The 71,202-nt window shown below is 45.3% G+C and overlaps 4 protein-coding genes and 1 pseudogene across 6 annotated transcripts; 4 read left to right on the top strand and 1 right to left on the bottom strand.

Annotated features, from left to right (window-relative positions):
* Nucleotides 1–16,821: 16,821 nt before the first annotated feature.
* LOC133890358 (putative zinc finger CCCH domain-containing protein 51) lies at nt 16,822–18,885 on the top strand. Its single transcript, XM_062330754.1, has 7 exons — nt 16,822–17,129; nt 17,265–17,426; nt 17,531–17,602; nt 18,111–18,193; nt 18,305–18,472; nt 18,584–18,635; nt 18,840–18,885. The coding sequence occupies exons 1-7, from the start codon at nt 16,822–16,824 to the stop codon at nt 18,883–18,885; spliced, it is 891 nt and encodes a 296-aa protein (XP_062186738.1).
* A 13,533-nt stretch (nt 18,886–32,418) lies between these two features.
* LOC133891543 (uncharacterized) lies at nt 32,419–35,115 on the top strand. Of its 3 annotated transcripts, none has more exons than XM_062332269.1 (4): nt 32,419–32,628; nt 33,569–33,702; nt 33,989–34,142; nt 34,920–35,115. In XM_062332269.1, the coding sequence occupies exons 2-4, from the start codon at nt 33,673–33,675 to the stop codon at nt 34,964–34,966; spliced, it is 231 nt and encodes a 76-aa protein (XP_062188253.1). In that variant the 5' UTR covers nt 32,419–32,628; nt 33,569–33,672; the 3' UTR covers nt 34,967–35,115. The 3 variants fall into 3 exon arrangements, with proteins under 3 accessions (XP_062188253.1, XP_062188252.1, XP_062188254.1); XM_062332268.1 differs by having other exon boundaries at nt 33,483–33,702; XM_062332270.1 differs by lacking the exon at nt 33,569–33,702 and having other exon boundaries at nt 32,434–32,628.
* A 200-nt stretch (nt 35,116–35,315) lies between these two features.
* Nucleotides 35,316–37,441, top strand: LOC133890357 (probable polyol transporter 6; annotated as a pseudogene).
* Nucleotides 37,442–42,137: 4,696 nt separating this feature from the next.
* On the top strand, nt 42,138–44,143 carry LOC133891002 (polyol transporter 5-like). The gene is made up of 2 exons (XM_062331672.1): nt 42,138–42,350; nt 42,427–44,143. The coding sequence occupies exons 1-2, from the start codon at nt 42,239–42,241 to the stop codon at nt 43,845–43,847; spliced, it is 1,533 nt and encodes a 510-aa protein (XP_062187656.1). The 5' UTR covers nt 42,138–42,238; the 3' UTR covers nt 43,848–44,143.
* A 3,439-nt stretch (nt 44,144–47,582) lies between these two features.
* Nucleotides 47,583–49,717, bottom strand: LOC133891099 (polyol transporter 5-like). Its single transcript, XM_062331802.1, has 2 exons — nt 49,476–49,717; nt 47,583–49,351 (listed from the first exon to the last, which is right to left on the bottom strand). Exons 1-2 carry the CDS (start codon nt 49,585–49,587, stop codon nt 47,925–47,927), a joined length of 1,539 nt encoding a protein of 512 aa, XP_062187786.1. The 5' UTR covers nt 49,588–49,717; the 3' UTR covers nt 47,583–47,924.
* Nucleotides 49,718–71,202: the final 21,485 nt, after the last annotated feature.

The following is a 71,202-nucleotide window of genomic DNA, read 5'->3' as shown; positions in this document are numbered from 1 at the left end:
AAAGAGGGCTCGCAGCTCCAGCTGCCAAACAACCACAACATGCAAAGAGGCCAAGGAAGGTACCGTAGTTAGGGATCGAAGGCACATAAAACACATATCTAGCAACCTATTCTGGGGATCACCCACATTTTGATCTGAGGAAAGACATCAAGCAGTTCCCAAGGATTCAGTTTCATTACTAATAATTTGTCCATTCAAAGGAAGTTTACAAAGGGGGCATTGATGAACGAAAAACAAATCCTAAGAGAGCAATCCAGGGGGAGAAAGAGTACAAGGTGACGATCGAAGATACTCCAAGCCCTATCAGCGATGCAAGTCATGGCTGATGCGCTTCATCTGCGGCCTACCACTACGGAAGCTAATACAGTAGTCGATCCCTGAATCACTAGAGGAGGAGGAGGACAAAACAAGCTCCACCATGACTCTCTTTCCTTCCTCGTCGACCTTTTCCTTCTCCACCTTGACACATCCTTCTTCGTTTCCACTTTCTCCTCCACATCAATCTCCCTCTGTAGAGATTCCCAGTCGACCTCCTCTTCATCATCGAAGATGTCAATGGTCTTAGCTGGAGCAACCACTTGGACCAGAGACTGAGATAGAGCAATGGGCAGTAGCCCCCTCTGCAAAGAGGGGAATACGATAGTTAACAGCTCTAATCCTGCAAGCACAGCCGTCGGCGCAAAGGGTGACCTCACAGTCGAGAACATCGACATATCTGACGATGAGGAGGAAGAAGATGCCATGCTAAGTCAAGGAGAACCGCTCACCTACATAAATGGTGATGAATCAACGGAGCGAACCCTGACTGTATAGTTGGGCCAGCTAGTTGCACACACCTGGGAAAGGAAGCGGAATCACCACATGCGTCAATTCATGGCAATTTCAATTACTCCCCTGAGGGGCTCGTGGTCACGCCCTGGCTGATCCCTGGCCATGTGGCACCATCCTACGGTGGTATTCGGGCTTTTGCGCACTCATCTTGTCGCATTTATGAGATGAGCGCCTTTCGGCGCATGCAAGAGTCATGGGCATAGAGCCCCAAGCAGGACTGCGCATGACCCTTTCCGGTGCACCACCATTAACTGAAGGGCTTGTGATCACACCCCCGCTAACTCATGTCCACATGGCGACACCCTATGGTGGCACTGTCGGTATCTCGTCACGTTCATGAGCCGTACCCCTTTTGACGCATGCAAGGGTCATGGGCACAATGCCCCAAGCGAGACTTTACATAACCCAGTCAGACACACTACTATTTTCACACACCATCAATACTTACATCGAGGTCAAAGAAAAAATCTTGCATCCACGCACGACCCCCGCTACAATGACTCAAGTGGCAAGAAGACATACCATCAGAAAAGCTGAATGGCTTATTCCGGCCTCCGCACAGACTCCAAAACATGGTGCCTCTACCAGCATCACAACGGCCTTTGGCCTCGGTGCCACCTACACCATTGAGCCTCGTCGTCCCCATCTGGCACCGGCATCATTGCTCACGATTATCACCAAAAGACTTCTATACGGATAGAGGATACAACGTGAGATATCCAGACTACGAGGCCAGGCTGGAGTTAGTTCCTTCTACATCTGCTCACCCCTCCTTACCTCAGGCCAGCAATTGAGGGGGTACTATTGGGGAAAAATACCCCAGTCCGAAGATATCACTAAAAGGTTGCCACCAGGGGCTCCATTAGAACCCATGGGTTTCAACTCCACAGAAGAAAGCCCAGCTTCTGGAGGTCGTGGGTCCCTCCGGAAGCTATCCCCAAGATGGGAGAAGAAGTCATCCTCTAAGGGAGGGTGGGGGTCATCTCTAGGGACCCTCAACACCCTCAGATAGCCTCCTGAAACCCTTGTCTCTAAGAGCTATCAACACCCCCGGAGCCACAGCACCTAGGAGCCCCCGACTCCCGAAGCCCTCGATGATCTCAAAGCCACAGCCTCCCGAAGCCCCTGTCTCTCGGAGCCCTCGACACCCCAGAAGCCACGACCTTCCGGAGCCCCTGTCTCCCGAACCCCTCAATGCCCCGAAGTCACGGCCTTCCGGAGCCCCTGTCTCTTGAAGCCCCTATCTCTTGGAGCCCTCGACACCCTCAAAGCCACGACATTCTAGAGCCCTAGTCTCCCGAAGCCCTTAACACCCCGAAGGCACGGCCTTCTAGAGCCCCTGTCTCCCGAAGCCTGGGTAGGATCCCCTGGAACCTAAAGGGAGGAGCCGTCTGATCTTGAAGAAAGATCAACCAGAGAGGGCCCACCAGTTGTCCTCCTCTGGGAAGGAAGTGACTGGCATTCAATGTGATGCATGTGGAAGTCGTCCTGATATCCTAAGTGCAAGTGGGGGTCGGACTGACACCTTAGATAGTGCGGCATCGCAATAGGTAACCGGCTGGGCGCCACATCTCTAGGGCCACTTGCACTACTATATTACCATGGTAGATAATATCTTCTGGTTATGGGTAAAATACATCCTACTAAGACCCATGCCGAGTGATTCGACCGATCCAAGGTCCCTGCGGGATAGCGATGGTTTGTATCACTATCTTTGTAAGGGTATATTGGTACATTTACATCCTGCATGACACTATAAATATAGACCCTTGGCTATCAAACCAAGGGACCAATCCTTCTTAACCATCATATATCTGGTGTTCCTCCCTCTCCACTTCTTCTCTAAGTTTGAGCACACTCCTGTGAGTGTACTCTTACCGCACTTGTTCACGTAAGACATATTCTTGCTCCAACAACGGATCCAACTTAAAAGTGATACGAGAATTGCTTAGCCTTAGCATAGGTCATCGGTAGAAGTCGAGCCTTGGATGTCACCGTCGTTTGTGAGCTATAGGACTTTTAACTACTATTACAAAGGAATGATAAGCTGGGATGATAAGTTGAAAAATGAGATGAGATGATATGATATGAGATATGAGAGGATGTCAGGGGCAGTTCGGGAGAGGAGACCCAGGTGTCATAGATCGCTTGTATCATTTAAGCACCATCCGTGGTGTCATTTGGCTTATGCACTTCTGTACTTCCCACATATCTATCTAATGGTAAGACAAGCCGATTATCATATGCCATGCTAACACTTGACTTGTGACCCTATGACGCGTAAGAAAAATGATGAGGAGATGCAAGGTGGCGGGGAGCCGGAGGTGTCCAAGACACGTTTGCGGTAACCCTGGTGCTATATGGGCATGTAAATGGGAAGTTCCGGGTATGAGAAGGTTGTCTTGGGTGCCAAAGGGATGAACTCGAGTCGTGTGGATAAAGATGTACCTCCCTGTAGGGTGTAAGAATAATTCGAATTGCTGCGCTCTTGGTTATGAGTGTGCTTATGTCCATTGGGTAACATCATAGAGTTTCGATCAGTTTGGGAAAATGAATGGAAAGTATGTGGGCTTCTGGGAGAAGCATGTGCTGGTACTTATTTAAGTTAAGCAAGTTTACTTTATTGAAATTTATGTTTATTGTTAGTCAATGCTAGCGGTTCATGTCTTTATATTGGTTAAAGTACTTTCCGCTGAGTCAACTTGACTTTGTGGCTATTCCTTGCTATTCAACTCAATGCATTATTCTTGGAGTTGGATAATATATACCCATATTTTGTAAGTCTTACGAGTACCTTTATACTTAGGATGCTTCCCTTAAGTTGATGTAAGTAACGACGAACTCGTATACGGGTACTTTTATCCTAATGATGCTGGAGATGGTCAGGTGTAGAAATCAAATGTCTGAGCTAGTCTCGATGGTGCCTTATAGGTAATGGTGCCATTGGCCGTTTGTTATATTAATATCTTTGCGCTACATATGAAAACTCTGATCTAAATAGAAACTGAAACTCGGAACAAGGTTTATAATAAAAGTTAAAACTTTTGCACTATGTTCATATCTTGTGATGAAACTATATCAGGACTGTTGTGATCTCGGGCTTTGTTGAGCATATATCAGGACTGCTAGAATTACCTTCATTTTAATCGACTTAATTATCGATTAAGCCAGGTATAATTTGGACGGGTCTGACAGCGGCCAGGCCACACAGCCCATAGCTGCCCCAGCACGGCTTGTTAGGTTTAGGGTTTGGGAGCCTTGAGTCGATAGATCCCAAAATCACAGAGCCTTAGCCCTCATACGACACCACCCTCGCAACCTCGCTCAGACGCCTCCTCTCTGGCTCTCCGCCCACCCTCCCACTGCCATCGCCCGCCGCCTTTTTGTCCGCCCATTGCCACCGTGCCGCTGCCATGACTGCTGGTTATGCTTTTGCCATTTGCTGGTTAAGGTTATAATCTATTTCATGTTCATGTAATATATATTAAGTACTCTTGGACTCCTGGTTAGTGTGTGGTTGTTGAATGTGTGGAACTTGTAAGTTAATTCTTGTTAGTATGGAACTTGGTTAGTGTGTGCCTGCTGGTTAAGCTTACAACCTATTTCATTTTCATGTAACTTAGTACTCCTGGATGGGCAGATGGCTGGATATGTGGATGTGGAACTTGAAAGTTAATTCCTTTTCATGTTTTGGATTGTGTGGTTTAATCAAATGGTACACAAATATTACATATGTTTTGAAATGTGAAATGTGCATGTTCAGTTGTTCACAAATATTACATATGCTTTTGCAGTTTTGCTTTCATGTCTTCCTCTAGGTGTCTGGTAAGTTGTAAAATTTGGCCGTACCCAGATAATTTGGTATCCGTTTGGTTCGAGACTAAAATTTGATCATACCAAAAAAAATTGGCCAACCAAAATTTTTATATTGTGTTTCTAGGCACAACTCGGGCCAGAAAAACGGACGCTGAAAAAATTTAACCAACTAAATTTTAGCTTCACCTTAAATCAAACGTCATTTTAACGGCTAAAATTTGACACCGCCCTGACTTAGCCTCAGCCAAATTTTGGCTTAACTGAGCTAGCACCAAACCAAACACGCCCATGATATCAATGGTGAGCACTGAGCAGCCAGCAGCCCAGCGCCCCACTGCCCCAGCAAGTGAGCAGGGTAGTTACTGGTTAGCCAGGTTAGGTTTAAGCCCAGCAGGATGTTTGGAATCTGGATGTGTATGTGTTCACTACTTCACTTGTTCTGTTGCAGGCACACAAAGAAGAAGCGTAAACATGAATTGTAAATTTGCACTTATAAATCAGTTGAACACTTGAATATGTAATATATTATATCATATTTGGAACAATCTTTATTTCATAAGAGGCAAGTCAAACTTGGCTCGCTTTCCACCCCTATTGGCAGGGCATCTCCATTGATTTGCAGGAGGCATGCATCCATCTCCTAGCTAGCTTTTCCAGCACATCACCAGTAGATTTTCCGTGTACACGCGATTAAAAAGCTCGGACGTCCTAATCATGCTGCAATCTTTATCGTTTTCTCGTTCCAGTGGCATGATTTCTTATCTGTCTCGATGTTATCCTCACCATCTTTTATACTTTTGGTTGTACTTTCGCATTGAGCAACCTTTTTATACATCTCCTTTCACTCGTGGATCGCATGATGGGTCCATGAACACAAAACTCTAGCCAGTGTGGCACTAATAATAAAGAAAACAAGATGATTAGATAAGGTGTGCAACTAGATTAGCAGATATCGACATGAGTAATATCTTTTATTTAAGGGATCCCTTTATTTAAGTTCAGATCTGACCATAATTGCGGAAATCTGGAGTGGTTCGTGCATGGACTTGGGAGAAGCAGCTAGCGCCTTTTCTCGCACGGGACTAGCTAGGAGGTGTAGGGAAGCAACATAGCAGTATTGGGTTGCCAATTATGCAGGGCGACATGAAAGGGGAGATGTTCCTTAAGTACAAAAACAAGTTTATGAGTATGCTATTGTCACCATGTTCTTCGTGCAGCGAAGCATATACACATTAACATACTAAGTTTTCTTTCTCTTCAAAAAACAATTGAACATCGACAGATTCACATTGCAACATCGGAAAACAAGGTTGGAGAAAAAGACGTCCCACAACAAATTATTAAGAGAAAATCTTTATTTGTCATAAAAAAATATAAGGTAATTTCTTCTGTACCATTCTACAAAATATTCTTATTTGTTATTGTTTCTAATTTTTATTTTTTTATCATCGGTACCGTCCATTTGATCCATATAAAAGATATATTTGCTATTGCGAAGGAGGACAACGGCCTCAGGTGTTGCTATCAACGGCGAACGGTGTCGAGGTCGTCATGACGGCATGGATGCCCATGATGAGGATGAAGGTGATATACCTTAGAGACAATCATAAAGATGATTGTATCACACGTCTATGTTTATGTACTTTCGAATAATATATTATTCTAAGAATGACTATCGTTTACTTTAATTGACAAGTATGTGACTTGTTCTTAGCGATCTCTGGTCGCATACCATTGTGACGATACATAAGATCAGCATATGTATTGATTGATTATCATATTTTATGGAACATAGATATAGAGATATCAGATCAATAACGTGGACATTTATATTGGAGAACATAATATTGGATAGATCCACATTGAGATACTGCTGAGATTGTTATTATGATATGCTATCAGTTGTTATCTTAAATGGTGTACCTGTAGGATCCTTAGATCTGAGATTGTTATTGTTTTTCAGAATGTATAGTGACATACTTTGGGACTGCTAAATATCATTCCGTAGCTGGTAGTCATAAATGTAGTTTTCAAATTTGTTATAAAATATGTCGTGGGGTGTGAGCGATCAAGATGGAATTTGCCCCTCCTTGATAATATAAGAGATATCTCTGGGACCCTCGAGGTAGTTGGATTGAGCAAGTGCATAGCCATGCAATAATAATTAAATAGTTAATCATGATGAATCCACTACTTGATCGAGTGAATGATCAAGCTATCATAAGGGTGACATGTATCTCGCCTTGAGCTTGACTGATATCGTGAGGCGAAGGGATCGGTGCATGTGTATATCAAGGTTCAGTTGATATGATCTTTTGTCTATACTCGAGAGTCAACATGTCCTGCTAGTGATCGCTATTGATTTCGGTTTGGAAAGAGTTTCCGAGTCATAGACATTTGTACATGAACCTAACTAGTCACATACTTGATGGTTGAAATAAAACATACAAATTGGATTTGTATATGGGTTTGATTGGATTGTGATCTATGAGGTGTTAGAATCCTAAAGGGTTTCCAACGTAGGAGCCCATTTGCGAGCTCTATATAAGGAAAAGTGTGGGGTGGGGCGTGGAGAGGTTGAGCCACTCGAAAATCCTAGCCGCAGCTTTTCACATGATCTCCTAAAACCCTAGCTGTGTGTGACGTGCTAGCACAACGGCGCTCAGCGTTTCTATCCAGTACGTGCATATACCGTAGAGACGTTGATGCTATTGTGGTGCTGATCTTCTCGGTGAGTTGATCGCAACGTGTTCGAGACTGGTCGTCGGCCGTGACGCACTAGTCGACAGACTTGCTCGTCTGGTCGCGGAGCACAACGCGACCACTCGGATCTGGTTAGATAGCACGACACGACCACTCATAACTAGTCGAGGCTGCGATAGACCTGATCGAGAGCTAGTCGAGAAACTGGTTGAGGAGCACGATTGTCGGTGAATCAGGAACCAGGGGTCCCCGAATCCCGAGGCCAGGCCAGCAATCTGTCACGTGGCGCCCTCCCACAGAGGTCAGCTCCGCGAGGTAAAAAAAGACTAAGTCCCAGGAGAGGGCATTCGGGGCCACAGTCAGTGGTCCCCGAGTACCCGGATTCCCCGATGATCTGCGAAGACTAAGTGACCGGGAAGAAAATGCTCGGTGAGGGGAACAGTGACCCCCGAGCACCCAAGTCCCCTAACGACCAGGAGAGCCGAGTACCGGGAGAAGTGTGCCCAGGGCTGCGAGCAGTAGCCCCCCAGGCACCTAAGTACCCCGAGGATTCAACGAAGGAAGTTCCGGAAGAGAGTGCTCGGAGCTGCGAGCAGCGGCCCTCGAGCACTCGGTTCCCCGAGGATCCATACAGTCAAGACCGGGAGAGAGTGCTCGGGCCGTGAACAGTGTCCCCCGAGCACTCGGTTCCCCGAGGACCAAGAAAGGGCGTTCTCGGGAGAGAGTGCTCGGAGAGGTGAACAGTGACCCCCCGAGCACTCGGTTCCCCGATGACCCAGGAAGCCCCTCCGTCAGTGGCCCCCACAAGGGTCCAGCGATTAGGTGTCAGCCAGTGAAAGGCCCAAGACCGCATTTAAGAGCGCGTGGCCTGTCATCTCGAACTGCTTCCGTTACGCTCGGTGTCAGTTCCTGCCATATCCTGGCAGAAGGGTGTGGGGACATTTAATGCACGGGTCCCATCCCGTACCATCCGGCGCGCCTCAGGATAGCATAGCGAGGCCCGAGGCGTTCCGTCTGCCACGCTGCTGTGACAGGCGAACAAGACGGGGCGGGCACGCCGGGCCGCTCTGCGGCTGCCCGGTGGGCCCTCTCCACGACGCCCGTTGCCAGCGCCATCATGATGATGGAAGACTGGGCGCGGGGCACGTTTTCAACCCCCGTCACTTCACGCAGAGGCCATGATGACGCCTTTTCCATTTATGGCACCTTGGAACTCGTGCCCTCCCATTCGGGGCACGCTACCACCGGCGGGTATTTAAAGCGACCAGCAGCGCGGACAAAGACAAGCTCTGAGAGTCTGGAGGTCTGAGAGAGTTAATTGGAAGGCGACGCTCGAACTCTCGGACACGCGCACCCAGAGCCAACAGGCACACACAGATCGAAGAACACCTTCGTACGAGCATAGAACCGAAGAACAAGGAGCCCCAGGCTTTAGGATAGACAGACATTCTTGTAACTAGCACATTCCTGGGAGACATTCTCAGGACATTTATAGCATCCACACAGGAGTAGGGTGTTATGCGCAGTGCGGCCCGAACCTGTCTAAAAATCCCCTAGCGCATTTACTCTTTTCGGCATTAAATCATTCCTCACCACCTGCCATCGCATTCACATCCATTTATTTCTCCAGCAAACATATTCAGAATCATCCCCCTGGCCGAATCTCTAAAAAGGGGTCTCTCAGGATCCCTGCGACAGGAGCTAACGCTCCGACAACGACCATCTGCTCGGAGTTAGTCGAGCGTGACTACCTGCGCGGGGCTAGTCGCGGATTTGATCGAGAAGTTGTTCAAGGGTTTGACGTGCACGATGTTGGATCGGCCTACTCCAACTCTTCATCCGCTACACTGTGTGTCGAGTGGTAACGATCTATGATTTTCTACTAGCATAGTTTCCTAGGTGATTGCGGTAGAAATTTTTATTTTAGGTTAGCGTAGCCTATTCGTTCTCTAACAGAGGATGCGGTCCCTGCACAACCGTCCTCCTCGCCCTTGGTTTCTTCCCCTTCCGCCTGCTCTTGCTTTCGAGAGGGATTTATGGCTTGAACCCCGTTGTCGTTTGCCACCAGCAGTCACGCCTGAGGCCGCTGTACTCCCTTTCAAGAGTAAATGCGCCTTTTTATGGGTTAAATGGATGACAATGGCAAAAAAAAAAATAGGAACAATGATAAATAAGTAAGTTTATTTTATGAGGTGGCATATAGAGAATTATCTTATTTTTCGATGGTAAATAAAAAAAATTCTTTGTATTAAGGAGTGGAACTAACCTAGGACCTTGAAAGCCAGGCCGACCCCATGGCTTATCACTAGACCACATAGGTGTCCTCAAATATATATGTTTTTTTTCAAGAAAAACTCATCAGTGTTGAACGTGTTGCAACAGTTGTGTAATTTCCCTTAAAAATCGGTAATTTGGAATATATCACCGCCCAGCTCCCTGAAAGCACTGGACTCTTCTGCTTGTACAAGCTGTTGTATCGTTCTTCACAAGATGACCACGTATGTCTTTACGTACTGCAAACGTAGCGTGGAAGGGCACCGCGTGGAAGTGCAGGAACAGCAAAATACGGAGTAATATGACATGCCATGGGTAGGCTGAAATAGTCGTCTTAAGAAAATGTACCCGCCACTCGTGTCAGCGGTCAGTACCAAACAAAAAACCAGGGGCTGAAGAGAAGACCTGAGACCAAGGGAAATTGCTGAGCTGTTGAGAGGGACTTGAGGTGATGGCGATGAAATTTTTTTAGTTCTTAAAATCTTAAGAACTGATGGTGGTCAACCTGAGACCAGCGGTGAGTGGTCTGACCCCAACCGTACCATGATCACCTGATCATAAAGAAGCAGGAGCATCACGACGCGACGCTGTCGATTGCCTACGGCGACTCGCTTCAGTCTACGACAAGTGTTCGGTACTAGTACAACAGTACAAACCAAAGCTAATTAATCAGTTCATCAATTGAACCTTGACCACACATCAGGACCGGTTAGATTTGTTAATTGTTGTGTGTTTGCTCGCTTTGATCTCGATTGTCTTTTCAATTTTTTTGGTTAAACTTAAGGAGGAGCACAGTACAGGTCCCTTTTCTGGATTCTCCATTTCAACACATGCATGTTGCATTGTTCCTTCCATTTGGTTTTCGTATAAACACGGCGTGTCTGTGAGCTTTTTTAGCAGCAAATGAAGCGAAGAGCGTGCTCCCGATGAACAAAGCGGCTGCCATACGAGTCACGCCAGTCGACCCCGGCCCACAGCGCTGTTGCCATCCTTCTAGGCTCCCCGAGTCCCGGACATGACAGACGCCAAGCTAGGCGAGGATCAAACTTTTCTTTTGTTTGGTTTCGTCCATGGATGGATGGACGCTTTCGCGATTAACCGGTTCCCCACGGTGGCATCCATGGATGATCCATCTACGCGGTTTCGGGGCTCGGTTTTGCTTGTTCGTTTGTGCGCTGGCAGCAGAGCAGCGGCCGGCGCCTGGCGGTTCACACGTGCCCGCCGCCCGACGGCGGCGTGCCGGTGCCACTGCCCCGCGCGCGATACACGCCGACCATGCCGCGTCGCGAGTCGCGCGATACGATGCGACCTGCCGCGACCGCGAAGAAGGTCTAGTGGTGGTGGTGGCAACGACGCTGGATCCGTCCGTGCGTGGCGCACGCAGTTTTTTGGGGAAACCGACAGCCGCCGCGGGTGCATGAGGCTGGTCCTCGTGCCTGCTTCACTTTTGGGGTGCTCAGGGGCCGCTGGAGCCGTGGCCTGCTTCCACGGTTTGGCGTGTAGCTTCAAACCTGCCGTCTCGACAGTCTCGCGCTGTTGTTATCTGTCGCGAACCCACGATATATGTGTATATATGTGTATCTCAGTAACAACTCCGGCGATATTCCGGCCACTCACGCCTACGCTCGAGCAAGCTCGCCGTCGTTCATCTCATTCTGGTTCGCCCCTTTCTGCAAGAAGAGGAGCTCTCCTTAATAAAAACACGCCTCCCGCCTTACAAGCCTCATGGGCTCAAACTCAATGCACCCACTCCGATCTAGAGAACCTCGGGTTGGGCTTCTTGGTCCTCTTCGTCATCTGGACCAGCGCCAGCCCATTTCCACTTGCTTCATTTGAGTCACTCCCCGCTCCTGCGTCCGGTCCTCCTGTTGTCATCGCTTTCGCTGCAGGCCTGGCAACGTAGCATCCTTGACATTTTCGCAGCCGACGCGAACTGCACGAGTTTCTCTTCTACACGATGGGCCGGTGAGTGCTTTCCAGAACTTTCAGGCTGGGGATAATAGTGCCCCAAGCAGCACTTACGGCTCCTTTGGTTACAACCCTGGAGAGATGTTGCCTGGTTGGAGAGATGCCTGTGATGTACTGGACCTTGTTTGGTTGCGGTTCTGAGCGCCAATCATGCTGTCTAGGCCTGGTTGGTGATTAGCATCGGTTGTCTGGCTCCAGCACTCGTTTTTGACGCCTGGTGCAGGCAAGCTGATTAGCCTGAAATTAGTGGAGGTGATTAGCACCAGATTAGATAGCACAAGCTTTCATTAACATTCTCAGGCTTCCAACCAAACAGGCCTTCTTCAAATTTACCTGGCCACGCAAAAAATCAACTTCCAGACTACTCCCTGATAACACTTTTTGCCAGGCAAAGTAGCCAAAACTCCAACCAAACAAGCCCTTAAAGTCCAAACTCACGAGAGTATGGCTTTTCTTTCGTGAAAGCTCACGAGCACGCGCAGCAAAAGCCTAGATGCCTGTTCGGCCTAGCCCACGTCCGGCGCGGAACACTGCCAATGCAGCACGGGCACGGCCGAATGAGCTTGCCGGCCTTCCGCGCCTCCCGTTTGGACTTTGGAAGCTCATCTCATTTAGATTGCCGGGCCGTGTGGTGGGGCTCCGCAGGCTGCAGGCTGCAGCCGGCGTCGGTGACCCACTGTGGGTCATCAGGCCACATCTTTTCCATGATTCCAAGATACTTTTGATAGGCCGAACCACCCTCTGAAGCCCGGCAGGAGCCCACAGGCCAACCGAAACGATTCTCTCCTTTATTGCACATACATCGGGCGGCAAAATATTTTGCGCACCCTCTTGTTGATGAGCCAAACCAGTTCTACCGGTGAAATATTTCGTGCAAATGAGCAATTTCTTGCACAAGTGAAACAAATGAGTTGTAGACCCCACTTATGCCATTTTGTGAAAAAGGACACGAACGTCATTGAGATTAATGGCGGCATTGACACAGACGGCGTGGATGTGGAGAATTAGGTTCTTTCTTTGCACCAAATATTTCATGTTACTTTTAAATCCCTGCATTTTTTTGTTTAACTAGGTTTGCCCCGGTCAGACAAACTTAAAACATGGCTTGTGACATTGGCGCATAGGTGCCGAGGTCGGGCCTCCGAGATAGGACAATTTTGTTGTATCTTCAATTGAACCATATAGTTTAATTCTGACCTAGATCTAAATTTGCATCTCCAAGCAAATTGACCTTACCCGTGTCAAACCCCATTTCCATGTTCACCGTACCTCCTCAGTCATTGAATCAGTGGTTGATACACACAGATTACAATAGAATAGTATCATAGTTATATTTCGAATAAAACATATTACCTGATTAAAGCCATACATGGGTCTTGAGGATTAGGATTTTTTACATCTACAATTGACCATTCAATTGAAGGAGAACTCGACAACAGAAAACTCAAAAAGGCCAATACCACATGCAACTTGGGTGCATATGTATCCTTAATCTTCTATGCTTCATCATCATACTTAAAATCACGCTCCAACTTCTTATATGAATTCAATAAGCAAGTTTGAGTATGGAATGTACTCAAGAAGCCCTAACAATACTTAACAGATTTGATCATTCTTAGGAGTAAAATCAAAGACAAGACTACGAGGCTTTAGTTTTAAGCAGAATGCTAATTTTAAATGCAGTGGAATTAGGCGTAACCTGCACTTTAAAATCATTGCATAAGAGTTAGGTCTAGTCGTTATAAATGTGGTCTTGGAGGAGATATGATCCATCCCGTTAGTTCTCAAGTTTTAAGCTAGTTAACAGGGAGAGAGATAGAGAGAGAGAGTTGATACAATGACTCCAACAGCAGCATGCTCGCTGGAGTTCCATCGGAACTGGCCAAACGTTATCGGTTACATCAACGTACTATTGGCCGATGGTCTAGGCGTGATGGTAGACTCAATGGTGGCGACAACATAGCCAATTGGTGATAGGAACACTGCTAGAATGTCGCCATACTTTGTGGCAGCGATGGTGAAAATGGAAGTGCGTGAGTGCGTATTTTGAGACCAAACTGATGCACTGGGAGGCATCCATGGAGGGCATTGAGTGATCCAATGTGGTAACTTGGGCCAGAGTGGCTTTGCCGATGACGAGGAAGAGTGATGGCGGAGGGGGTGGCTCGGTGTGGCCAAGAAAGAGAGGATGGGAGAAGAGGGCGCAGAGGAGGAAGAGGGGGAGGTGGTGATACTCACATATGGCTTGGTTGGGTCGGAGGTGGCCGACGGTGACGGATCGATGGCGACGATGGCCCTGTTCCTCTAATAGAGGGCACACACACATAGAGAGAGAGAGGATGGAGGGAAAAGAGGGAGGGGAGAGGTGACAAGGAGTAGAGGACTCGTCTAGTCCCCTTTTATATCTTGAGTTAAAGGTGGTGGCGGTGAGATAATTGCTAGGGCACACGAGAAATATTTCACCGTTGATGTGATAGGACGACGGGCGGTTAGGGTCTCCATGCTGAGGACGTGATGGCACGACGCATGCTACGGAGTTGGCGGATGTTAGCGGTATGGGTGGCACAATTTCTCAGGAGAGAGGCAACGTGACGCGACAAATGCCGGGAGTTGAGGTGACAAGAGAGAGGGAATCCAGGAGGAGAGAGAGATAGAGCAGACAACGATATGGGAGGGAGTGGGCGGTCGAAGGAAGGGGATAAGGCGGCGGGCCTGGCGCGTCAGCGACACGAGGTTCGATAGTGAAGCGAGCCAAAGACGCAACAGCTAGGGCGAGCGTAAGTGCAGAGGATATAGATGAGAGGAGAGGGGTTGGGCTGAGGTGGGTGGGTGGTGCGGGAACAAGGATCGGGCCATGGGCCGAAGGAAAGGAGGGGAAAAAAAAGGGAATTGGGCCAGTTGAGTTGGGACTAAAGGGGAGGGGAGGAGAAGAGGATTTTGCCTAGAGGACCTCGGGTTTAGAAATGGCTCAATATTTTCATGAAAATAAATTAATTCAAATTTGAATAGAATTAAAAATTGAATTTGGCAAAAATTTAATAAGATAAACCCAAAATGCAACATGGTTTATTTTATGCATGTTTTCAATATGTAAAATTTAAAATTCGATGTATATTTTGGCAATGCTTTGCTTGTATTCTAATCCACAAGTTTGTATTATTGTAATTTGAAAATTTTCAAATTTTTATGGTTTTTAAACATGTCTAAAATACAGGGTGTTACAACCTGAAAGCATATTCAAAACAAATGTGCTTAGGCGTACATCTCATGTTTTATCTATTACAATCTTATGAATGACAGCAGTTTATAAAGTTAGTTTTCTGTTTCTGGTACACTATCCGACACGGTTAAATATGGCAATCTTTATAAATCTTGTAAAAGTTTGCTATCCGTTGATGCTATAAAATATGCTTTCTAGTTTTTAGTAACGCTACCGCTAAAATTAGTACTTTTAAAAAGCCATCGCAATGCCATAGACCCTAAATTCAACAGTTTATAATGCTAGTTTTCCGTTTCTGATATGCTATCCGACACTGCTAAATATGGCAATCTTTATAAATTTTGTAAAAGTTTGCTATCCGTTGTAGCTATAAAAGATGCTTTCTATTTTTTAGTAACGTCACGGCTAAAATTAGTATTTTTAAAAAGCCATTGCAATGCCATAGAGCCTAAATTTTTTTCATTATCGCATCTTGGGCATGACAGAAGTTTCAAAACTTTTTACAAGTACTCTCCTCTAAAATTAATAACATGCCTCTCGGTAGTGACTAAATTTACCAAAAAAGCTTGAGAAAACTTAAAAGGTTTTACCACTCAAAGTTTGAAATTGACCGCCTTGCTCAGGCCGGTTCCGCAAAACCGCTCCCAGCGCGCGGCGATATAAACCCACAAGAATTTAGGAAAGAAACACAAACTAGCAAAGGCTTACCACCTTTCAACCTCGGGCAAATTACCACCCGGTGCGGAGTCCCAATTTCGGTGGCGAGGCTGCCCGCGCGGCGTACGGCATTTTTCGCGGCTTCGCGTCCCATATAGTCCCCCCGTGCCTCCCCCTTCTCCCACCCCTGCGTTGCTTTCCCGGATGAAGACGATCAGGTTTGTGCATTGGGACTACAAAGAATTACTTTTTGCTCTATCTTTACTCTGCTCGGTGCGTTCTGGAGGTGTTCTATGAGAATCTGGTGCCGCCGGAGAGGTTTTAGTGGGTTTTGGTTGGATTCTGGGGACGGGTTCTTGAAGCTACGACGGTTCTTTGTCGCGGATGCGCTAGTTTATCTTGCCTTTTCTTTCGTTGCGTTCTTGCGGCAGTTCGTGGTGTATCTAGCTCGATTGGATAGTAGCTTTCGTTGCGCTTTGGTTGGATTCTAAAGACGGGTTTATTGGAAAGAACAGTTCCTGATCATGCGTTTGTTCTTGCGAGCTGGAGGCTTTGGGGGGTTTGGTAGTGATTAGAATTTCTACTGCTAGTAGAGGCCAAATCTGTTCTTTTGTTCGTCAATTTTGGAACTACGAAATGGGAACGCGAATTTGGGCAAATGCTAGTTCTTTTCCATCGGTGGAAGCAGAGAATGATGCAAGCTTTGCTGTTTTCTGGTGCACTACTGCTCTCTATGGTTGCCGTTTGTTTACTTGTTCTTTCAACTCCCCACAGAAGAATCGCCTGCATTTTTTGGGGGAACCTTAAGTTTTTTTTTTTGAGGAAATAAGAAATTAAGAATCACCTGCATTTGCTATCGCAAAATCTTGTCTTGCAATGAGTTCCAGCAATCTCGTTCTCTGTGCTGCAGGAAGCAAGAAATGGACATAGACGAATGTGTGAGCTCGTTGCGGAATAGGGTCCGACAGCTTCATCCATGGAACCCCGAAGGGATCGTTGCCTACATCGTCTCACGCAAAACCCCTGAGGAGATCAGAGAGTATGTACTAGCCTCGGATGACCAAATACGCCACCTGATCGTTGAGGCGAAGTCTTTCAGTGTACCCCCTGAGCAACAGTTCTTACAACTACCCCCACTGCAGCCACCTTCATGGGGGCATGGCTTACAATTCCCCCATTCTCAGCTTCAGTTTCACCCAAGCAGCAGTTTTTGCGGAAGCCAGGCTCCATTCCCCCCATTTGATCAAATTGGACCATGGCAGCCTCAGTTTCAGCCAAGCGGCAATTTTGATGGAATTCAGGCTCCATTTGCCCCCAATGTTCCAACTGCTCCTTGTCATTTCCACCTCTCCATGGGCTGCTGTAAGAAAGGTGAGGACTGTCGGTTTTCCCACGAGTCTGGTTTCCCTGAGATGCACAACAAGAGGCAAGTTCACACCCTTGAGTCATTGCCCATGCTAGAGAAGGAGATTAGAGAGCTCCTGTTTTCGCTGCAACCGCCAAGAGTCCCAATTGAGTCTCTGGCAAGTATATACATTGAGAGGTATGGAAAGCCTCTGCGGGTTGAGGGATTCGGCGCAGAGGGCCAGCAGCATGGCAAGGCTTATTACAACCTCATAGGTCTGCTCTTGAGGCTTAACACCACCAGAGTGATCGAGAGGTTTCTTCTGATCTTATCTTATGCATCTAAGCTACTTTAGATATGTGTATGTTTCTTAAGTTGCATATTATTAACTAGCAAACGGCACAATTTCTTTAAGCGTTATCGTTATGACTACTGCTGTTTCAACTTCAGACAAGGGCAGCATTATATTGTCCCGGTGGAAGATGCTCCTAAGTTCTTGGCTGATGATTTCAAATTGGTGATGCCTTCTGCTATCTATGATTCTAACAAGATTTATATTACTTTCGAGCCTAAAAGCACATTCTCTAAACAAGATGCTTGGAACTACTTCAGGTATTGCCGTCTTAACTTTAGTGTCTGGTGCATTTTGACATGAAGCTTCTACCTGTTATGTCTTTATGCAGCTGTAAATAATATTACCATGATATTTCTGCCAGCCGGTACGGTCCTGTCCATGATGTGCGAATTCCACTTCGGCAGAAACGCATGTTTGGTTATGTGAGCTTTCTGTACCCCGAGACGGTAAAACGAATCTTATCAGAAAGGAGTCGAAACACCCCTCACTTCATCGGTGGTGATCAAGTTTTTGTGAAAGCCTGCAAGAAAAAACATGAACTAGAGTAAGGATCTAATACTTGGTTGTTTTCTGTTGCCTGCTGCTTACATATTGTACCACTACCACCACTACTAGTACTACCATCTTCCGTTAAAATTATAGCTCATGTATGGTTTGACATGTTCATGCCTAGAATATTTACTGTTAACTGTGGTTGAAGTTTTCCATGTTTGGCTGTTATCATGTATTCTTCCTATTGACAGCTGCACATCAGGCTACTGATAACTTATGCATGAGCAGATAAGTGTACTAACTTATGCATGGATTAGTTTTGGTGTTTGTGCACTATTTGTTATTACCTTATGTAATTGAGTCCTCTCTCTTATCTACAAGTTTAGGAACAAAGGAGTCCTATTTTTCAAACTCTGAATGCTCAACTTTCCAATGTATTTAAATTACAGGAAGTTGGCTCAGGAAGATGCCCATTCTAACTCTGGTTCACATCAGTTGTCAGATGCCAATGTCATTTATGAGCATCATACAGGTGAGTACTGAATAATACTCGGTTTTGTGCCGTGTCGTTCCGGGTGCATTTCATGACCCAAACTATGATAATATATTTTGCCGTAAGTTATTTCTCTTCTCATCTCTCCAGGAGAAAGCATATCAAGTCATCGTGAATTATTCCGGGAGAAACTGAATGATGAGCGTGATCTAGGAATTGTTACTGTAAAGAGTAGTGTCAATAATGTGCCAGAAATGGCTTCACCACCAACACATAACCTGCCTGTTCACTCTGTTAATAAAGCAGGCCCTTTGCTAGGTATTCATATGAATTGTCCATGCTTGTCCTTGTAGTGTGCAGCTACCTTTTCAGTTCTTTTATTAGTAAGCTTACTTGATTCTGTAAATCTTTTAGTTGACAATATGGCAGAATCTTCACATGTGTCAGATCGTTTGGATGATGCACCGGCAACTCAGGATTGGTGGGTTCTCCTGTTTATGCTAGTAGATTCAGCTATCTTTTATCGACGTCTAGGATGATTTATTGATACGATTGTCACTTTAGTCTTTCAACGTAGAAACAATGAAGTCAGTGCAATTACCCTGCTGAAGTGCTGTACATCTTCTCCTTTTGTCACTTAATTAATCTGGCTGCAACATCTGAACCGTGCAAACTATTTTTGCAGTGATGACTACGGGCTTCCAGAAAATCTTGATGATATTTACTTGTGAGAGGAAGCATCTCTGCGACATTGCCATAGGTTCAGAAGCGCTAAGTGCTCTATGATCAGTGACTTGAAACTATACTGTATACTAGATACATAGATGATGTACATCAGATGCAGTTCAGTGTGCAGTCAACAAAAGGACATGACCGAGAGCATTTTACTTTAGTTGAGCCATGCAGAAGTTGTTATCACTTGCTGAAACATATAGGTATTGTTGAAGTATAATCTTATAGAAAAGGTATACATCTAAAGCATAGTTGAAGCAGGTTTTCGTAGAAAAGGCCATTTTACATCTCATTGCAAAGCAGAAACATCATTGTGCATAAGAGAGTGTAGCCATGCATGCAATCTAGTCCAAGATGGGAATAATACATTTAAGTCTCATTCTGAGGAAACAATGAACTATGCTGCACCTGTTCATTTGTTTTTGTCGTTCTCTGTTAATGTGTTGGTCTTGCTTAGTTACTGAATCTCCAGTTGATGCATCTTTCATGGGACGGTGCTTACTGGCTGCTTAAACACCCATGATTGAATCTAAAGTTTTGCTGCCACCATCTATCCCTGACATCCTCCACCAGCCGTGACATGCTTGATGCTTCCACGGTTGTGGTGTGGTTTCGCACCTGGGCAGACATGAGCCTGCGTTGGTGCTACCCATCAGGCCGCGGCTGCACTGTGTTCGCAGGAACCTGTTCGTCAGATATAACATCACAGTGTCTTTATCGCTGACACGTGGACCAACTTTTAATAGGCTCTGCGTGTCAACAACGACGTCACTGATGATGTAGAGGATCTCTCCACGTGTTCCTAGCCTCCCACGGTCCACAAAATCCCTGCTGATGACTGCAACTTAAGCAGTCGCACTAGCAACTGCATAGGAACTGGATCCGCTGGCGGCCTGGCGCAGCAACACAGCACCATGCGACACCAAGGAACGCAGGGGGGAGGATGGCGGAGCGCTCGACCACAACCGCCGTGCGCTGCTCCCCGAGGAAGACGAGATTAGTGCATTGGGACTACAGAGAACTGCTCCTTGCTCTATCTTGTCTTGATGAGTTCTTGCGGGGGTTCTTGGAGCGCTAGTGCGGTTCTTGGCTGCTGATGCGCGTTGGGGCATGGGGGTAGTTTATCTTGTGTTTTCCTTATTCTGTTTCTTGCGGCGGTTCGTCATGTATCCGACTCAATAGGAGGATTATTTTTCGGTGAACTTTGGCTGGATTCTGGATACGATTTTTTTTTTATCATGGGTTCGTTCTGGCGTGCTGGGGATTTGGTGGTTGTGTGTGTGGGGGGTGGGGTTGGTGGCGACTAGAGTAGCTAATTCCCCTAGCAAATGCCAAATCTGCTCTTTTTTTTTATAATGTAAGGATAACATTCATGATGGATAGAACTATTTAAAACTGTCACTCAAATTCTTATTGGAAATTATTTGAACTTAGGACGTACATCCGCATTTACATGCACGCTAGGGAATTATCTTCAGATATGGTGTAGCTTTCTTCCCCATTGCATTAAACTGTTGCAAGAACAAGATGACGCTCACTATCTTAGGTTCATCTTGCGTAGAGGCTGTGTTAGCTCTGTTTTAAGTGTGAGATGATGATTTTAAGCTGAAACAAGTATCGTAGAATTGTAATCCGCCTAAAACAAATTAATTTATTAGTAGATATTACAATTATAATATTTTCTTGGACTCAGCTGATAAGGCCTATGAATTGATCATGCATTGTTGATAAACAATAACATGAAACCACTATGGTAGAAAGGCACATCAGTGCCGGCTCAAAAACACTATCAATATCAGTTTTTGAACCGGCACTGATAGTACAGGACTATCAGTGCCATTTTTTGAACCGGTACTGAAAATACGTATCAGTGCCGGTCCACAGTTATAAACCGACACTGAAAAGGTTCTCAAAGGTCAAAAACAATAAACGAGCTGGCTCAGATTTTGAGCCAGCTTAGCTGCCAACGCCACCGCTGCCGTGATCCGCCGAGTCACCGACCAATTCCCAGAACAGAACTAAGAACATACAAATGTCATACAAATCGCATACATCCACAAGAACACACAAGAACATGTACTCGCAATTTTATTCTCTAAACAATATCATACAAATCGCAAACATCAACACTAGCACGCACATCGCAGCACAAGATGCATACATCTACACTAGCACAAGAAGCATACATTCACAATTTTATTGGGTGCTGTGGAAGTGAGGAAAGGAAGTGGAGTTCATCCCCTTGTCTTGCTCTTGCGATCGTAAAGCTCAGAGTTGTAGACCCCCGGTGCATACAAATCAAACATCTGACAACCTCAAATCCTATCCCGAGTAAGAACTCAAGCCACTGAGCCAGCGAATCATACCTCTAATTTGGCATAATCCCGGCCAAAATCGCCTATCCAGAGATGCGCCCGTGCTCATCCACTTGATTTGTCTTGCTCCTACGATCGTAAAACTCCGAGTTTTAGACCCCCGGCGCACACAAATCAAACATCTGACAACCTCAAATCCTATCCCGAGTAAGAACTCAAACCTCAACTGAATCTATTATACTATTCTAGATTCACAACACAGGCCCTCTCGGCTGCTTACCTCGAACCATCAGTGCTTAGCTCCATGACCGGCGAGCCGCGCGAGCTCCATGATCGGCGTTGGCTGACCGCGCGAGCCGTGGGGCTGACCGGGGAGAGGGCCCGGAGGCAGGAGCGGAGGTGCATGGGGCTGACAGGGGAGAGAGATGGAGGAGAGGAGGAAGAGATAAGATAGAGAGAGGGAGGGGATCATGAGAGCTGCGCGTGTGCATCCCGTGAAGAGATAAGGTAGAGAGGTAGAGGTGGACTCGAGCCGGACAGCCAACACTCAATTTCATAAATATTTTGGATCCAGTTTTATTAGTGTCGGTTGTATAGGGACCCGGCACTGAAAAGGGAGAGGTGGACTCTAGCCGGACGAGCAACACTCGATTTCATAAATATTTCGGATTCGATTTTATCAGTGCCGGTTGTATAGGGACTCGACACTAAAAACGGACTATCAGTGCCGGTTCTTAGCAGCTTACTCATTTTTCGCGCGTGAGAGATTACGAGCCGGCACTGATACATCTTCAGTCGTAGTTTTTACACAACCGGCACTGATAGTACGCTACTTATGGCATGTTCTGTAGTAGTGAACGTCAGAGAAGAACTTAAAGATGACAAAGATAATGACACTTCTTTCTAGATATTTTTTGCATGTCATGATTTACTTTGTTTGTTATGCGGTTGCAAATGTGAGTTCTTACGTGAATGCTATTTTAGATCATTAATTACAGTAGGAGGTTATGCATTTGTTAAAAAATGGTGGGTTGTTTCTTAGGATACTTGGGAGTTTTTGATTGTGTTCTATGCTGAATTGCTTGTCCATTAGATCTTCAGTTTGTAAAATTATAATGTTTTCTAGGGAGTCATGGCTGGTAAATGTAACACCCCGAGCATCACTATAAGCCCAGAATGCTACCAACCTACCTACAGGTTTGCTGAACAAGAAAATTTTAACAGCACATCCTTTGTAATTTGAGGTTTAATTAGCACCTTAACATAAATATAGATATAAAGATAACATCACACTAACAACAACAAGCACCATAGCAAGAGGAACGTATCTCCAACATACATTTCACACCATGACAATACAATTATACAACAAAAAGGTTAATGGTTGCCAAACTAGCATTGCACCAGAGAAACAAAAGATGGTGGTGAACGTACAAAGGATGTGCTGCTACCCATCCAAATGATCGTCAGCTCAAGGCAAATTGTAACACCTTGCCTCTAAAATCTGCTTACGGGCTGATTGGTTGGCTGTATAGGAGGATCCTAGCCTGACGGATGCGTATAATTTTTTAGAGAAGCGTATTAGTTTGCTCGCATGCACTGTGAGTATCGTATAGTCTCAGTGAGAAGCGTGTTAAGCACGTGACGAAACATATGCCAAGTAATGTATCACAAACTGTAGTAGAAACCTCTTAGTAGGTCCATACATCTCAGACCTGGATAACGTTCTGTACGGGGTAGGCGGCGCCATCCCTCCAGACAACTGCACTGAATCGTGTCAGGATGTCATCGTGTTAGGAGGGACCCATGTCCCTCGGTCCCACCACTTGGTCCATGCAAAGGCAGGCAAAGCAGGAGAGAGACGTTCTCAAGTGTAGGTGCTATCTCCCCACATAGAAGATAGAACATGTGCGTCTCCAGCCTCAACCTGTCCACCAGCGTAGCGAGTAGGGTGCGGTCAAAACTGAACCGCGGCGTAGACTCTACTTGCCTAATCCCCGTGACTGCATCGACAAGCCTGCAGAGTGGGAGAAGCCCAGCCCCGTACAACCTAAAAATATATATAATTTAAGTCAGAGTACCTCATGAACACCAGAAATACGTGAAGGGAATGACTTGCGAACTTGGGGATCCAACGCTCGTCCAACCTCATGAGCTTGTCCGGAACCCAGGTTGAAGTACCGGGAGCTCAGCCGCCTTAACAACAATTAGTTATGAGTGGTGCCTCACATCCACGAGTGGGTCATGCAGCTACGCGTGGTTGACAACCATATTTGCTCACAATCGTTGCTGTAAAAAACATTATCAAATATAAGTACAATTATCCCTAAAACACTAGGTTCAACTGTTATAACTATAAAAAAAAATAGGTTAAAAAATTATAACTATCTAAAAAAACTAGATCAAACAGTTACAACTATTCATAAAAAATCTATGTAAAATAATACAACTAGCCTTAAAACAATAGATCTAACGGTTATAACTAACTAAAAAACTAGGTCCAATAATTACTAAAAAAACCTAAGTCAAACAAATACAACTATCCTAAAACACTAGATCCAACCGTTTTAATTATCCCTAAAATATCTATGTTAAACAAGTACAACTATCTTCAAAAAATTAGATCCAATGGTTATAACTATATAAAATACCTACATCAAATAAGTATAACACTTTTAAACAAATTAGGTCCAACAATTATAACTACTCATACAAAACCTACATCAAACAAATACAACTATCCTTCAAACATAGATTCAATGATTACAATTATTCCTTAAAAAACTAAATCTAACAATAGCTCTACGTTGTTGTAAAAAACTAGGTCTAATATTACTAAATCCTAGATTTTATGTCTAACCTATATTCAAAACTAGATAAGATGGCTAAAATAACCGATTTGTAAAAAAAGAAGAGATAAGAACGATTGATTCTTATAGGGTTTCACTGCTTTTCTCTCCCTCCCTTCTCCTCCCCCATCTCCTTGCGTGTGGTCAAATTTTGTTACTGAGTGACATTGACAAGTGGAAGGCTGGCATGTCACATCGCTCTTCTAATGGGTAACAGGTTGTGTCAGCCTCGTTCTATCGGTTGATTGGACACGGTGACATCCACATCAATGTATCACTTGTTGAAAGGGTGATATGTATGTAGCCCATGTCACCCTTCGCTACTTTTGCAATATTTAAAAATGAACACATATATTTGTAATTTTTTAAATTATATATATATATATATATATATATATATATATTGTATATCTATTATGTGTCTAGGCGCACTATAGTTCACTGTTAGGTCACCCTGCAGTCACGATCAAAAAACAGTAGTTGCGATTCATAAAATACGTCAATTATTACAAACATATATGATCGTAACTGTGTACCTTATCTAGTCGTAATTATGCACTTTTTGTCACGTGACTGAGTCACCTCTGCACATACCCCCAGTTACGATCCAAAAAGCAGTATAGTTGCTATCGTAACTGACTTTTTTATCATGTGATCGTAACTCAACTATCTGTGCTGTCGTAACTGACTATTTTCTTAGTCGTAACTGTAATCGCAACTGGGTCACCTCTACGCACACCCCAGTCACGATCCAAAAAGCAGTATAGTTGCTATCGTAACTTACTTTTTTGTCATGTGATCGTAACTCAACTATCTGTACTGTCGTAACTGACTATTTTTTTAGTCGTAACTAGGGGCGATGAAGCAGTAAACTATAATGCTTCTTGTAATTATACATTTTTTTATCATGTGATCGTAACTCACCTATATGTGCCGTTGTAATTGACTAGTTTCTGAGTCGTAACTGGAGTGGTGCGAATGTGGCTGCACCAACTGAGAATGATGTAACGTAGTTCACTGTTGCGTGTAAGCGTAGAATAGACTCGTCGTGTGTGTGTGTGTGTATATATATATATATATATATATATATAGGAAAACTAGTATGTACTTCTGGGTGTATGTACTCCCACCTCTCATATATCATTTTTATACGTGTGTTATACTTCTTTATCACTTTAAATATACTTCATTAGTAATTATAAGATACAACAATAGAAATCCCACAAAAAATTTTATGAAATTCCATGATTTTTATCATAATTTGCGTATATACTTCTTTTATGTATAAAAAAGAGTATATAGCAAAAATGAAAGGCTAACATTGAATTTTTTTCATACAACTCATATTGGAGTATCTTAGAATTAGTATTAGAGTATACTAAAAATGATAAAAGAGTATAAAGTGTTTGTTTAGATGGTATATTGCACGTGGGAGTATATACTCTAGGAGTATAGAATAGGTGTCCTATATGTACATACTCAACTGGTGGAAAATTTGAAGCCCATTAGCCTGCTTCTGTGCTGCCCGCCGCGGCACATCAGGCAGCTGCGGGTATATATATATATATATATATATATATCCCACTCAACTGGTGGAAAATTTGAAGCCCATTAGCCTGCTTCTGTGCTGCCCGCCGCGGCACATCAGGCAGCCGCGTGCTCCCGCAGCTGAGGAGGCGGGAGGCCACAGCTCACCCTCTGCAAACGGGCCCATTCATCCTCTAGAACCCAGTAGGAGCCCTCAGGTCTTGTACACATTATTGCACAAATGTGAGCTTGCATTTTCATTAGACTAGATCATTTGCGAGGCTGGGCATACGTCATAGACCAACTTTTTTGGCCAACCTAGACGTAAACTTGCATCAGACTAAACTTGTTCATGGACAACTTAGCCCGATGAACCCAACCATGCCTGGCCCAAAAATGCACGACGTGTTCAGCGAGCAGGCTCAGGCTTAAAAAATCAGTCCAGAGCAAATTTCGGGTTAAGCTCGGGCTTCAAAAATTGCATGTTTGGGTAGCCTGGCCCGCTCGACAATGACATAAAAAAATTTGGACCTCATTTTAATAGGCCACAATCCAGCTCCAGACCATCCAGCCCACTTGCGGCCATATAAAAGCTCCCTCAAGGCTGCTAACCCTAACTCTCATTCCCCAATCCCCATCGATACAGATATAGGCAGCCGCCCATGCGACGCGTGTTGCTCGGCAGGCCACGTGATGACGGTGGTGGCTCGGCTAACCGAGCTGGGGAGGTTATAATCCACCTGGGGAACATTCTGGATACCATTCCATTTTCGCAAAAGTTTGTAACAGAACTAGGAGCTCATAGTTAACAGTAGTTATTCTCCAGTTCTTCCCCCATTCTCCACTCCTCTATGAAAATTGCTTGGATTCTCTTGCTTTCTATTCGATTGCTTGTCGGATTGCAGTGTTGTCGGAGGATGAACTCCTCAAGCGGGGATTCTGAGGGACCCCCTTTGAGATTTGGCCGTGGGGATAATTCTGAATCTATCTCGTATGTAAATTTAATGCAAGTATGAGAGATGTAGGAGAGATGGATGATCGGAGGCCAGTGGGAGTAAGTGCTCAAGGGATTTTAGACAGGTTCAGGCCGCACGGAGCGTAATACCCTACTCCTGTGTGTATGCTATAAATGCTCTGGGAATACCTTTCTTTGGATCTCTTGTATTACAAGGATTTTTGTCTAAGTCTAGAGCTTCGGTCTTCAAGCGCCGATCTCTTTAAGCTTCTGCTCGGCTTTGTGCTTCGTATGTCGTGATCCTCAGACTCTTTGTTGCCTGTTGAACTTGTAAAACTTGTCTGAGCCCATTCTTCTCCGAGGTGCACCCCTCTTTTATCCTATCGGGGGAGGCTTGACGTGCCCAGAAAGGAGGGCACGAGTCCCTATGTGCCATAAATGGAAAGCAACCATCATGGGGCTGCAGTTTGATGTTACGGGGGGTTAAAAATGCGTCCCCGACCGGTCCTGTCGCCCATCACGCCACCTTTTAGCGGGTGCAGCAGGGGGGCCCACCGGGCAGCCACCGAGCAACCCCACGTGCCCGCCCGGTCAGAGCAGGCCTGACACAGCAGGGCGGCAGGCGATATGTCTTGAGCCCAGCGACGATATCTCCAAGCCGCGCAGGATGACGCACGATGGGACCCATCGCATTAAATATCCCCACGCCTCCCTGCCAAGCGGTGGCAGTGACTGACAACAGGTGTGGGAGGAGTGGTTGGAGGTGATAGGCCATGCTCCCTCTGAAATGCAGCATCGGGTCTCTCACCAGTTGACACTTCACCGCTAAGCCCTTGTGGGGTCCACCGGCAAGGGGCTTCTCAGGTCCTCGAGGAACTCTGGGTGCTCGGGGACTACTGTTCATAGCCCCGAGCGCCCTCTCCCGGATACGTCTCTTCTCGATCCTCGGGGAACTCGGGTACTCGGGGACCACTGTTCATGGCCCCGAGCGCCCTCTTTCGGAACTGTGTCTTCTCAGGTCCTCGGGTACTCGGGGACCACTGTTCATAGCCTCGAGCACCCTCTCCCGGAACTTGGCCTTCTCGGGTCCTCGGGGAACTCGGGTACTCGGGGACCACTATTTATGGCCCCGAGTGCCCTCTCCCGGAACTTGTATTTCTCGGGTCCTCTGGGAACTTGGGTACTCGGGGACCACTGTTCATGGCCCCGAGCACCCTCTCCCGGAACTGCCTTCTCGGGTCCTCGGGGAACTTGGGTACTCGGGGACCACTGTTCATGGCCCTGAGCACCCCTCTTGGAACTGGGTCTTCTCGGGCCTCGAGGAGGTAGTCCCCGAGGGATGGCGCCACGTGGCATTCTGCTGTCCTGGCCTCAGAACTCGGGGACCCCTGGTTTCCATGTCACCGACAAGTGTGGTCTTGACAGACAGGTCACACGATGTGTGCTGCTCGGCAGGTAGCAGGCCACACGATGGTGGCTCGACAAGCAGCATGCCATCGTCCTCTCCCCACTGCTTGAAGCTTCGAGGTACCTGGCTATCCTCCTCTCGCCACTGTATTTATCGGGTTTTGGGTTGGGCTTCGGGTTTTGGTCTTTTTACGATGAACGGGCTCAATCCATACCCATCCAAGCCCATTGTTTGGCATGTCCAAACCCAACTGAACTTAGGAATTGCAATTGAATGCGTGGATTATGTGCCTGACAAGTTTATATTCGGGTTTCATTTTTCATCCATAAGTCTCGCAAGTTAGATATCCAAAATAAATCAAGTTGTGCTTGGGTTTTTAATTTGACATGTGGGTTCCCATGATCACCCAAAATTTTATATGGCAGCACCGACCAAACCTAAGCCTAACTGGCTAACTCCCCTGAGCGCTGAGCCCCATTCGCAAGCCGTAAGCACACCCCATCGCTCTACTCTCTCTCTCTCTCTCTCTCTCTCTGCTGAAGCCGAAATGATGGAGGGCCACGACGGCGGCCTGCTCATGATGGCGATATGGGCTGGGAGAGTCAAGGCGTTCGGCTGCTCAGGAGGCTAGCGCCGCAAGGGCCTTCATGTCACAAACAAATAGAATCGAAAGCTAATCAGAAGAGCAAAGCAGATTCAGAGATGGAAATTTGGGGAAGAACAGCGACAGTTGGAACTTTCGCATGGTGTTTCTCGAGTTTTCTTACAATATGACAAACAGATGTTCACTTTCCCCACCTCCACAGGAATATACCCCAGAACGATTACAAGTTTACTGCAAGTAATCACAGAAATCAGACATGTGAGATGCTCAACATATGCATAATTGAAACAATACTCACAAGTTTACAAAAAGATTGGGAAACTCGAAGTGATTCAATCTTCGTGCTCTCAAGTAGGATTTCCCAAAGGAACCCGCTTAGAAACCATTTCAATCGGGAAAATACACTCATGGCGGTCCAACCGCGCCTTTGCCGGTTTGACCACCATAAGCGTTCAGAACCCATTTTACTCTCTGTTCTTGGGTGGTCTGACCACCCAAGGCTCGCGGTCTGACCGTTGGAGCAAAACACTGTACGATTTGCTGTTTAATCACCGTACTCGTAGTCCAACCGTGTTGCTGTCTGATCGGGCTTAGCTGCGGTCTGACCGCCAGTGCATGTGAAGGCCTGATGGTTGTCTTCTCATCCTGTCGATGAAAACCGACATAATTCTTTTCTAATTATGGAAAATTCCAGTGTATTTGATCACTGTCACCTTCTCCCTGAGTTTGCTGAATCTCGGGACGAGATTCTTTTTAGGGGAAGGGGAGGTTTGTCATATCTCAAGGCGTTAATTACATAATTAAGTATGTATAATCATCATAGCGTCTTAAAATCATGTTTTAAGTATTTAAAAAAAGATTTAGAAAATATGTGAGTCTATGCGCGTTTCCACCATTTATTTTGAGTATAAATAGTTTAGAGATGGTTAGGAAGACCCTAGACCTTTATGAAGAAATTGGAAAAAGACCCTCTTCTGGCGGTCCAACTGCACCACCGTCGATCTGATCATCAGAGAAGTGCATAGCCATTTTGGCCTCTGTACCAGGGCAGTATGACCACCCGAGCCCGTGGTCTGACCGCCAGCGCGCAATGGCTTTCCACTTAAGCCATCAACTAATCTCTCTCTCACTTCCTTCTCACTCTCACTCACTCTCTTCACACGAACTAAGGGAGAGAAGGGAGATGATGACCTCGACGACCGGAGATCAATGGGAGAGGCTCCTCAAGCTCCTCAAGGACTTCCTTGAGCTCATCCCCTTCCTCCTCTTCGCCAAAGGAGTTTCTACGTGCGTTCATTCACCTCAAGCTCATACACCACTCCGGAGCCCGATCTCCAAATCAGAGCTTCCCCGGAGTGATCCTCTCTAATAGAAAGTTTCCCTACGCTAAGGTGAGACATATCCTACCATTTTCCCGTCATCCCCGAGAGCTAATTGGTCCCCATTCCATTTAGACCCGAGCTCCACCCTAGCCTAGATCCCATCCATGGAGCTTTCCAAGTTTGGCTCAGTGAATGCTGTCAAAACCACCCTAGAAGCACTCTACTAGTCTCCTAGAGCATTTTGGTACCCTTCATGGTCGAAGGCAACGCCAGAGCCTTCATCAACAACCCCACCAAGGTGCTGCTGGTAGGGCCCAACGGTCTGACCGCCATTATATATAACCACTGGAATGAGACTTAGCCAATTAGTTCCATTTCAGATTCCATAGTCAGGAGTCAGACCGCCGCTAGAGCCAGTCTGACCACCTAGGGGTCCGGTCTGACTGCTAGAGCACAAAACTTTCTGCACACTGATGGTCTGACCGCCACTTCTTCTGGTCTGACCACAAGCTACACAGTGCACTGTAGTCTTTAGTTGTCCCATTTGAGGTTTAAATCTTTTCTAACTCTATTCGTTTGCTGATCTTTAGCAGATGCTTTTGGAATATGTCGCTTTGCATACCAGTTGTGTTTAGTGCATCATAAGTATATATTTTCATCATCATTTTCTTATTCGATGCATTCTCGACTTATTTAGAGAGCGACATGTCGACGATTCAAGTGATCGAAGGTGACACCAAACTAATAGAGTTTTGTGAGTGCTGCGTAGAAAGCATCATGCAAGCGTTAGAGCAGCAAGGCAAGCATATAAGCATATTGCATCTTGTATTTTGGATTGTGTTGAGTCCAAATGATAAATTATGCTATATGTATGTTGTGCCTTTAGCAAATCTGTGTCGGTTATATAGGTAGAACCTATGTTGATGTATTATATCTACATTGAATTGTTGATGATCTGTATCCTTATAGCCAGGGTTAACAATGTTGTTGTCTAGCTTAAAAGTTTTCCCGATATGCTTAGCAATGCATAGGTCCTCGGTAGAAGTCGAGCGGTGGTTTAACCATTGTTCGCGAGCTTAGAGCTTATTTATTGTTCACAAGGATAATGATAATGTTGGGAAGTATGAGTTGTGAGGATGAGGGCGAGATATGGACAGTGCTAGGGGTAGGTCGGGAGAGGAACTCAAATACCATATACCACATGCATCGTTTAGGCACTGACCATTATTACACTTAGCTCTAGCACTTTTCGTAGTAACAACATATCTAATATGGGAAGGATGACTCGGATACCTCGTGTAGCTGTGACCCTTTAACTTGAACGTCTTAGGTGTTGTCAGTATAATAGGCTTGTGAGGGGTATCTAGTTTGCTCGAGGAATAGTTTTAGATGACACTCGCACCTAAAAGCGTATGTCCCAATCAGTCGAAGCTTACTTGGGAAAGTTTGTCATAAGTACCCCCTCTGTGTGGACCTGTGTGGTCACTCAAGCCGAATGGTCCTTATGATATGTGGGTAAAGATATACCCTCCACAGGGTGTAAGAACAATTCAAATTACCGTGCTCTCGATCATGAGCATGCTTCTGTCAATTTACATCAGTCGTAGAGTACCGATGTAGCATGATGGTATGATATGTTGGAAAATGGTTGGTAATGTCTATTGTTGAGATAGGATTGTTCTTTTACAGATATGTTCATGATGTTGATATCAAAATAGCATGGTACATGCAGTTAAGTGTAGATGCTCACACCTTTTTATCAAAAATTGATTTTGCATATGAATCTACTTAATCTTGTGACTGATTCCTTACTAACTCATTCAAATACATAATCCTTGAAGTCGGATTATTATATGTACCCATTATAGATTAAGTTTTGCTAATATCTTCGTATTCATATTGTTTTTACAAGTGCTACAAGTGAGGATAAGCTAATGTTTGGTTATTTCACGCTCGCCGATGTAGGTGATGGATAGTAGTGCAAAATACTAGATTTTAGTGTGATGTCTTAGGGCAAATGACTTCACATATCTTTTATTGTTCATAGATTTTGTTTTTCAATACGTAGTATCTCTAGGTAGTTAGGAGGTGAGATTGTTCTTTCATCCTCCTAATATTCGAGTGTTGTAAATTGTTGTAAATGATAATCTTCTAAAAACTTGTAATATAATTTCATTACTCACTTTTTATTAAGCTTTGTTGTGATAACATATGTTACGAAGACGTGTGTTTCAATTTTAAGCACAAAACACATACCGAGACTACTGAGATTGTATTCTGATTAATCATTATAGCCGTAATTATATAAATAATTAACTTAATAATTAATAAGAATTTAATTTGGACGGTTGCTCGCACCGGCATGGCTGGCTGTATTACTTTTTTCTTGCTGGTGCATAATCAGTTCATTAATTTTAAATAATAATTATCGTATATGTATTTTCTAGACGTTATCTCATTTACTCGTATTGGACACTAAAGTTTCATAGGCGCGCATAGAAAACGTCAATCAGCCACTCATCCGGTGGCACCAAATTTTGGATGGATTCGAAAAAAAAAAATCGATGGAGCGGCGGACATTCCTCAAAACCGAAGCCACCGGACATCCCATGGGAAACGCGAGAGGGTTCGCCGGTTCGGGTTAAAACCGGGCGACGCGCGGTCTGGCAGCTTCAGAGTTCAGACGCCTCGCGCAACAGCCCCCAGTCGCCCGTCTCCCGCCGCGTCCGGCTGCGGCAACTCGACCAGCGCCGGTCACCATGGTAAGCGCCCGACCTCGTCCTCTACCGTCGATTATTTGGTCTTTTTTTTTCTTTTAGAAGAGTCAACGGGGTTCTGAGAAACGCTTATTCGGTCTGGTTAGATGAATCTGCGTTGCCGTTATTTGGCTACGAGTTCTCGCAGATCCGTGCGCGGTTTGATCTTGACTCCTCTCCCGAAACGCCGATTCGGCGTATTTTCTCGCTGATCCGTCGACGACTCGACGACGCCTGATGTGAATATTGTAATGCATATATAGAAGGAAATCCAAATTCTGCCTGGTATATATATATATTTTTATGGAAGAAGATTAAAATTTTCGTCCAGAAGAATCAAGTCTACCTTTTGAAAAGGATCCACCTTTTGCAAAAGAAAAAGAAAACTGGCAGCGTATACATTTTCATTTCTCTTCTTGCAGTTTCTGGACCTGATCCTGATTCCATGAATATCCATCAAAGAAATACTGGTTAGAGTTCGAAGGTGAAGATTTTTTTAAATGAATTCTGAGTGGTTACATCTTTCTGTGGGAATGTTGCATAAAGTTCTACCTACAAGTTATGCATGAAGGTTATGTAAGTTCTATTTCTATATGCATGTAGGAGTGTTCTATGACGTTCATAGTTTCCTTCAGTTTAAATTGTTGATTCTTGTGTTATGCTTGCTGCGTTACTCCCATTCAAGGTTTAGGGGATTGGTGCTAACAGGTCAGTTATTGCTGGCTAGCAAAATGTCAGGTTTGGAATACCAGCGAGCCAGGTGTTGATTTCCCGAGTTGTGAATGATCTGTGGTAGTTCAGGATGAGTTTTTTGCATTATGTTTGCATGCAAACACTTGATTATTCACTTTTTTTTGCAGAGGACTAGTTGATTTGCTTATGTATTTTTGTGGGCTAGCCAGCCTAACAGTTAGTACCAGATCAGTTATTATTTTATTATTTTTAGGGGAAATGGAAAAAAAATATTCCCTTGAGAAAGCGGATAGGAGAAACTGCGGATCATCAAAATGAGAAACAAATCTGAGAAAGCCATCAGCAAGTTAGGGGCAAATGGGCCAACACTGGCGATACACCATAGAGGTGGTACAATTGTACCTTGATTAACTTTTTTTCCCCCTAAAATAGCTGAAAAACTGATTTATAAATTACCTGGACTAATTATACAAATAGATTGTGTTTAACATATTGGTCTATTCAGTGTTCATCGTACCATGTCAATGTTGCTATATTTCAGTACATTGATACTACATAATTTTCTTGCGTGTATTATTTCCTTGGTGCTGCACTATTCAAATATCTTGTTTCTTTGTAATTTTCTTTTCTTTTTTGCATCTCGTGGAATGATTTTTTGGTTGACTTCTAACAGACTACCTCAAGGCGTCTTGCTGATAGGAAAATAGCACGATTTGAGAAGAATATCACAAAGAGGGGTGCTGTTCCTGAGACAGTCAAGAAAGGAAATGATTATCCTGTTGGACCCATTTTGCTTGGGTTTTTCGTCTTTGTTGTTGTTGGATCATGTAAGTCCCTTTGTTTCCGATGTTTTATGGTTGACTCGCAGGTCTTCCCGGATACTCTTTAGTCTTTATTAGTCTAGTGTGTCAGTTTAGCAACCAAAAATCAGCTCTGAACATTCTGTTCCAAGTATCTTGATCATCAACACAAACGCAGTTTCTCCTCAGTTCTTACTTGTATTACAATAACATGCTTATTGTTTTGAAGAGTAGTGCTTCTATGCCTTTTCCAACTAAATTATGCAAAAGTGCTAGTGGGTATTTGTAGCATTGCTTTCTTTAAAAATGTTGTACATTTCTTGGTATATTAATTAGGCACTTTCCTGTTTTGGATTCATTTAGTACAGTTTCCTTATTAGAAAATCACAAACTGGATGTCTCATGGTTGACTCTAGATGCATTGGTGACAGTTCATGCTACTACCTATGGGCATTAGCTATTCTAATCTAATGATCTGACTTTGGTAGGATTAAGACTTTACATATAAAAACAGGGAATTAGGATTCCATTGCTGTCATTTCATATGTATATTGACATAGAACCCGAGAGAAGTCAAAAGATGATGGGGCATTATGTCACCGTAGACATTTACGAAATTGCACACTCCAATTGTATACAAATAATTCTTTTTCTTTGTAAAAATAGACTTTCGGAGAATGAAAACCTTGCAGCTATGTCAGTTTCCATGTAGCATGAGCAATTTCCATTTTTTTTATTTTCTGGTAGCATCCTTATGAACTTTTGTACGAAGTAATTGTGTCCTTTACTCTTTTCTTCATGCAGCTCTCTTTCAGATCATCAGGACAGCCACAAGTGCTGGTATATTCTGAGGAGGATGGTTGTTCGCTTATAGATTCTCTTTAATGTTCAGTAATAGGGTTGATATATGTCGTTGGTCACTTGGAAAAGAGAAGTGTACGGTGTAGCTGCAACTCTATGATGTTACCTTCTAATATTGCAATGTGGAGAATTTGTGTTATATAGAGTCCATATGAAATATAGTGCTAATCTGAGTTGTTCGGGTGGTTGGAAAAATGATTCAATAATCCATCTTTATCATTCGTGTGAGATTTGGATGGGCCTAAATTAGTGTTTAGCCTTGGTGATTTTAATCTTGTGGAGTTAACGACCTGTCCAGTGTCCTTTTGTGACCTCAATTTTGAGTTTACCCCGAACTCATGAAAACAGAGGTCAATCTGGAGGAGGCTATTTTTATTTTTGAGGGGTGGAGGAGGTTATTAGGGTGAGCTTGAAGCTGTTATAAGCTTCAGTCTTGTCAACCTAGCTATCTCCTATCTGTACGGGGATTCTATTCTACAGTTATTTGGTTCAAAAATCCAAGTTGGGAGTTCCTACTTTGTGTTGAAAGTTGAAACATTGAAATTTCGAGTCGAAAGCTCAGAAATCTTCAACGAAAACTGGTAGGGCTAAGCTTGTAATGTCTAGTTGAATGTTTTCATTGAAATACCTCAGTTTTTTTTTTGTGAAAGATGATCATCACAGTTTCAGGTAACAGGTTTTAAAAGGTGGACACTAATATTTGGAGTTGTAAACTAAGCAGCCAGAAAATCTATATAGAAAAGAAAAACACGTGAGGCGTGTGAGGCAGAGTCACTAGACGCATTTGTGGAGGGGAATCTCGAGGCGGTACAAATTTGCTCCCCAGTAATTAGGTCAACTGTTACTGCTAATCAACAAGCTGACGATAGTTTCTTGGGCGTAGGTTACTCAGTTTCAGGAGCCTGTTACGTCGCCACTGCAATGACTGCGTCTCTCAAGAGACACAGAGATAGCTATCCCATGGATGAGAAAAGTCCAATTCCACATATTCCTTCCTGCCAATCGACCTTGCAAACCCTAGTTCTTCATCTCTGTCACCAAGGGCTACAGGGATCCGCCGGATGAAGCTGAAGATGAAATGGTGAACTAGTGTGCGTGCAGGAGATACAATCTGCAGAGAGCAGATCGTTGTGGTGTGGAGACCGTTTGCCTGCCTCAGCCTGGTACATTTCTCCCTGATGATTAAATTATCCTTTTGTTTTCGAGAACGGACGATTAAACTGCCTTGATGAGACGCATTGTTCATGTGCTTCTTCCCTCTTTTCTGCCCTTCCTTCTTTTTGCATCTCCAAATTCTTGTTCAGGGTTGTAGAAAATGTCAATCAAAATTGGCTTCCTTGTCTTCAGTACTTGAGAGATATGAAACTCTGGAAGTAGTAGTCGCACTGCGTTCGATCAACATCTGCCGATTGCCATGCACCTTTAGGATGCAACTGAAATGCTGCATACGCTCATCTCTTATTCTTGATCCTTTGATCCATCATCTTACGTGAACTCCCCGGTATGCAGAATGCTCGGTCATATAGGAAGACGAGAGACGGGCGTCCCCCAGACACAGGGAACAAGTACGCCTCCGCCACTGCCTTGCTTTCATCGGCCACGCCTCTCTTCTTGGGCTACGGAAAGTGTCAAGCTCCCGTTCATAAGCATCTACGGAATCGGATTCTCTGGCTCTCTTCAATGTTTCTTATCCATTTACGCATTGCAAAATTTTCATGTATTTTTTATGCAGACCTCGCCGTAGTGTACAGCACGGCCGTGATGGCGCCGACCGACCAGAAGCTCCTGGCGTGCATCGTCGCGTCCCCCCCCCCCCCTCCCCGGCGCGGTCGCGGCCGTGGGAGCGCAATGCCTCATCGGCGACCGCCGCACCGTCCACCTCTTCATCGCCGTGCTCTGCGCCGGCGTGCTCGCCCGGAGACTCTCCGCCAGCTTCGCGGCTTTCACGGCCGGCGTCTTCGTCAACGACGTGGGGATGGGCCTGGCGCTCATGATCTTCCCAGCCTACGCCGCAGAGCTCAGCCCGTTCTCCGTGCGCGACGTGCTCACCTCGCACCCCGACGGCTTCGTGTACCTCGGCTGCATCCTCGGTTGCCTATGCTACTCCACGTGTTTCTTGAAGCTCCCACCGCGCCTCGTGGCCGCTGACCATAGCCACCGGCATGGCCATTCCAGCGTTGCTCTGCTCCGCCGTCCTCCTCATGCTGGAGTCGCCTCGGTGGCTCGTGACCAAGGACCAGGTCAGCAAGGCCCGGCGCGTGCTCTCCAGAACGTCGCCGACACTGGAGGAGGCCGAGCTCCGTTTGCTCGAGATAAAAGCAGAGCTGGGCACACCGAACGACAGCGCCGACGACCCAGTGGCAATTCCCAGGACATGCTACAGGTGGATGGAGGAGTGCGGGATATGGCGGGAGCTGCTGGCGGGTCCGACGGAGCCAGCGGCGGGTACAGTATTTTCAACTTGATGTACATAATTATCGTGATTGTACCCGTGCGTAGTCGTGTGCGTCCCGCCTTGCTCATGCCCGCGCCGTCATTGTGCCCCGCCTAGCGTTTGGTTTCTCTCAGAAGCATTTTGGTTCTATATTCTCTCTAGAAATTTTTTTTTCAGTAACAACAATTGACATACATATACAACATAAGCATCATCTCTGATCATTTTTAACAATTGTTACATACATTTGCATTTAATTGGAATTGATCAAATTCATGAAAAGTGAGGTCATACGAAGAAGCTTGAAACTTCACTATATAACTTACATCTGGAGATAATTTTACAAATTAGCCCATTAATTAAGATGAATATTGGCGATTTTTTTCTTATTTTTGGAATTCTTTTAAAGCTCTAAAAATTCATGAAATGTGCAAAAATAATCAACTTTAATGAATTTTAATTTGAATTCTATTCGGGCTTTTTAAGTGTAACCAGTTAAAATGGGTTGCTTATAGATTATACAACCTACACAAAAATTGGTAGATTTTTTGGAGCCTTTTAGAAAGTCTAAACTTATCGAGAAAAGAGATTGAAAATATGGATTTTTGAGGCAAACAGCTAAACAGAAGGGCTGAATCAGGAGAGAAACGGCGATTCTGCCCGATTGCATGGAAAGTTTGGATCTCTGTCGTTTGGATGTCGTTCCGCAAGAATAGCTTATGAATCCGGAAGCTCCGAGCAACCAAACTAGTAATATTTTTTACAAATATTTGAGTGTACATCTGTACACCCATGACCTCACGTGTGCCCACCCCTGGACGGAGCCGCTCCGTCGCACAGTCGTCACCGCTCTGGTCGCCAAGGTCTTCCAGCAGGCGTCCGGCATTGGGTCCATGCTCCTGTACGTGCAGCGCGCGTTCCGCGACGTCGACGTCTCGTCCAGCGCGCAGATGCCGCGGGTGTTGGCGGCGTTCGGGTTCGTCGTGGTGACGTCCTTCTCCATGTCGCTGGTGCTCGTGGAACTCGGCTGGCTTCTGGTGAGAGCGCCCGCCAATCCGGATGAAGATAAAAGAGAAGGTGAACCAGTGAGAGTATAAAAGCATGATTGGTTTCTTCTATACATGACGGTGATAAGATCGGACATTTACTTCGTCGTTTACTTGTGTGCGCGCTTCCAAACTTCACCAAGGATGTCTCACCGCCAAACGGTGAAATACATACTCAGGTACCTCAAACACAACTTGGAGTATGGTATTTCATATTTTGCCACTTCTCTCTTCGAGGTTCTTTAATGCGGATTTTGCTGGTTGTAGAATTCACAGGAAGAGTATCTCTAATCCATGTCATTTCTTGGAACTTCTCTTATGTGTTAGTTTTCTCGCAAACAGTCTAGCGTTGTGCAGTCTACTTCTAAAACTGAATATTTAGCTGCTACTAGCTGTTGCTCACAGATTTTGTGGATGGTTGCTACCTTGAGAGATTTTGAATTGGATTTCAAGAGTTTGTCACTTTTGTTGACAACACTAATGCTATTAGTTTAGCCAACAACCTAGTTCATTATTCAAGAATGAAACACATAGATGTGAGATTTCACTTTCTGAGAGACCACAATAAAAAAGAAGACATTGAGTTGAGCTACATTGATACTCAACACTAGCTAGCCGACATATTTATCAAACTTCTAGATGCAACCAGATTTGACTATTTAAGAGGAGAGTTTGGAGTGTGCCATCCCTATGACTTGTGTGAGGGGGAGTTGCACTTGTAAATACTCTATCTTATTTTTGAGCATTTGTATTGCATCTCATCATGTAAGATAATTATAGTAATTAAGCATTGATTTATATGTTTTTAGTATTTTCTTGTGCTAGACTTGAATTTGGATTAAGTTGAGCAGTTGTGTAGAGCAATCTTTTAATCTTAGGCTCTTCTTGACGTTTTGATATGAAACATCTCGAGGAATCTTTCACTAAGATAAAATTTGGCATTTTTATGAATTATATAGGCTATGAAATGCTATTTACTTGATCACTATGTTCGTAATTGTTTAGGCTTAGTCAATTCTTGTGTTAAGACTAGTTTGATGAATATTTTGCTCTAGTATTTTTTAGTTCAAGACAATAGATTAGGGAACATTGCACTATATTTTTTATCTTTGTTAAATGTTTAGACCATGATAGAACTTTGGGAGAACATGTGTTCCTTTGCGTCGCAAAGATACTACTTAACTTGATCTTGTGGCCATCTTGATAACTTGTGCAAATTGAATAATCATAAAAAATTAAGTCTTGTGTTAAAATGTGATCCAATACGGTTGTCTTGAAACCTCAAGGTGTTTGCCGTACCTAGTCGCGTGACACTTTGTTTGGATAAGAGGTAACTTGAGAATAAATTGAAAATGAGATAAATGTGTCTAAATGTTAATTCTTTTTAATCACTTGATCAATCTAAGTCTTGGTTTCATATGTGAGCATTTGCAAAGCCCTATATCCTAAACACTTGTTTGCCTAGTTTAAGATTGAAATTAGCTAGTTCTTAATACTTGTATTACCTCGGTATAAGTGGATGCTTATGTAGTGGTCACTTTGAACATGATTCAGCTATGTAAACTTCAATGCGCCAACTAATTCTTTAAGTTTAGCTTGTAAAGCTTTATGTCTTTGTGTCACTGTTTCTTTTTAAGCCTCTATACGATTGTGAGCTCCACATTCTACTTTTCACAGCCCTTTGACATTTATAGCTCTTGCAAATGCTTTGTGATATACTTGTAAAAACTCATTAGGATTGCATATTCATACATTGCATAGTCTTTTTGACCTTGATGTTTGCATTACCAAAGGGGGAGAAATCATGAAAGCAAGTCTCAAAGGGGAGAAATGGTGAATCAACAAAAATCTTGCATAATGAATGAAAAACTTGATAATAAAACATATGCATTCATCAAGGGGGAACATATGGAGAGTATATTTTGCATTTTTATGTTTTTATTTGCTTTTTGGCTAGTCTCCTCTTCTCTTCGAGCCTTTGCAATCTTCTTATACCAAGTGACATGTTCTTACTCTTTCTCGAGTTTTTGTCATTTGGATGAGCTTCTTGTGCGATCTTCAAACCTTCCTTTGTTCTTTGTGATATTGACAATGCACTCATCAAGAGGGATATTGAGAAACCAAGTTGAGATGTGCATTGGTTTGTCTTGTGTGATGAGTGATTGACATTGTGTAGTTTTTATTGGTTAGCATATGCATGGTTACTGCAATGTTGATTTTGTCTAACCAAAGTTGAAAAGAATTAGAGTTTATATTGTTGTCTTGGTGTAGGAAGCTTACACTCACGGGATAGTTCACCGTGAGGGTTTACACTCACCGGATAGTCCGGTGTGTGGTGGATGTGAGAACCGGAGCTTTTTAGCGCAGAGGCAGAGAAAAATTCATTCACCAGAAGGTCCGGTGTAGATGAGAGTGAGCACCGGACTAATTTTTTCTAGAGAATGGTGCTAATGTGGAAATCTGATGCGGTAGCCTCACCGGATGGTCCGGTGTGTGCACGGGTGATCACTGAAGGCTTCACCAGACAAGGATTTTCAGAGAGGTTGAAAAACTAGGTTCTAGTGATAATGTACTCACTAGATGGTCTGGTGATGGATGTGTGAACACCGGATAGTATCACTGGAGCCTTTCAATTCTGAATCAAATGTTGAGGTGTTCACGGGATTGTCTGGTGTTGGGATTTTATGATCATCAGACTAATTTTTTCAGAGAGGAATGCAAACTGGGTTCCAGTGGAGTTGTACTCACCGGATGATCTGGTGTTACACTGGTGTGAACGCGGACTATCCGATGTTCACATCTTTTGTTACGTCTGATCTTTTTCAACTTAATTCAATTTGGACTAACATGTGATGATATTATATGGTTCTGAAGATGCATGTTTGCTGGTCTTATTGTGTGCAGGTGATGGATGCAATTTGGCGGACGACGATGGGTGATCAGGGCTAAGCGGGGTGCTTTGTGTTGGACAATCAAGGAAGCCGAACGGAGTCAAGGATGATCCTAGCGGTACACGTGGAGGTCAAGCAATGCAAGAGATGAAGGTTGATGAAGGCGGCGTGTTGACAAAGTCAAGCGAAGGGGATATTGGTGCAACTGACAAGATGCCCCGAGAAATCGGGAGCGGGAGAGACTTGCTGACGATCAAGATCGTAAGATAGAGGACACATGTCATCATCGAAGCGCTTGCTTCAGGTGGAGGTAAGTGACGAATAGTTATGTTTTGAGAACCGTGCTAGGGTTTTCGCGGTTTGACCTCAAAACTGTGAGAGGAGTGAAGGTCCACGTGATATCATTACGAAGCTTGTGAGACGTAGTTAAGTTGTGAATACGTTAGGTCTGATGGATGGAGGCTACCAATCACATCCAAATGATCCGACCATTCAACAAATGTTAACAAGTAGCAACTAACGGTGAAGCATGTGCCCAAGTTTCCAAGGAAGTGACTGGTCCGGTGGATCTCCAGGTCGCACGGTCGTGGGCGTGGGTGCATCGGACAAACTAGCAGTACACCAAGAGACGCATCTTACAGCAGGATAGGACACTACCGATGGCTATCCGCAATGGAGGAAAGAGAAGCCGAGCCGCTTGTTCTCTGAGGTCCACGATCACCATTGACTAGAGGAGGGACAATATGGTCAGATCTGCATGACCATGGCTGCATCTATATATGCATCGCCTTCAACACAACACTAAGCGCTACCACACTAGACCATAACAGGTAGTAGCATTTTCTGCATGATTGCGTATAAGCAGAGAACAGAGAAGAGAAGGTGTTAACGATGGCTTCTGCCGCGCTCCCGGCGGCCGTCGAGCACAAGAAGAAGGGCAACCTAAAGTACGCCTTCACCTGCGCCATCCTCGCCTCCATGGCCTCCATCATCCTCGGCTATGGTATAACTTGTTACATCTGCCATTCTTTCCCTTCAAGAGCTTATAGATGACGTGTGTGTACTGATTAACTATGCAGACATTGGGGTGATGAGCGGAGCCGGGCTGTACATCAAGAAGGACCTGAAGATCACGGACGTGCAACTGGAGATCCTGATGGGCATCCTCAACCTCTACTCGCTCATCGGAGCCTTCGCCGCTGGGAGAACGTCTGACTGGATCGGCCGCCGCTTCACTGTCGTCTTCGCCGCCACCATCTTCTTCGCGGGCGCGTTGCTTATGGGCTTCGCCGTCAACTACGCCATGCTCATGGCGGGCCGCTTCGTGGCCGGCGTCGGAGTGGGCTACGCGGTCATGATCGCGCCCGTGTACACTGCCGAGATCGCGCCGGCAGCAGCCCGCGGCTCCCTGACGTCTTTTCCGGAGGTCTTCATCAACTTCGGCATCCTGCTCGGATACGTGTCCAACTACGCGTTCGCCCGCCTCCCGCTTTACCTTGGCTGGCGCGTCATGCTCGGCATCGGTGCGGCGCCGTCCGTCCTGCTCGTGTTCATGGTGCTCGGCATGCCCGAGTCGCCCCGGTGGCTCGTCATGAAGGGTCGCCTCGCGGAGGCCAGTGATGTACTGGAGAAGACCACTGACACGCCAGAGGAGGCGGCGCAGCGCCTTGCTGACATCAAGGCGGCCGCCGGCATCACGAACGACCACGACGGCGACGTGGTCACCGTGCCCAATAAACAGAGCAGCGAGGAGACACAGGTCTGGAAGGAGCTCATCTTATCTCCAACCCCCGCCATGCGGCGCATACTGCTCTCTGTGCTCGGCCTCCACTTCTTCCAGCAGGCTTCGGGCATCGATTCCGTCGTTCTCTACAGCCCGCGCGTGTTCAAGAGCGCGGGCATCACCGACGACAACCAGCTCCTGGGCACCACCTGCGCCGTGGGCGTCACCAAGACACTCCTCATCCTGGTGGCCACGTTCCTGCTCGACCGCGTCGGTCGGCGGCCTCTGCTGCTGAGCAGCACGGCCGGGATGGTGATCTCGCTCATCGGCCTCGGGACCGGCCTCACCGTCGTGGGCCACCACCCGGACGCCAAGATCCCGTGGGCCGTCGCCCTGTGCATCGCGTCCATCCTAGCCTACGTCTCGTTCTTCTCAATCGGCCTCGGCCCCATCGCTGGCGTGTACACCTCGGAGATCTTCCCGCTGCGGGTGCGCGCACTGGGCTTCGCGGTCGGCGTGTCGTGCAACCGCGTTACCAGCGGCGTGATCTCCATGACCTTCCTGTCCCTATCGAAGGCCATCACTATCGGCGGCAGCTTCTTTCTGTACTCCGGCATCGCCGCGCTCGCGTGGGTTTTCTTCTTCACTCACTTCCCGGAGACTCGTGGCCGGACGCTGGAGGAGATGGGCAAGCTGTTCGGCATGGCAGACACAGACATGGAAGCAGAAGCCGCCGCCGCCGCGAAAGAGAAGGTGGTGGAAATGCCCACAAGCTAGAAGGAAATCAAGAAACAGCTGTCCGTGTGTAGCGTGGTAAGACCGCAAGATTCGCTTGTCGAGTCCTCCTGTCCTGCAGGAAAGCAACGGCATTGGTGCATCCGTTCAATTTTTTTTTTCTTCTGCGCTTTGGTTTGTGCCCGTGTGTAAGCAGTAAGCGCGATGGTGAATGATTTGTCCCGATGCTGACTAGGTGTCAGCGTCGCGTGTGCTTTGCAAGCCATTGGATTGTTCTACAAGACTCGTAAGTGGTAAACGAAATGCAATCAATAGCAGTTGAAAAGGGTTTGTATTAACTTTCGTATTGTATGTTCCAAAGGTCATATCGAAATCTTTTTAGATCGATTCCCCAAAATTGCCTAGAAAATTCGGATTGTGGCGTTATTTTTTACGTTCAACACTGCTCCAAACATTTGCGCTGGACTTAAAGAGATTAACGTCAATTAACCTGGAGCTGCTATAACTAAAGAGACAAGTACTCGATAAAACACTGTGAACACGTCAGTCAGGGCCGGCTCTCGGGGAGAGCAGCAGGCCTGAAAGTTAGAGGTACCGATCCAGGTATATATGTATGTAGTATATAGCGCGCTCTCTCTCTATATATATTCAAAAGCAACTACACAAATAGAGATTATGGTTCAATTCAAGCCCCCAGAAGAACCGGACGATTCCCCTGCATGTGCTCTTCGCTCTTTTCTAAAATTGAAAGCCGCAGCAATTGTCTCGCATTCTCCACTTATTTCACCGCAATTAATAGAGGATAAGATTTCAATTTTGTATATTCTCAACCTACCCTGCTTTAATTACTTTGATCTGCAACGACTCTACTCTATAATTCGTTAATTAACCGTTGCATACAAGGTGTTACTTCTTCTCCTTTCTACTTTAGGCTTGATTCGTTCTAAAATAGATCACTAGTTCACATCTTCAGTACTTTATCAGTCACCGGAGTCCAGAGAGTGGAAATGGAGCTGTAGAGTGGGAAGGCTAGAACCACTTAGCAAGAAGGTTTCTCTAAGTTGTTTATTTTTTATTATTTGAATTATAGCCTTGCAATAATTTTTTAAAGATAATTTGATTTTCTTTATAGCTAATTTTCCAACTTTGAAATATCCTACAGTTAAGTCTCCATCTTCCGGTCGTTCTAGGTATTTTTTGTTTCTTATCTAATTCTCGTATGGTTATGTTTACTGTATTATGGTAACATGTCATCTTGAAAGCATTCGTTCTTAGTAGTCAAATGCTATAAATTTTATGTCTTAATGTATTATCCTTGGTACCGAAGAACGTTATTTTTTGGTGAACTTTTAAATGTACCAGATATTTAATTTTTAATTAAAAAATATATATTATTTTCTTTATAGAGGCCTCCAATTTTTGTTTGGACCAGAGCCACCAAGATATCGAGGCCAGGCCTAACATCAGTAGGTTGTTGAATGCAGCGGAGGTGGTGCCCTGGGGTGGGCGCTCCGAGCCGACGCCTCGAACCAGGCACAGGTGCCGCGGTGCGCCTAGCACACCGCTGCGTGTAGGCTCGTGGGCGCCTAGCACACCGACGCGTGGAGGCTGTATCTGTATGGAAGGAAGCAGCGTCGTGCAGTCGTCAAGGAACGACGTCGCGAACGCTTCCGCCACTCGAGGCCGGGGGGCTGCAAGCTGCAGCCATCGTGGGCAGGCTGTGCGAACTGGTAAACCAACCGGCTCTGGGCTTCGATTTTGTGCTCTTTTAACATCAACACTGTCGAGTTTGAGTGGGCCCGCGCATGAATCTAGGGTCCAGTAGCCCGTAAGCTACTTAGTTGGGCCTCAAAAGCGACGCTCCAAGTTCCACGTGCGTCACTCTCAAGCATACCAAATCCGTCACATGACATGCATAGGAGGGATCTTCTTCTTCTATCTTTTTCTTCCTCTTTCATACTAAAAATTGAAGGGCTTTCAGTACGTCCAAGAGGTAGGGAGGGTTGAGTCCTTGCCCTCATGGTAGATTTGGCCTGGGCACAACAATTATTACTGCCTATGCGCATGCAACACTATGGAGATATATAATCGTAAACTTTTAGATGGTTCAGTCAGTGTTAGGGGTCGTCATTAAAGACCCTCGGCGCCCTGGCTCCGCCGGCCTACATATGAGAATCACGGATCTCTGAAGTCACTTTAGGTCTCTAAGCTCCAGGGCTCTTCGAAGCCTCTGCCCTCCGAAGCTCAGGCGGGCTCTCCGGCGTTCCTGTCTTTCGAAGGACAGGGCAGCCTCCCCGAAGCCCGGAGGGTGAGCCATCAGGTCTTAGCAAAAGATCAGCCAGAGGGGGCCTATCAGACGTCCTTCGCCTGCAAGGAAGTGATCGGCATTTAATACCCATGCAAGTGGAGGCCATCCTGACATCCCAGCGCAAGTGATATCCGGCCTGACACCCTGTACAGTACGACACCGTAATAGATGGCCGGCCCAGTACATCGTCTTTAGGACCACTTGCACCATTGTATTTATCATAGTGGATAATATCTTCTAAGCAAGAGTAAAAGTATTATGCCTAGACTCAAACTGTGTGATTCAACCAGTACTAAGTTCATATGGTATAGCAATAGCTGGTATTGCTATCTCTGTAAGAGCAATCGTAGGTAGTTCTCTACGGTGAACATTTCCATATTCCAATCCTGTGAGCTAGTTGATTAAGCTCAACTTGCCGCGGTAACCAACTGTTACTACAATTTGATATGGATAAACAATCACCACATGGTCGAATAACAACAAAGTCTTTAGATAGATAGATAGATAGATATTATTTTCTTTAGAGCTAGGATTTGGACTGTGCTTTTTCGGGCTGGCTCAGCCCAAACACTACATGAGCATAAACTAGTTAGACTGGCCTGACACGATTCATGGGACGTGCCGGTCCTTGATATGAGGCACCATGGGTGGTCCGGCATGAAAATGGCTCGAGGCACGGTGGCCCAACGAGGCCCAACCCTTGTGTGCAAACTGCAGACCATTGAGAGGTCAGGGTAAACTTACGTGCCAGAACGTGGCAGTGTGGTTGGGAGACGGAAAGCGCGAGGGTGACGTGATGGGGACCCAAATGGAGCTCCAACTCGCTCTCTATTTTCTACTGTGCGGATGCATCCAACTCCAATTCGGTCTCATCCGCCACCGGACCCACAAAAGCCAATTAAATTAAAGGCAAGCCATTATGCATGCATGGCTCTTGTACGCACATGCTGTCTCTACCACATGCTCACATATACAGAAAAGCACGTCCCAAGACATGCAGGTCACTAGCTAGCAGGCGGTTCCGCAGCACAACCGTCTGCACCGCGTGGCACGAACCAGCCTATCGTGCCTATGGGCTGTGCCTGGGCCTCACTGAAGATGAGTAGGACCGGCACGGCACAGACCATTATCTTGTATGGGCCAATCAAGCACGGCCGGAAGGGCCCAAAACACAATTGGGCCCTGGCACGGCCTAATACCCACCGCTAGTTTTCTTAAACCTAGCTGTTCCGAGGCTTGCTTGACTCACTCGGTAGAACCTCAAACCACCACCATTTTTTTTGAAAGAGGTCATGGAGTGCCGGGGCATACTCACTAAGATGGTGGGCAGCAGGTTCGAGCCCGGATGGCGTCGCTCTACGGAGCGCTCTGCCAAACGAGCTCGTTCACGCCACCACCAATTTTCTAGCCTCGCACTCGACTCCACGTCTCCACGGTCCATGCAGCTGGTAGCAATAGTCTCGTATTGCTGAGGAGAGATGTAGCATAACTTATAAGCGTGAGAAAAAGCTCAGCCATTACACTTTTTTTTTAGAGAGATGGTATAAGATTACTTTGTTGTTACTTCTTAGCTGGATCTACTTGTTCGGCGGCCAAGCGCAGAACACAATCCATGTACTTAAAAGCTTTCAAAGCCTCGAGCTGGAGCTTGCCATCGCTCTCCAGCTGCGCAGGATCAGCAAATCTTCCCACGTTACTCCAGCTAGCTCATGTGGCAACAATGGCAGCTAGCTGCCTAGCTACCCAAGTAACCCAACTACTGCACAAGTTTTTGCACGAAATCCCCTCAAGATCCGGTAATTTGTAGTTGATTAGTTAGTGGTGGCCGCCATCTCCAGCTTCTTGTCTTTCGTGGCGTCTTCGGGTTTCCTCAGTTCGTCCTCGTCCGTGGCGCCGAACAGCTTGCTCATCCCCTCCAGCGTCCGGCCGCGGGTCTCCGGGAGGAAGGTGAAGAAGAACACCCACGCGAGCACGGCCATGCCGCCGTAGAGGAAGAAGGCGCCGCCGATGGTGATGGCGTTGGACAGAGAGATGAAGGTCATGGTGACAACACCGCTGGTCACGCGGTTGGTGGCCACGCCGAGCGCGCAGCCGAGCGCACGCACCTGCAGCGGGAAGACCTCGGAGCTGTACACCCACGTGATGGGGCCGAGGCCGATGGAGAAGAAGGCGACGTAGGCCATGGTGGACGCGATGGCCAGGCCGATGGCCCATGGGATCTTGGAGTCCGGGTAGTGGCCGATGACGGTGAGCCCAGCCGCGAGGCAGACAAGGGAGAAGATCATGCCGCCCACGCTGCTCAGAAGCAGCGGCCGCCGGCCGATTTTGTCGAGCAGGAACGTGGCCACCAGGATGAAGACCGTCTTGGTGACACCCACGGCGCAGGTGGTGCCCAGGAGTTTGTTATCGTCGACGATGCCCGCGCTCTTGAACACGCGTGGGCTGTAGAGCACCACGGCGTCGATGCCGGACGCCTGCTGGAAGAAGTGGATGCCAATTCCCGAGAGAAGGATGCGCCTCATGGCCGGAGATGGGGACAGGATGAGCTCCTTCCAGACCCGCGCCTCATCGCCGCTTTCTTTCTTGGGCATGGTGACCACGTCGCCGTCGAGTTCAGCGGGGATGCCAGCGGCAGCCTTGATGTCAGCAAGCCGCTCTTCCGCTTCCTCGGGCGTGTCGGAGGTCTTATCCAGCACGACCTTGGCGTCTCCGAGACGGCCCTTCATGACGAGCCACCGGGGCGACTCCGGCATGCGGAGCACCATGAGGGCGAGCACGACGGCCGGCGCCGCGCCTATGCCGAGCATGACGCGCCAGCCGAGGTTGAGCGGGAGGCGAGCGAACGCGTAGTTGGACACGTAGCCGAGAAGTATGCCGAAGTTGATGAACACCTCCGGGAAGGACGTCAGGAAGCCACGGGCCGACGCGGGGGACACTTCGGCCGTGTACACCGGTGCGATCATGAGGGCGTAGCCCACGCCGACGCCGGCCACGAAGCGGCCGAACATGAGCATCCCGTAGTTGACCGCGAAGCCCATGAGGAAGGCGCCCACGAAGAAGATCACCGCCGCGAAGACGATGGTGTACCGGCGGCCGATCCAGTCCGACGTCCGCCCCGCCGCGAAGGAGCCGACGAGCGAGTAGACGTTCAGGATGCCCATGAGGATCTCCAGCTGCACGTCGGTGATTTTCAGGTCCTTCTTGATGTACAGCGACGCCCCGCTCATCACTCCGATATCTGCATAGTCAGGCCGTATCTCGTGAGCCCATGCAAAAAGCGCAGCAAAGCAAAACAAAAAGGGACTCCGGGGTCCATACTACATGGCAACGCACACTAGGGCGAAGTGAATGTGTGTTCGTACCATAGCCGAGGAGGATGGAGGTCATGGAGGCGAGGATGGCGAAGGCGAAGGCGAACTTGACGCTGCCCTTCTTCTTGGGCTCGACGGCCGCCGGGAGCGCGGCCGAAGCCATCGTCCTTGACGCTTCTTTCGCTGCTCTGTGCTTTGCAGAGAACGTTATGGATGGTCAATGGTTTAGTGTGTCTCAAGAGAGGTCGCTCCTGTGTTGCAGGGGCGGCAGTGCAGTGTTGTATCACAGCAGGGGCGGCAGTGCAGTGTTGTATCACAGCAGGGGGGTGCATATATAGGCAGAGGAGGTAGGATCTGATCACTCCCGGCTCCACCCCAAGAAGTTTCAAAAGGCGAAATTGGAAATGTGTATGGGCCCACTTGCTAGTCACTGTTGATGTGGGCCACAGTACCGACTGCTCCTCCCGCTGCATAGTCATCGGTGGTGTAACTATCTCTCGTTTTCTTATAATGCAGTAAGTAAATGTTATAGGACTCTGTTTAAAAAGATTTTCGTGATATCTCATCCACGCTATTCATTTTATGATTCAATGGCTAGGTTGAAGAGGAGAGAGTAGACACGTGTCATCACATGAGAGATAATCTTTCGTAGAACAGGATCCTATAAATTTTACTTCATAATATGTATGTGCGGATGTGCCAGTATCCCAGGGTTTAGAGCGTCTACACAACTAAATGGTCCTGAGTCCTGATGCCATCAGTCCCATGGGAAGTTGGAGCCGCGCGTTTCTTGAGCTCCTGGCTTGAATTGTGTATGGACAAATGAGACAACGGCTCCTTTGACAAGCTGAATGAATTTGGTAATTGTCGGTGATATGGGATCCGGGGGTTCCCAAGTCCCGAGGCTAGGACAGCGCAGTGCCACATGGTGCCTTCCCTCGGAGACCATCTCCCCGAGGACCCGAGGGAAGCAAGGTCCAGAAGTGGGTGCTCGGGGACAAGAACGGTTGGTCCCCGAATACCCAGAGAGCTCCGAGGACCCGAGGGAAGCTAGGTCCAGGAGTGGGTGCTCGGGGCCGGGAGTAGTTGATCCCCAAGTACCCAGAGAACGCCGAGTACCTGAGGGAAGTAAGGTCGAGAGTGGGTGCTCTGGGACAAGAACAGTTGGTCCCGAGTACCCAAAGATCCCCAAGGACCCGAGGGAAACCAGGTTCAGGAGTGGGTGCTCGGGGCCAAGAGCAGTTGATCCCTGAGTACCCAGAGAGCCCTGAGGACCCGAGGGAAGCAAGGTCCGGGAGTGGACGCTCGGGGCCAAGAACAGTTAGTCCCCGAGCACCTAGAGAGCCCTGAGCACCCGTCAAGCCCCATACCAGTGAACCCCGCAGGGACTCCACGATGAGGTGTCGGTCAGAAGGAGCCCCAATGCCGCATTTAATGGGGAGCGTGGACGGTCACATCCAGCCATTTTTCCCCCACGCCTGCCGTACTGAATACGCCAGTCCCTGCCGCCACCTGGCAGTAAGACGTGGGCACAATTAATGCGGCGGGTCCCATCGCATGTCCCCTCGCGGGGCCCATGAAGAAAAGCGATTTGAAGATATCTTTGATGGGCACGAGACTTATCACCCTGTCACATCAGACCGCGACAGACTTACTCTGCTCAAATGGGCATGAGAGGGTACTCAGAGGCTGGCCGGTGGGAGCCCCTGCGCTTGCTAAAGCTGAAACGCGAAGACCAATGGAACCGTCCGAGGGATATTTTTTCAACCCTCTGTAACATCAACTGTAGACTAATGATGGCCACTTTCTATTTATTGTTTACGGGAACTTGTGCCCTTGTTCTGGATACTTCCTGAAGGGCCTCCCCCCGATAGATAAAGGGGGGGGGGGAGGGAGCACCTTGTAAGGGGGGCCTCGAAGGATAGAGGCCCCGAAGGATAGAAATCCGGAGATTAGAGGAGAGATCCAAAGAAAGACAGACATCCGAAGAGCATTGATAACATACTAGATATACAGGAGTAGGGTATTACGCCTCCGTGCGGTCTGAACCTGTTTAAATCCTTGGTACATTTATTTCTACCAGCTGACGACAATCCATCCTGCCTAAGTCCCACACGCATTAACCCCACGTACGAGGTAGTTTCAGGACCAGCCCCCGACTGAACCTCGAAGGGGATCCCTTAAGATCTCTGCTCACGGTGTTCATCCACCGACAGTAATGTAAGTAACAATAAACGATCAGAAAAGTGGATCACCGATCGATTTGCTTGCATTATCAGTACTCAGTAGTATATGATATATTTGAGATTAAGATCCAAGAAGGGGGGCGAAGGGGGGCGAAGGTAACCCTAAAAAGTGCAGCCTACAATGACGTTCCGGTATGCATGCAAAAATCCTCTTTGTTCTGTAGTATTAGCCAAAGTGGTATTAGTTCACTGTAAGACGAAGTATATTAGCCATAGTAATCCGTGTTATATGTCGGCTTATAGCAGGTGTTTTTGGTTCGTAGCAGGATTTCTGAATGCACAACCACAGTTCATGGTTCAGACATGCACTCGACAAGCCACACCGGCTAAAGATTACCTAAGAAGACCATTTTTTTTAGTGAACGAAAACCACATGTTAGCAACTGAAATTTAATTTACTGTGTTTTAAAATGAAAAAAAAGTCTTTCTCCCAAAAAAGGGGAAAAAAATTCTGCCTGCTGGTTGAAAATGTTATCGCTGGGGCAATGCAGGTCAGCAAGCAGAAGACAAGACGAGATCATCTTTTTCAATCGATTATGTCATTGTACATGGTACTGAAAATGCTGGCCTTTGTGATACATGAAATAGAAGTTATCTTCTCCCCCGTTGAGACAGGCTTTCTAGTTCCATAATGCATGCATAATTGAAGCATGAAAATTATTGGCACAGCGTGTGGTTCTTTGGATTATATCTAATGAATGATTAAGGTATCTTTGAAAATCGGTGTAAATTAATTGCTCCATTTGCCCGCTTTGAGTCAACTGAACTTAGTACTTTTAATACCAAAAACTAAAAAACTATACTAGCTACATGATTATCTAATACAGTAATATCTGAGTAGTTTAGGACTTGAACCAAATTGCAAGACAAATATCACATTTTTATGTGGAGTACCCAAATGGCATCATATCATCAAAAATCAGTCAAATGGGTGCAGAAAGTTGCGACACGACAGGGTGATGAGTTAGTGACATTTTAATGCCTGACAAGTCTAAACATGTGAAGATTGGTGGTGATACTTTGCAAGCTTGTGAATTGCGATCTACCCTGTTGATATATTCCGGCTAATCTTTCCAATCTTTGGTGTGCATAAATATAAACCTGATCTCGCCCTTTCCTTTTTTTACCTACATATATGTTCCATAAGTCTATTAAATCTGGATAGCTATTCCAACTCCTATCTGAAAACCAACCAAGTAGCAAGCCCCATTTCTAATCTATCCTATATACTAACGGCGGTGGAATCCCTAAACGCTCAGGGCTCTGCTACACAGTAGAAGAGCCCACCATCATTGTATACGGATACGTATACAGATACATATACGTATATACGTATTTGCTACTGTAGCAACTGTAGTAGGTCCCCACCCATCATTGTATATGGATATGTATATGTATATGGATACATACATACGTATTTGTATACATATAATATACTTTTTATTTTTGGAAATACTAGCAAAATGTGAAAGAAAAATTTGTTATATTGATAAATCAACTGAAACAGTCTAAAGTGCAAAGAAAAGAAAACTAAAACTCACAAAAATACAAAACAAATTTTGTTACATTCGTATTACTAACGTAACTACTGTCCACAAATATATTATGTATATATATATAAATCTATATAGATACAAATACAATATATATATATATATATATATTACATACATGAGTTTAGATGAATTCAACATTCCACTTCCGATAACATATACTAATGATGAAAAAATCAATGCACTAATACGAAACAAAATTTGTTAGTTCCGTATTACTGATGTAGCTACTGCTCAGCAATATATTATGTGTATATATACAAATATATGCCTATATATATATATACTACATACATGAGTCTAAATGAATCCAATATTCCTCTTCCAATAACATATACTAATAATAAAAAAATCGGTGCGCTTCATATACTATTAAAGCTACTACGAATCATACAACATTCAAACATAACATTTATTCGAAACGGACACAGCAAAACGCGCCAATCTACCCAGTTGCTCCAAACAAAACAGAGAACCCTTAAAGAGATCGAGAAACTCTGCTAATCCTTCTTTTTAGCAGCGGTCAGTGAAGGGTGACAAGTAATTCGCTAGCATCAGGAATCTCTTGCTGCTACTATGATTTAGATCACTCCATCAGTCAGTGGCGGACCTAGGATTTTTTCGTAGGGTAGTCATCCAAATTTTTAAGATCATAAATTCAGTAAAAGAGTATAAAATTTGACAAAAGACGATGCAAATTCAGTAATTCGCTAATTCGGTATAATATCGTAAATTCAACAATGAATCCTAATTTGTAAAACCGTAATATAAATAGTCCAAACATAATATAAGGTCTTACATAAGTGGAAAATTATATCATTACGATACTATTCTAGATCCTTCACTTTACGCTTTCTTATGACCATGAAAGACTCGATTTAATCCACTCCCATTTTCTATTTCACCCAACTCAAGTGTAGTCTTAAGTTTTTAAGCTCTAACATCTCGAAGCATGTCACGACGCTTACAAAAAACTCTAATAATATTCAGCTAGCGAGAAACTTGTCCAAAGAAACCTCTCACACACCCTTACAAATTTATCAACATAACGTAAACAAAGAGCTATTTGTTCTTTATGTGATATATCACTAGACTCATCAGCTAGAATTGTTCTTTATGTGATTCTTGTTCTTGAGTTTGAGCATGTTTTTCAGCCGCAGTTTTCTTTGCTTTTGCTTCATGTTTCTGGAAAAGCGAAGCAATATCTCCCTACCTCTTCATCTATGTGAAACAACCCTGATTGAAGCCAATCATTCAGAAAAAAATGATAGTAGCTGTGAGACGCAACATAAAAGAAAGATGTTAACCGGCTGTGAGAGTGAAGTGGCTGAGGCTAGATGATCACGGGAGTTCAAGATACAATCGTTGCAGACTTGCAGTCCTAGAGATTTTTTAAATTGTTGTACTGTAGAAAAAATAGAGACATGATTAACCCACGAACAAAACGATGTGTATTAACCCAGCGAAAAAAATACAGACATGTGTATTAACAGGTTTTGTCCATTGGTTCAAATAAGTATGATTAACCCAAGAATATCTCAACGGTTCCATACGATCAAACGTGAAAACGATGGAATGGGGTTGCGGATGGACCGATGGTCAATGGAGTGGACATACTCACGTACCTAGTGGCCGGTGCTGCTGGATGGACCGGATGGACCGATGGATCGATTGTCGGACGTACTCACGTTTCACGTACTGGGGCTGTGGATGCCTGATGGGCGATGCAATGGATTGATGGATGTACAGGGGCGCGCGCCAGGCGGGCGGCAGCGGCGTGACCGCGTGAGGAACAGAGGACGAGGAGGCGACAGCACGAGGAGGTGGGTTTTTTCGATTTTTTTTACAACCAAGCTAATTAATTTCTAATCGGATTGGACTGGACAGGGTAGTCCTGGGCCTACCAGGACTACCCTGTGGGTCCGCCCCTGCCATCAGTCCATTATTTTCGGGTCCAACAGAAGAATATCTAGTTGGGAGATTCTTTATTATGAAATGTCAATGGCTTTGGAGCAGGTAAATTTTTACCCCGGGGTTATGGACGGCATCGATCGTCGGATTCGTCAAACTTTGCGGAGGGAGCGAATGGGGGATTTACTCGTCAGCCGTGCATGTCACCTGGTGATTTTCTTCTTTACGTGCCTGAATAAAGCACACTTCGAAAGATGGATCTAAAGAGGCACCAACCCACGAAGATTAGAGATAGAGGAGGAAGGAAAAAAAGAAGCAAAAAGAGAAAGAAGACATAGAGGAGAAAGAAGAGACAGCACCCCCTAGCAGGTCCACCTCCGCCACTGCGTCTAACTGAGCTATAACGTGCAGATTTGTGCACGTGCAGACGTGCAGTGCTGGTGCACTGACTGGCAAACGATATGCGACAAGGAATCAGCCTCCTCACCCGTATCTACGCGCGATTGCGGCAAGTGTCAGGCAGCGTTTCGTCAGTGGAACAGAGCAAACGATCGCTGCGACTGCGAGCCGGCGTTGACCGAGCCGACCTCACGATCCTCCAGTGGAACAGAGCAAACTCCCTACAAACGGGGCCGGATCAGACAGATACGCGCCGCGAATATTCAGCCAGTCAAAACAAGGCAAGACAGCGCCACTGGCCCGGCGCAGATGCGTGCAGAGTGCCGCCATCCATGGCTACTGGCCAAGCGAGGTGCTTCACTGCATCCCGTCACGCGCATAGACACTTGCGCGGCAAGAGGCCCCAAAGACGTCGCCCTCGATCGGCCGCGATCCCCGTTGCGATTCCGTTCCTTGGCCGCAGTTGCTCCAGCAGCTCGGTGCGGAGTGCGGACTGCAGGATAGGCTACTGCCACCGCGCGCGGCTCTCTGTCCATATGTTGGATTGAGAATAACGAATAAAAAGGTAAATAGACTTATCAAATTCTTTAAATCAGATGACTTTTCATGTATTTTACCTAACGCATCTTAAAAACTCAAATAAAAGCTAAATCAAGAGAGAAATAAGTTGTAACGCAAAAAGAATCATAACTCTCATAGTTATATGCGAACTCTAAGTTCCGATAAAACTCAATCTATAAGTTATTGCTGTAAAAAAAAAATTACAATTTGATGAGAGAAACACTTCGATCCAAAGAAGAACACCAGATAAAAAAAAATTCAGAGAGAAATAAGTTGCAACGCAAAAAAGAATCATAACTCTCATGGTTATATGCGAACTCTAGGTTCTGATAAAACTCAATCCATAAGTCATTGCTTGAAAAAAAAATTGCAACTCGATGAGAGAAACACTTCGATCCAAAGAAGAACACCAGATAAAAAAATTCTTCAAGTTGATATTCTAAAGATAAGGGAATTTAAAATCCATTTATATACACTTGTATACAAATTTTATATCTCTAGCAACAAAAAGAATAATTTGACACGGATGAAAAATTTTAGGTTAAAAACCAAAACGAAAATCTCATAAAAAGAAAAAACTAGTAATAAAACAACGGAACTAATAGAAAAAGTTTAGAAGAAGATGAACACGAGTATCGAAGGAAACATACACTTCATTTTTTAATATATCGGCCCTATTTTAGACAGATTATAAACTATTTTCCTCTTAAAAAACTCTCACATACTACAAAGACTAAGCTCTCATCTCCCCTCTGTAAAAACTCAACCACACAACTCTTTAATAGCTATCTCATGCCTTCTTATAGTCCTATCCCTCTATTTATAGGTCAAGGGAGGTGGTTTAGCTCTTAACCTTCTATTTTTACAAAATATATCTCTCTTCCAATGGCATATTATTTATCACCGGAGTATTTTGGTCTATTTTTTTTCTCCATCCATCGAACGACTATGGCTTCTTTACAACTTAGCTTCGTTTTGACCCTAGCTTCGTGATGATGCCACATGCACTCCATCCATCTACAGTTTTGAGACCAAACCACGAAACTGTTTACAGGCTTCTCAAAGTGCGGCTCACTTTCGCTTGCTCTGGCCCCAAGCGAGTATCCCGATATCGATACGTGTACTTCGTCTTACGATCTTGACCGCTGACAAGTCTCTCCCGCTTTTGATCCCTCGGGTTGTCTTGTCACTTGCACAGATATCCCCTTCACTTTACTTTGTCAACACGTTGTATTTATCCATCTTCTCATATTTTGCTTGATCTTCACGTGTATAGATAGGATCACTCTTGTCTCCATCCGATTCCCTCGATCGTCCGGCACCAAGCTTCCCTCTTAGCCCTGATCTTCCCGTCATCAGCCGCCAAGTTACATCCATCGTCTACACATCATGAGACAAACAAACATACATCTCCAACAATATATAACTCAACTTGCAATTAGTCCAAATTAAAATACTCAGTTCAAAACACATCTCAGAAAAATCGTGAACGCCGGACGATCGGCGCACACTCCTTCTGAGTGCCAGACCATCCGACGTGTGCAACTCAACTAACCTCTCCGTCTGGAATCCTCTCTACAAGAAATAGTCTGGCATAGCATCCGGCGTGTCCATCTTCAATCGTCAAACCATCCGACGTGTGTAATTCCACCGAAACACTCATCTTGCAACCTCTTTGCAAGAATTGGTCCGGCTATTCTCCGGTGTACACGCCGGACCTTCCGACGTGTATGACGCTCTTCTGCAGACTCTCTAGAAAAAAAAAATGCTCTAGCGTGATTAACATTTGAACGCCAGACCATCCGATGTGCACTCCATTTTTAGCCTCTGTTTTGAAATGCTCTGGCGTGTACTCCATCCTAACACCAGACCATCCAGCGTGTTTAACTTCAGGAGCACCGGACTATCCGACGTGTATATTTTTTCTGGACTCAGAGACAAACACACCAACTGAATTTCTCTACAACTTTGATTAGTTAAGATCATTATTGCAGTACATATACATGCTTTTACAATCTCATAAATTAACAAACTAAATTAATAATCTTATCAATCACTCATCGTATATAAATTAAGTTACATTTTAACTTAGTTTCTCATCGTGTCTGTCTCTGCCTACCCAACACAGCATGCAGCCTAAGCGGCAACATTCGTGCCTTCCGTGTACTTGATTGAGTCGGGATGGTGAGTCGGCCGCGGGAATCCGGGGTTTAGTCGATCGACAACGAGATGAATACCGATAAATCAGTCTATGGCGCACAAGATCTCATGGTGGGACAGGCGTGAAGCAATCCATTTATTCACTCTAGCTTAACCCAGTCAACTTTTAATCATTTTAACTAGATTGAAATAATTATATAGTTAATTAAGTTGTATTAAAGTAGATCTCATCTACGGATACTCACAAATCGCTCTACGTCATCCCTACGTGATCGGCGACTGCCGTGTGCTCACCTCTGGTTACGGATTTCAAGGGGGGCAGGTCGACATGGATGCACGCGCGCGCATGGCGCCCTGGTGGTGCCACGCGACGAGAAGCGCCGGCGCGTTTCTCACGAGCGAATATCTTATCATCGATGAGTGATCAGATAATAAGATCACGGCAAAGTCTACGCTCATGGGCTATCTCTGGCTCTGCAACCGAACTGCAGTTCACACTTCATAATCACGACGTGCATGCCAAAATTTATGGCGTGCCGAAATGCTGCGTGTCACAAGAGATCCGTTGCATGTGCCGACTGCGACGAAATGGTCCAAGCTACAAATATCTGCTTACCCGTACCCTGATCGCAGCTGTTCCACTATAGTGCAAAGAAATGGTTAGCATGCATGTACATTTTCGTAGTTCAGAGAAAACGGCTCACTTTTATTGATGTCTTCAATACATCAGCTTTACAGCAAAAACAGGCACCTTTCCACGTTACTTTTTCTCTGCAAATCAATTAATATGTCGTTTGATCGAGCAGCTCCAGAATTTTGTAGCCAACACATGACCTCAACAAGTACAAGTAGTCAACAAGTCAACGGAAAGAGCTGGCTCGTTCGCTGCAACGTGTGCATTGATTGAGATGATGGGGATGTGAACGGGACGCCGGGCTGGTAGCGCTGCTAGCTAAAAAATAACCGGTGCATCTGCGGTCTCAGATGTCAATTAGGTAACCGCGGAAATCGACATTTTTCTCATGTAATAATACGTTTTCATCCTACCTGTTTGTCCTCTCTTGCTCTCTCCATCAGCTTCTAATTTGGACAAGGATACTTAACCTGAGTCAGACCCAAACAGTGATCATGGTGATCTAGCTTGCTGCTTGCACAGGTCGGGCGAGTTGCTGTGGAAAATTCAGCAAAGCCTTAGGGGTCCTGGAGCTGAAAGAAACTAGACGTGCTGGCCAAAAAGGCTTCTGTACTTTGTGGCCATGGATTTCAGGTAAAGTCAAAAGGGTGATCCAAGATTCCCAGGCAAACCTACCTGTGGCCCATCACTGAGATTAGTCACTGGCACGAGCTGGAAAATGTGGCCTCAATCTCCAGTTGGTTTTTTTTTTAACAGAGATTACATTGGCTTATATTAAAAACCAAATAACATATTTACAAATAATAGTACAAGAAAACAAACACGATAGAAAGTAGCTGAGGGCATTAGCAGACCACATAGCTCCTAATCAACGAGATAGCAACTACATAGACCGACCCATAAAAAGCTCAGACCATCAGCGAAACAAAGTATCCGCACACTAGGAACCGAAGCAGAGACAAGTGCGACCCATTGCACATGGAGAACAAGCCACCAGGTTATAATTAGCAGACATCAGTAGCGGCCCTCTCAGCCGAAGTGAACCTCCCCAGCCATTCTTGGATATGATCTGCGGTCTCTCCCACCTTAGCCCTGTCACCTTTGAGAAGAATACTCCATTTCTACACAAAGGATATAGCGAGGGTCAGCACTTATGTAAGCTTGTTGCGGAACTTCTTCTCGATCGCCATGGTGTTCCGCATTCGCTATAAAGCCCAAGCAATCCCTGCAAAAAGGAAGAGTCCTAGCTTTTGAGAAATTTTGAAATTCTTCAGAAGTCAGCTACCGAAGTAGGGAAACCATTTCAGCTAAATATATCTCGCAAAGTACTCCGAGTAAATTGTGCCAACACACATCCAAAGAAGATGTGGTTGACCGTTTCAGGCTCATCACACAAACAGTAATTCATGTCTCTTTTCCAACCTCTCTTCTTGAGGGAGGTGGTCACTGGAAGCTTATTGTGCAGCATCTGCCACAGGAACACTTTGATTCTAAGTGGTATTTTGCAAGTCCAGAGTGTCTTAGCCCCCTTACAGGACACCCCTTCAAAAGTCGGGAACTTATACAAAGATTTGGTGATAAATCTCCTTGATTTATCCAGAGCCCAAACAATCTCATCATCATTTTCATTCAAATAGGCATTATGTAGCTTGTGTAACAGTTCCTCCCATTGAAGCAGATCATTTGCCGTTAGACTCCTTTTAAATTGGATCCCCCACTCATTATTACCCCAACAGTTAGCTACTACAACATTAGGGTCAGCACACATGTCAAACAAGCCAGGAAAGTGAGTTTTTAAAAGGGTCTCTCCTAGCCACACATCCCTCCAGAAAGAAACCTTATTGCCATTGTTAACCTTATACATAGCCCCCCCCCATTGAAAGAGATGTTTGACCTTATGTAGGTATTTTCAAAATTGTGAAGTGTTCCTCTCCTTGGATGTGAAAAAAATTACCATTTGGTATATATTTGGCCTTTAGCAGGTTGCACCAGATGTCTTCCGAGCCAGATACCACCTTCTAAACCCATTTGACAAGAAGGCATTCATTTATGATCATGGTGTTTAGGATGCCAAGGCCTCCATAGTCTTTAGGTCTGGATATGGCTACCCATTTGGCCATATGATATATATTTACATCCTCAGCATCTCTCAAAAAAATCTGGATCTTATAGTATCCATTTTCCTATGTGCCCCTTTGAGCAGGAGGTAGAATCCCATGATGTATAGAGGTAAACTAGTTAGGCACGAGTTTGTCAAGGTCAATCTGCCCCCATAGGTCAAATTTATGCCCTTCCATGGGTCTAACTTTTTGGTTATTTTTGTTAAAACCTCAGTTGTGGCAACATTTCCTAAATGGTGGTCAGATATAGGGATACCTAGATACTTCAATAGTAGCTGTCCCAGTTTGCAATTAAGCATATTTGCCACCATTTCCTGTTCATCCTGATTCATTCTAAAAGCAAAGATATCACTTTTGTGTAAATTAATTTTAAGTCCAGATAGCCATTCAAAGTAGTATATGGTGATCTTGAGATTGAGGATAGATTTATTAGAACCATCACTCATCAGGATTATGTCATCAACATACTGAATATGGGTGATCTCCCTGGAATCAGGTGGTCAACCACCCCTTTAATCAAGCCCTTAGATGAAGCCTTGTTCATCAGCCTATCAAACATCTATAGCAATGTTGAACAGCAGGAGGATAGAGGATCACCTTGTCTTAAACCCTTGCAGATTCTAAAGTATAGCCCCCTTTGTCCATTAATGTTAATGCAGACCCTACCTCCCTTGACAGATTGCATGACCCAATCTATTCACCTAGTAGGGAACCCTTTCACTTCATGACTTCATCCAGAAAATTCCAATTAATCTTGTCATAGGCCTTTTCAGAGTCAATTTTTATCAACACCTCTCGTTGTCTTGTTCTTTTTAATTCAGGAACGACTTCATGTAGGATCACCACCCCTTCCAAGATGTTCCTACCCTTGATGAAGGAAGTTTGACTAGGGCCAACAACCTCCTTGGCTACTGGGGTCAGTTTGTTATTTAGGACCTTGGTGAAACTCTTGTAATCTATATTGAGTAGGGAGATAGGTCTGTATTGCTCGATAGTATTGGCCTCCTTGACCTTAGGTACCAAAGTTATAACACCATAATTAATTATTTTCATATCCAACCTCCCTGCATGGAGGTCTGTGAATATGTCAAAAATATCCTCCTTAACTAGGTCCCAAAAGATCTTAAAGAAAGTAGAAATGAAACCATTGGGTCCAGGAGCAGCATCTTCTTTCATGTCTTTGAAGGCCTCCTCAATCTCTTGAGTAGAGAAGGGTTGAGTCAAACTCTCTCTGGTTTCAGATGGCAGTCTGTTATGGTTGTCCCAAAAAGAGTCATGTAACCTGAGCCCCTCTCTAGAATCAGAGCCAAAAAGATTTTTATAGAACCCATAGATATGATCTCTAATTTCAGCTTGAGAGCTGATCTGACCTTGATCAGTTTCCAAAGATAAGATCAGATTCTTCCTCCTCGTCCCATTGGCTAGTAGATGGAAAAACCTTATATTGTTGTCCAGATCTTTGATCAAGGTCTCCCCCCTTTGTTTCCAAAGAATCTCCTCCATGGAGAGAATCTTCTCAAGGCTTGCCTCTAAGTTGTATCTAGTCTCACATTCCTCCATAGTCAACCCATCAACATCTGCCTTGCCATCTAGCAGGGTCAGATTAGCCAATATATCCTGCTTGTTTTTTGTCTACTCACCATTATGCTATCTATACCAACCTCTCATGATCTGTCTGATGTCACATAGGTTGTCATAACAATTATCCATAGAATAACCATCAACAGGTCTTCTTGATTTCTTTTCCAGCCACCTTTGATGAACAAGGTCCTTGAAGTTGTCAACTAAGAGCCACTATCTCTCGAAGGTGAATTGCTTGCACCTCTGGATCTCAGACTCCCCTGAATCCAAACAAATAGGATTGTGATCTGAACCAACCCTAGTTAGTCTTCATGCATAACACAAGGGAAAGTGCTCCTCCTAGTCACTGGACATAAGAAATTTGTCTAAGTTCACCATTATTGGAGCTAGCTGCTTATTGGTCCAGGTATACTTAGCTCTAGATCTTTTCGCTTCCCTTAAGTGAAATTTCCAAATGAAGTTATTGAAGAGGTCCATCAAATTCTGATCTATATTGTTAGTGTTTTTTTCCTGAGCCTCTCTGATGAGATTAAAGTCCCCTCCCAAAAGGAGAGGTAGTGACACCTTGTCACAAATCTCCTCCAATTCACAAATAAAGTCTTTTGAACTGTTGTGATTGGCATGGCCATAAATTGTAATGAATTCCCATCCGAGGTTGGAGATTCTCATCCTCACAGCTATCTGGACATAGAATTTATAGATCACACTAGGGTTGAAAACGGTAACGAAAATTTCCGATTTACCGGGGGCCGTTTTCGAAAACTGCCGACCGTATATTTCGAAATCGGTAATTTTCGGAATCGGTATCGGTATCGATAAAATGTTCCGGAAACGGTAGCGGAATCGGTTTGAGTCAATTCCGACCGTTTAGTCGGTTTTTCGATTTTTACCGGAAATTACCAGTATGGGCTTTCGGTATTTACCGAAATATATCAGCCCATCAGCAGCCCACTTCACTTCAGTATATGGGTCTTCGGTTCTTAGATCCGGGCGTCACCTAATCACCCAAACGGGCTCACGGCCACGGCCCACAGTCACCCTCACGAAGTCACGGGCTCACGGCCTCACGGTCACGGCCGCACGGTCACGCACTCATGCACATCTTCTCCGCCCGGCTCTGGTCTCTGGAGGATTCAGCGTGCGCTGCACCGCCGCCAGCCGCCAACTCCCGACGCCGGTGACGCTACCTCCTCCGGCCGGCGCAGCTTCCAGCCGGCGTCTCCTCCGCCTGGCAGAGCTTCCAGCTGGCGTCGAGTCCACCCGGCACATCTTCTCCGCCCGGGCCCAGCACTGGATCTAGCCTCTAGCTTCTATGGAGACTTTAATCCTTGTGACGAGGTTGTGTTGTGCTTCACTGCTTGTATGGAAACTTAAATTCTTGTGCTAAACATTTGCGCTTATATGGAGATTTTTATCCTTTTGCTTGTCAATTAACAATTGTCTTATCATAAAAGATGTATCGATATATCATATACTCATGTCGATTATAGTCATGTCATGTATGACTTCATTAAACTTGTCGTATGTGATGTATAACTTGTGAGCTATGTTTTGGTGTTTCCGTTCAGAATTATCGATCCCCGATCGAAATTGACATATTATCGATCTGATAATATCGTTTTTGATTTTCCGATACAACCGATACCGTATTCGTTTTCGGCATTACCGCTACCGATTCTGTTTCCGAGAAAAAATACGAAAATGAAAACGGTTTTAGCGTATTCCGACCGTTTTCAACCCTAGATCACACATTCCTCCAATACCATCAAGTCTTCCTTGACTCCAACTAAGATTCCTCTAGAATGACCATAGGCAGGGAGAACACTCCAAGCAAAGTTCTCTCTTCTAGCAATATCTTTAAGGTCTTTGACTGTAAAGTCCTCCTTCATAGTCTCCTATATACCTATGATATCCAGCTTCTCTTGTAGAATATAATCTTTTATCTTTTTTCTCCTTATAGGCTTGCCTAACCCCCTAGCATTCCATATTAGTATCCTCATTTGACATTTTTCTTTGGTCCGACTCTTCCCTTTTTGTGCATAGGGCCACTCCTTCTAGGCTCCATTGCTTCTGAGATAGGGTTATCAATATCTCTAACAGAATTGTCTATGACATCCATGGCCATATCCTGTTGAAGGATCTCCACCCTAGAGGCTTCCTTTTCAGCTTGTTTTTGCGGGAAGGCTTCATAATTTGCCTCTGCAATCTTTTACCTAGTAGTTTCCTCAACTTTAAAAGTGTCAATTTGAGTATCAATGTTATCAGCTACTAAATCTAACTCATGAATAACACATTTCATGGCTTTAGCTTGAATGTGTATGGCATCTTTGGGAATTCTGGAGCTTTCCATGGTGGCATTGTTGGGACCTTCTTCTTGGGAATTCTGGTCTTAACTCTTTTGGGGATATCAACCCATCCTCAACCCATCCTTGGGAGCTTTCCCCTTCCTCAGTCTTAGAACTTATGTGAGAAAGATTGTTAAAGTTTTCCCCTTCCTCCTCCAAAGGCTCATCTAGCTGCTGACCCTCAGGCTGCTCATCCACAATAGGTGGTAGAGGAGTGTGCCCCTCTTGGCCAACACATCTAAGATCCATAGTACTACCTTGTGGGGTGATAGCTTTGGCCAAGAACTGGGGCAGATCATGTAAGGCCCTTCCTGGTTATGAGAAATCAACATGCCAGCAGGAGCAAGTATTTCCTGTGGAGGTTGGGTGAACTTTCCCCTTCCATCTTGTTTTGTTCCACTACCCTTCTTACTGTAGTATGTAACTGCCCTCCCCCCCCCATGGGGCAGTCTTCCTTTGAATCCTACTGGAAGGGAGTAGATAGGGAACCATAATTGGCCTCCATGGCAGGGAAGGTCACCAAGGCTTCTTCTTCTTTAACAAGTAATGCTTTTTCTTGAGTAAGGTACCCTTTGTGTCCATCCTCCACCTCTATATCGCCGAAGATTTTAAGCTCCCCAACTGTTGGATCAAAAGTGGTAATGGGAGTGATATCCTTGCAGCCCAAACAAGGGGTCACATCCCCAGTCACCTTCTTTCCTTTTTCCATAGGCTTATGGGCCCTTGTAGTCTATTTGTTGTCTTTGCCTCCCATGTCCTTGCCTGGCAAGTCACCATGACTAGCATCTTCATCAAATTCTGATAGGTCATCATCATCTGACCCCTTGTCTTCATCATCATCATCATCTGGTTTGTTAAGGGTGTCCCTAGTTGAAATCTTATCATTAAAGTATTCCCTGATGTATCTAATCAAGTGCCCTTCTCCATTAGAAAAGATCTCAATGAAATTTCTGATCTGATGGGGGTCTCTTGTCACGTCCCAAATTCTTAATCACACAATTAAGCATAATCATGCTTTTTAAGCATTATGTTTAATATTGCGTAATTATAATTCAGAATATTAATGCAATTCGTTTGAAATCATTTGGACGAGAGAAGGAAATCCGGGAGAGAAAAGAATTGAATTCGCAGCAAAAATGGACACTTTTCACTTACATGTGGGCCCCACCTTCCAACCACTCAAGTGGGCAGCCCCCATCTGCCCTCTCTCTCTCCCACCTGCTCCTCTCACTCTCACATGCTTTCTCTCCCCGTGCAGCAGCTGGAGCTCTCCCTCTCAAGCTTCTTCTCCATTTCTTCTCAAATCCGAGCTCTAGAAAAGGATTGAAGGTATGCATGTGGTACCATTGCATTCTAGAGCTCATAAGCTACTCATCCATCCAATTCATTTTTGTTTTCTCGAAAGATTCGAACCGGATTTGATATCTTTTGGTGTTCTTGGTTGAAGCACAAGGAACACCGGAGTTCTTCGATTTTCCTCCATTTCCTCCACTTCCCGGCGGTCACCTAACTCTACAAGCATCTTGAGTAGGTCTCTTAGGCTCCCCATGGCAAAAATTCGTGGTTTGGTTGGTCGATTTTGAGTTTTAGCAAAGTTCATGAGTTTTTGAGATTTTGGACCAAAATGAGGTTTTAGATGAGATTTGATTTAGGAATTGAGTTGTTAGGTGGTTAAATTCTCCCAAATATATCCCCTTTGGAGTGGAAAAGATCGCAAATCGATTTGGCAAAATTTCCTCTCAAATAGGAGCAGTTCTGGAAAGTCCGGAACCTCCAAAAAATTGTCCGAAGGTTTCGCAGTCCGGAACCTCCGTAAAAAAGTGCGGATAATCCGAAAAAGTGCGGAGGGTCCGTAGTTACTATTTATCAGGCGCATAGAGGCTTGTAAAATTCAGAATTAATTCATCCGAACTCCAAATGACTTGAGACCAGTTGCGTTAGCTTCATATGAGTGTGAACTACGTGTTAAAAATGTTGGAACTCCAGAAAATATTTTTGAGAATTAGTGAGTTAATTAAATGTGTTTCGACTTGTTTATGTCACAGTTAGTTGTTGCCATGTCCTAAAATTATGAAACCACTTTTGTTAGCCTTATATTAATATACTCTACACATTAAAAATACTATGAGCCATGAGATGAGTGTTTGAATTCCGTTGGTTAATGAAATACGCGCTGAGGTTTAATGAGTCATTGAAATGGTTTCAATCTTTAACATTTCGTAATTAATTGAATCTAAACCCCTTATATAGTGTATGACCATGTTTAGGTAGAGTGTGTCTAGTGTTCAAGTTGAATCGATCGACGAATCGTCGAAACCACATTTTCAGCCCAGGTCCGGAGTGTCCGGACAAAAGTCCGGAGGGTCCGCACATGTCCGGAGTATCCGGAGAAAAGTCCGGATAGTTCGGAGTTTGCCTGAGTTGCGCAATGTCCGGATGTTCCGCATATTTTTGCGGATAGTCCGCATATGTCCGGAGGTTCCGCACTTTCAACAACTTTTCAAAGTGGTTTGAGTCCCAATTTTGTTCTAGCTCGCATGTTTGCACTTTTAACATGTTTTGCACATCTATAACATGCATTGTTGCACTTAATCCATACTCATAGCATTGCACGCATTATTCTTTTTAGAGAACGTCGAGCCGGTGTTCCAGGAGAGCGAAGGAAATTTTGGGCAACCACCTGATTGAATAAAGTCTAAATATTGATAAATTATGCTTATGTATAGGTTTGCATGTATAGGAAGTCAATGTTGGGCTTTTATGGGTAGAATCTATGTTGATCGCATTGTCTATACCTTGAATTATTGTTGATCTATATCCTTGTAGCATGGGTTTATTCATGATAAGATCTAACTTAAAAGTGATGCGAGATGCTTAGCAATGCATAGGTCCTCGGTAGAAGTCAAGCGGTGGAACGTCCCACCGTTCACGAGCTATAGGTTAAATTACTTTCACAATGGTTATCGTGTTGGGTTGTTGGTGTTGGTTGGTCGAGTGGTGAGTATGAGACGAGATGTGAGCGGTGTTAGGGGTGTCATCTGCCCTCAAGGAAAGTCCAGGGGTAGTTCGGGAAGGGAACTCAGACACCGTAGGCCGCTTGCATCATTTAAGGCCGATCATCGGGGTAGTTGGCTTTAACACTTACCTTACTCACCACATGCCGATCTAATGTTAAGGCGAGCCGAATACCTTCGCAGCTGTGGCTTTGTAGGCGTGGACATCGACGGTGTGAGCGGGCGGGCTTGTAAGCGGTACTAGTTTGCTCCGGGAGTAGTTCTAGTATCGTCACGCTGAGCGATGCATGCCCCACACGGTTGGAGCTTGTTGGGAAAGGTTGTCACGAGTATCCCTTTGTGTGCACTTTAGCGGGTGGCAAAAGCCGTATGGTCCTCGTGTCGTGTGGGTCTAGGACTATCCTCCTGCAGGGTGTATAAATAGTTTGAACTGCCGCGCTCTCGATCATGAGCATGCTATTGTTTCATTTGCACCCGGTCGTAGAGTTCTCGTGCTTGGTTCAGTTGTATGGTTCGGATATGTGGTTTGTGGTTCGGATATGTGGGAGGTGGTCGAGATGGTACTTGTTATACATTGATACTAATGTGGTTTCAGTTTCATATGATCAGTCGGTAGTTGCAGGGTAATTTCATATATGTTGGTTAAGTTAGTTGCTCACATATATGTCTAGGTTACTTACCGCATATGTTTTACTTAACCTTGTGGCTTACTCTTGCTAACAGCTCAATGCATAATCCTTGGAGTCGGGATATTATATACCCATATTATGTAAGACTTGCGAGTACCTTCGTACTCAGGGTGCTGCCCTTAAGTTGATGCAGGTTTACAGGTTGGCGAGGAGGGGGCTACTCGCCGGATATTGCACACAAGGTACTCAGTGTGTTTGGCGTGACAACTTTTCGCATCAACAACAGGGTTGGATGCTTTAGGTTGTTTTCCTTTGAATCCTTGGCGTTGAGTCGACAACTGGTGTTGGCCGCCCTGCTGCCATTCCACATGTCTTCCTTCTTGCCTTCCCTCTTGTTTACCCTGTAGACCCCCAATCCCCCGTTCAGATCTATGATCCCTAGCAGCAGATCTTCGTCCTCCATGGCCAGATTGGGGTCTTGGTTCACCAAATCCACCTCCTCGGCCACCATGACCACGAAGGTGGGGTTCATCTCTCGCATGCGTGCGTGAACTTCCTTGCTCACTTTGCGCACCAAAGCCATGTTGTAGCTTCTAACGTAGATCAAGCTCTCTATGAAGGTCTCCTTCATGGAGATCTTCCTCCTCCCTCTGGAACTCCTCTAGTCATCCCTTCCCCCACGGCCTTCTTGGATCAAGATCATGACGGCAAGCCATGGAACCCACCTTCAGAGCTTGCGTGAAGGAGGCTGAAAGAGGTGGAGGGAGATCAACAAGCTTTGCCTTCCTCGCTCCTGGACCGAATCGTTGGATCTCCTCTCTCATCGCGGGGAACCCTAACCCTAGGTTTCTGCTCGCTTTATAGACCCAAATCCACGAGCGGCGCCGGCTGGGATGAGTGCTAGAAGATATCTATGTGGGAATACCCAAACGTAGGTTTTGTGTTGGGCTGGGCCGTGCCCCTATTCATTTGGCCCGTAACATCTTGTATTGGGCCGGGAAAAAATCTCCATTTTCCTAACATTGTTGGAGGCGACGAAGACGACCTTCCCGTCGGTGAGATCACCGGCCAAGCCTCTAGATCTAGAGCACTTGGGCTATTCGTCATCGTGCTATCTTGAGTCGAGTTGTCCAGAACACAGATCTCTTCGGAGATCGGTGGAAGTTTGAATAGGTGATTTTGGATTACCTTTGCAAGATGATTATGTTCCTCCGCAACCATCCATTGTGGTTTCGCCGGAGATGTCGTTGAGCCTTCCCTCAACCTTCGTAGGATTTCGACTTGGATTGGGCATAGGGAGTAGTTGTTTGTTGAGCCTTGATTGACCTACCAATTGGCGCAGCCGCTCCTTGCGACAGGGAGCCGCGTCGCATTGTGTTAGATCCGGCCACCAGAGATTCAGACGCCACTGGTGGACACACTTCTGAGGTTCCTCCAACCAATGCCATCTTGCCGGTCTCCCCATCCGAGCTCACCATGCCCTCTCCATGGGGGCAGTGGCAAGATCCAGTCCCCTCGAATGGAGGTTCACCGGCGCTAGGGTTGTCCGCCATCCTAGGTTTCCCTTCACTCCGGATGGCGATGCGCAAACTCGCTCTTCTATTCCGGTCGGCGATTCAGCGGCTAGCCCCATCGATGAGCCTCCCTTGTCATCACACTCTCGACGATTCGTAGCATTTCACAATTGAATTTTAAGTAGCACTCCATCCAAAGCCTCCATCTCCAATTGGTTTCCCACTCTGGATCTCCAAAATCATGAAAAAATAAGAGAAGACTACAGTTTCCTGATGTTGTTTTGATGATCTAGGAACAATTAACATCGGAGATAGGTAATCTAAAACTCTGGTTATAGATTTCATCTCACTCAGAGTTCATTTTGTAATTGTTATATGCATGGTTTGAATTAATTCTATCAGTCACTGGCTGAATAATTATTGTATTTGCAGAATAGGTGGCTTCTTCAGGATGGACCGATGTGACCAGCCGCGGATGTCAACAAAGCCGACCGAGAGAGCTGCAGAGAGCGGGAAAAAGGGGAATGGCACACCGTCCGGATTCATCCCCACCACTTTATCCATCCAATTTAAGATCTTTTCGTGGTCCAAAATTCGTGCGACAAATTTTGTGCAAAACTATAATTCATGTGCAACCCATTTTATCTTGTTTGACCCATAATGCATGAACCAATTTCAAACTAAAATTCTCCAAACATGCAACCTTTATAACTTGTGGTAATTTTTATGCCTTCAAAACCATCCCCAAAATTTTGGCAAAAATCACAAATATTCCTCATTTAACATGGACTAATTTTTAAAATTGTTTCCAACCTTATGTTTCATAGAAATATTGTGAGTTACTTAACAATGCACCAATTAATATTGATTTTCACAATTTATATTTAATTAAAATTGCAAGTTAATAATTGCTCAAAACAATTAAACATGATGCTAATGATACTTATGATGCTTAATGACATGCTCAAGCCATTTGGGCTATCACAGGTCATACTATATCACAGTTAATCTGATTACCTGCGATGCTTTTTATGTTCATATCATACTATTATTTCATATTTTATGTGGTGGATATGATTGTTATGATAGAATAGTTTCTCTCAGAAAGTGT

This window comes from Phragmites australis, chromosome 14, assembly GCF_958298935.1.
Source record: "Phragmites australis chromosome 14, lpPhrAust1.1, whole genome shotgun sequence".
Classification (NCBI taxonomy): Eukaryota; Viridiplantae; Streptophyta; class Magnoliopsida; order Poales; family Poaceae; genus Phragmites; species Phragmites australis.
This window is presented reverse-complemented; position numbering and strand designations above follow the sequence as displayed.

What these genes read in the sequence shown, in the direction of transcription:
- LOC133890358 (XM_062330754.1), top strand. Translation starts at nt 16,822, where the DNA reads ATGGGCTGCTGTAAGAAAGGTGAGGACTGTCGGTTTTCCCACGAGTCT. An exon ending in ACCACCAGAGTGATCGAGAG is followed by an intron (nt 17,130 to 17,264) that starts GTTTCTTCTGAT and finishes TTTCAACTTCAG; the next exon opens with ACAAGGGCAGCATTATATTG. An exon ending in GCACCGGCAACTCAGGATTG is followed by an intron (nt 18,636 to 18,839) that starts GTGGGTTCTCCT and finishes CTATTTTTGCAG; the next exon opens with TGATGACTACGGGCTTCCAG.
- LOC133891543 (XM_062332269.1), top strand. Translation starts at nt 33,673, where the DNA reads ATGGGCCAACACTGGCGATACACCATAGAG. An exon ending in ACTGGCGATACACCATAGAG is followed by an intron (nt 33,703 to 33,988) that starts GTGGTACAATTG and finishes GACTTCTAACAG; the next exon opens with ACTACCTCAAGGCGTCTTGC. An exon ending in CTTTGTTGTTGTTGGATCAT is followed by an intron (nt 34,143 to 34,919) that starts GTAAGTCCCTTT and finishes TTCTTCATGCAG; the next exon opens with CTCTCTTTCAGATCATCAGG.
- LOC133891002 (XM_062331672.1), top strand. Translation starts at nt 42,239, where the DNA reads ATGGCTTCTGCCGCGCTCCCGGCGGCCGTCGAGCACAAGAAGAAGGGC. An exon ending in CTCCATCATCCTCGGCTATG is followed by an intron (nt 42,351 to 42,426) that starts GTATAACTTGTT and finishes TTAACTATGCAG; the next exon opens with ACATTGGGGTGATGAGCGGA.
- LOC133891099 (XM_062331802.1), bottom strand. Translation starts at nt 49,587, where the DNA reads ATGGCTTCGGCCGCGCTCCCGGCGGCCGTCGAGCCCAAGAAGAAGGGC. An exon ending in CTCCATCCTCCTCGGCTATG is followed by an intron (nt 49,352 to 49,475) that starts GTACGAACACAC and finishes CTGACTATGCAG; the next exon opens with ATATCGGAGTGATGAGCGGG.